General features: G+C 31.6%; 5 protein-coding genes across 8 annotated transcripts; all 5 read right to left on the bottom strand.

Moving 5' to 3' along the window:
- Positions 1-19,633: 19,633 nt before the first annotated feature.
- LOC133672555 (red chlorophyll catabolite reductase-like) lies at positions 19,634-21,617 on the bottom strand. Its single transcript, XM_062093001.1, has 2 exons — positions 21,129-21,617; positions 19,634-20,557 (listed from the first exon to the last, which is right to left on the bottom strand). The coding sequence occupies exons 1-2, from the start codon at positions 21,615-21,617 to the stop codon at positions 19,934-19,936; spliced, it is 1,113 nt and encodes a 370-aa protein (XP_061948985.1). The 3' UTR covers positions 19,634-19,933.
- Positions 21,618-22,017: 400 nt separating this feature from the next.
- On the bottom strand, positions 22,018-24,295 carry LOC133672620 (red chlorophyll catabolite reductase, chloroplastic-like). Its single transcript, XM_062093086.1, has 2 exons — positions 23,891-24,295; positions 22,018-22,869 (listed from the first exon to the last, which is right to left on the bottom strand). The coding sequence occupies exons 1-2, from the start codon at positions 24,245-24,247 to the stop codon at positions 22,258-22,260; spliced, it is 969 nt and encodes a 322-aa protein (XP_061949070.1). The 5' UTR covers positions 24,248-24,295; the 3' UTR covers positions 22,018-22,257.
- Positions 24,296-28,764: 4,469 nt separating this feature from the next.
- Positions 28,765-31,783, bottom strand: LOC133673441 (red chlorophyll catabolite reductase-like). Of its 2 annotated transcripts, none has more exons than XM_062094248.1 (3): positions 31,568-31,783; positions 29,667-30,034; positions 28,765-29,585 (listed from the first exon to the last, which is right to left on the bottom strand). In XM_062094248.1, the coding sequence occupies exons 2-3, from the start codon at positions 30,012-30,014 to the stop codon at positions 28,962-28,964; spliced, it is 972 nt and encodes a 323-aa protein (XP_061950232.1). In that variant the 5' UTR covers positions 30,015-30,034; positions 31,568-31,783; the 3' UTR covers positions 28,765-28,961. The 2 variants fall into 2 exon arrangements, with proteins under 2 accessions (XP_061950232.1, XP_061950231.1); XM_062094247.1 differs by having other exon boundaries at positions 29,667-30,029.
- A 12,604-nt stretch (positions 31,784-44,387) lies between these two features.
- On the bottom strand, positions 44,388-47,335 carry LOC133672381 (heat shock factor protein HSF24). 2 transcript variants are annotated; one of them, XM_062092778.1, is made up of 3 exons: positions 46,922-47,335; positions 46,554-46,850; positions 44,388-45,363 (listed from the first exon to the last, which is right to left on the bottom strand). In XM_062092778.1, exons 2-3 carry the CDS (start codon positions 46,755-46,757, stop codon positions 44,710-44,712), a joined length of 858 nt encoding a protein of 285 aa, XP_061948762.1. In that variant the 5' UTR covers positions 46,758-46,850; positions 46,922-47,335; the 3' UTR covers positions 44,388-44,709. The 2 variants fall into 2 exon arrangements, with proteins under 2 accessions (XP_061948762.1, XP_061948761.1); XM_062092777.1 differs by having other exon boundaries at positions 46,554-47,335.
- A 12,405-nt stretch (positions 47,336-59,740) lies between these two features.
- On the bottom strand, positions 59,741-61,109 carry LOC133672427 (uncharacterized). Of its 2 annotated transcripts, none has more exons than XM_062092834.1 (2): positions 60,562-61,109; positions 59,741-60,194 (listed from the first exon to the last, which is right to left on the bottom strand). In XM_062092834.1, the coding sequence occupies exons 1-2, from the start codon at positions 61,001-61,003 to the stop codon at positions 60,106-60,108; spliced, it is 531 nt and encodes a 176-aa protein (XP_061948818.1). In that variant the 5' UTR covers positions 61,004-61,109; the 3' UTR covers positions 59,741-60,105. The 2 variants fall into 2 exon arrangements, with proteins under 2 accessions (XP_061948818.1, XP_061948817.1); XM_062092833.1 differs by having other exon boundaries at positions 60,535-61,108.
- Positions 61,110-72,089: the final 10,980 nt, after the last annotated feature.

Raw genomic sequence — 72,089 nt, 5'->3', positions numbered from 1 at the left:
TGGTCTAATTGTTCCAGGCGACCTGCCCGATGGTGAAAATGCGAGGAAACTCGCAAGTGGTCTAATTGTTCCAGGCGACCTGCCCGATAGTAAAATGCGAGGAAACTCACAAGTGGTCTAATTGTTCCAGGCGACCTGCCCGATGGTGAAAATGCGAGGAAACTCGCAAGTGGTCTAATTGTTCCAGGCGACTTGCCCGATAGTGAAATGCGAGGAAACTCGCAAGTGGTCTAATTGTTCCAGGCGACCTGCCCGATGGTGAAAATGCGAGGAAACTCGCAAGTGGTCTAATTGAAAATACTTGAAAGTGATTTCAATAATGGTTTTGTGAAATACATGAAAGTGATTTCAGCAATGAGCTTCAGGGTTGATGAAAACTTTTAAAGGAAGTCATACCTGTATGGTTGAGATCTGATTTGTAAATCAATCTCAGAGATGATGAAAGCTTCTCAAGAAAGTCTTGTATCTACGGTTGGGATTTGATTTGTGATTGGATCCCAAAGATGAGGAAAGCTTCTCAAGAAAGTCTTGTATGTACGATTGGGATTCGATTTGTGGATCCCAAAAATGAGGAAAGCTTCTCAAGAAAGTCTTGGTGTGTGGTTGGGATTCGATTTGTGGATCCCAAAAATGAGGAAAGCTTCTCAAGGAAGTCATGTATGTATGGTTGGGATTCGATTTGTGGATCCCAAAAATGAGGAAAGCTTCTCAAAGAAGTCATCTATGTATGGTTGAGATTCAATTTGTGGATCCCAAAAATGAGGAAAGCTTCCCAAGGAAGTACTGTATGTACAGTTGAGATTTGAGCTGCCGTTTAAAACAATGGTAGGAGTAAATTCCTTATAAATCACGCAGTATCTGGCAAAAGACATCATCAACTTCTTGCATTTTCAATACTCTCAAAGTTCTTAACTTTTGAAGCTTTAACCATGTCTTCCTCTTCTTCCAATGCTAACTCAAACCCTGTTCCTGCAGTAGAGCCTGCAGTTTGGCGTACTAGCTTTGAAGTGAATGGTCATCCAGTTACAATAGAGGATACTGTAATGGACAACGAAGATATTGCTGTAACCGTGGCTAGAGATATGATCCTTCCTCGTGATGAAATAATGCTGGCAGCCAGGACTGATATTGAAGCAGTGAATCAGTCACTTGCTCTCAGTATCAGAGCTACTTCATCTTTGGTGAACGTTGTGGAGCGTCTTCATGCCAGAAGACTTGAGTTGAATACTCAGGTTCCTGATCTCCAACATCAAATCGAGAATTTAAGGAATAGACTTCGTGATGAGAGACATCACAGAAACAACTTGGAGAGGAGAAACCAAGAGTTCAATACACGTGTTGACTTTTGGAGGGACTATGTTAACACACGACACCTCGAGTTCGAGGAAGAGATGGAGCGCATGCATAAACAATTCGAGGAATTTCGAGGCATGATTAACTATCAAGATGAAAATATCATTGATCGTCCTCGCACTGTTTAGCATTTGTACTCGTAAACCCCTTTTCCATGAATAAAATCCATCTTTCTTGTCTTCATTTATGAATTTTGCTTTTGTGGAATTGCCATATTTGATGTGATTTACAAGAACTTCAATTCATGTGAGTCTCGTTGGATCCCAATGGGAATTTGTTTCGTGAAATATCTGCAAAACAAATATGCAATGCTCGTGAAGTTAGATGATATGCAATGCATCTTACCTGTTTTTGAAATATAAGTTCCCCCTCTTTGATGCTTCATCGTCATAGAGTGGCTTTGTTTGCATTCCAAAACCTTATTTGTTTTTTGATGCATTGGCTCATTCATGTGCTAGCCATTCGCTTAGTTGTAAATGCAGTGCCCATCTTGGGCTGTCCGTGATGATTACTGCTCTCGCTGTTTATCAAGCTTGACAATGCCCTCAAGTGTGATGTTGCTTGATTTATCATTAAGAAGCTTAACAAATCGTTCATCTCCTGGATTCTTTCAAGAATTATTCTCTGATTGATTGTGCGCATCGTGCCAACACCCATCAAGATTGTCAATCAGCTATAAACTCACCTCCAGTTGAAACATACCCTTCAAGGATATGCGGTCATCCATTTTCATGGAACTGTCATGTTATTCAGACCTGCATTTCATACTTTGCAGTACAAAGCTCATCGTTGTATGCTCAGCTTCTTTCTCAATAAGTTTTTCTCAACTCATCTAACCAGATTGTGAAAAGAAGTGTCTCAGCCTCATCAATGATGTTGCTTTTATCACCCATACTCATGTGGTGCAATGCGCATTTGAGCTTTAAATCAGATGGTCCCACGGTCAGTCTAGGTGGGTGCGGTGCATCCTTTCAACATTCATTCAAAAGCAATAATGTGATAACATCTTTCAATAGTCATAGCCATATTGGAGATGATAAACCAAGATGAAGATATGAAGATGTCCTTCAGGTACATCTTTGCTCTCAATTGTTGTCGGGGTTTACTGGATCATAAATTGTTCTTGAACATCATTGGCCTTAATTGATCTGAATGTGCTCATTCACTGATTATCTTTCTTTGAACCATATTGTCCTCAGTTCATTGATTCATCATTTGATCATCTTTACCCCCATGCTGATTTAAATACTGTCTGTTTTCCTTCTCGAAGATCCATTGTATTGCCCCCAAGAGTGTCGAGGAGAATTGATGTCATTTATGTTAGGAATCTGAGAACTCGGTCGATGTTTCTCCTCTTGGAAAATCTTTCTTATTTTGGAATCAAATCTCACATTTCAAAGATCATGTCAATTAAAGTCTGATTGCTGAAATGAAATTAGAGAGATGTCAATTTTTGAAAGTATTTTTGGAAATCAAGCTTTATTGGTCAAAGATCCAACACACGTTATTCAATGTAATCCTTTGATTGTCTTGTATTTTTTAGAGAAAAGAAATTGACTCGTTGTAAGATTAAAATGGCTTTTTCCATGGTTCTTTGTATCCATTTTAAACTCTAATTTTGGGTATATCTTTTGATTGTTTGTGATGAGGTGACCTTTTATGAATTTCAAGAAAAACAAGGTACCCAAGTCAAAACTTGAGGCTTAATCAAGAAAGATTGTTTCTTTTTCTTAGCACCAATTTTATCAGCATGCATAATAATTAGTAGCTTGATTCATGAAGTCATGACTGTATGAAACAACTCTTCAAGTTTTGAGATCGCCATTTATCGGTTCAGATTGCTTACTTGATTAAAAAGGACTTTCTAAAGCACGTAATGTAGGCTATGGTTCATGGTTATGAAAGAAAGGAATTTCACAATCTCAAAAGGTGTTTGAGGGTTTCAAGAACCTAGGATCACCATCAATTACTCATCAATCTCTTTTCCTCACGTTGTTTTTGTAGAGACAGTGACATATAACCTTGTTAATCTCAAAAATCAAAATTTGTTTAACATAGGTCATAATGCAAATCCAACTTTTCTTTGATGAATAGCCAATCTAAACTTTTGAAGATCATAAAGGCTTTACCATAGACACACCAAAAGACATAACGCTTGATTTTTCGTGTTAACTTTTGGTATTTGTTGTGTCTTTATCAATCTTTGGCTTTCTTCTTCTAGCCCTTTCTCAATCATTGGACTTTTGTTCTAAGCCTTCCCTTTATCCACCGACTCTAACATTGTCTTCGACTTTTCTAGGAAAAGATTCTCACTGCCCCCAGTGTGGGGTGTGATCCTAGTCAGGGTTTTTTATGAAAGAAATATTCTATCAGCTCAAAATGGGACTGCAAGGGATATATATTTCAAGAATTGTGAAAGGATGATACAAAAATGGCCTTTTCTCATTTCAAGCAAGGTCGGTTAGAACCGATAAATTTTGACCTCATCCAATGTAATGATTTAGACTTGTAAGAATCATAATTCACGAGTCCATAACTATTGAATCCACTACGTGTCATTATGCATACTGCTAAAACTTAGCTACATAGTGTATGGTTCAATTTCTTGTGTGAGCTCAAAAGTTTCTTGGTCACCTCATGTCATTTCAACAAGCATCGAGTCATTCAAGCAAAATAATTTTAATCTTCAGGATTGACTAATCTTAAACGCATGTTGGAGCTTGATCAAAATATTTTGTCAAAATAACCTTTGAAAGAAACATCTCATGCTTTCAGAACAACAAAAGGCAAAGAAAATACATGTTTCGTTAAAAGATGAGATGTGATCCCAAAACTCATAACAAAAAGGATCGACAGTTTAACACTCTTCTTGGATCAGCTTTTCTGGTGATTTCTGTGTTTTGCTAAGCATTTCGATCAATTGTCAATCTGAGGATGTTGAGGTGACAATATGGCCGATGACGTCATTTTTCACAAACTCAACTCGATTCTTGAAATTCTTGCAATTGTTCAACTGAATGGCACAGAATCCCCCAATGATATTCATGTATCTTTTACTAAGGGATGAGGGCTCAAAGGCACACTCAATCAAAATGGAGGAAGGGTTAGAAAACACACTACCTAAGGGATGAGGGCTCAAAGGCGTACTCAAAATGAGTTGAGGGCTCAAAGGCGCACTAAAAAGGAGGTAGGGTTAGAAAATGCACTACCAAAGGGATGAGGGCTCAAAGGCACACTCAAAAAGAGTTGAGGGCTCAAAGGCACACTCAAAATGGAGGTAGGGTTAGAAAACACACTACCTAAGGGATGAGGGCTCAAAGGCGTACTCAAAATGAGTTGAGGGCTCAAAGGCGCACTAAAAAGGAGGTAGGGTTAGAAAACACACTACCAAAGGGATGAGGGCTCAAAGGCGCACTCAAAATGGAGTTGAGGGCACAAAGGCGCACTCAAAGGGAGTTGAGGGCTCAAAGGCGCACTCAAAAGGAGGTAGGGTTAGAAAACGCACTACCTAAGGGATGAGGGTTCAAAGGCGCACTCAAAATGGAGTTGAGGGCACAAAGGCGCACTCAAAATGGAGGTAAATTGGCGGAGTCATGGCAATAAGTCTAGAGTCTAACAGATACTAGTAGACAAACTCGAGTGCTCGAGGTATGTCAATCTTAGCAAAGACATTTGAGCAATTGATGCTACAGTGAGACCTGGTTGGACCACATAATTAAGGCTTCCCATCGTCAGGGTCATCCTTTGATTCATCTCTCATTATTGTTCTAGAATTCTTGGTAGAATCTTCAATCATTCCCCTATTCATAGCTTGTTCAATTCTTTCGACAATCCTCACAACATCATGTCAATCTTCCCATGTTGTTGTGGTTATTTGTGGATTGGTAGAAACTTTCCAACAGACAGTGATCTTAGGAACGCACAGAAACATGCAGCACCACCACTGCCGACGTGTGGAATCACGCGTTGTCTCAATTGGAAGAGAAACTGATGAATCTGAAAACCCTTTTGTCTCCTCTTTGATTCCTTACTGGCAGTGCAACAAACAAACACCTATAGTGGGAATTCTACTTTGTTAAAGTTGCAATGCCTGCTCTTGTTTTTCTCAGAGCAGCATCCGATACTACTGGACTAGAATGGTGTTCACAATAGAGATGTCTGGAAAGAAGGCCAATGCATCAGGAACAGAAAGCTAGCAGCTATTATGTGCTCTTGAAATATGTGAAGGCTTTGAACGACTATCAGTGCAGTTGAACGAGAACAAGGGTTTTGGTCATTAATTGATGACTGAAGGCATTGCTGTCATTGTTCATGACAAAAAGGAGAGGTGCAACTTCAATGGAACATGGGCAAGTAGTGTTCCCAGCAAGAGACTGTGCAAACGTTCCCTTTCCATTCTTGAAGCTCAACACTTATTCAAACAGATTTGTTGAGTTGAACTACTTCACCTTTACTGCTCTCAACTTCATTTTGATAACGAGCCTCTAGCTAAACCTTGACTTGATTTTCCATCTTCATCAGTCCATTAGACCTCAGGTAGGGGAACGTATGTTTCAACCGTGTGCATGCTTGATAAATGAATGAAATGCACAAATGGATGTAAAATGCCATATGTTTTATGCATGCTTGTTATTTGTTTCAAGGTTTCCTTATGACGAGGAATAGACCAGATCAGATTCTCTTAAGAAAGTTCTCACTAAGGACTCCAAACCTACAGGAACTTGAACCGATTTGGGGAGAAATTTGATGCCATAAATCAGAATCAAAATAAACATTTCTCATAAAAAAAAGATGATGAAATTGTCTTTTATTAATTGATATTAAAAGTACAACAAGTCAATCTTTCCAAAACCTTGGACCGTCATATGCTGAGATCTCATTAATTCCATCTCTGATCAACCCAAAAAACTGATGGAATTCATTTCTGGTCATTGGCTCACCATCTGCTACTTGTTGGGCTAGGCCTCGTAATCCTAAAGCATAATTCTTGGCATCATATGCTTGTACATGATAGCGCATAGCTTCAGAAGCCCAACGTTCTGCTTCTCTTTCTGCATTTTCTTTTTCTGATGATAAGGTTTGCTCAACAGAAAGCAAATGGTCGACATGCTCATCTAAATTGGCAATGACTAAATCTTGATTTTGATGTTGCTTTTGAAGTGATTCATTTTTCTCTTCCAATTTTAATACCATTTTCTCAGCTTTTGATGCTCTTCTAACCCATCTCTTCATGTTGACATCTTGCTTCCTCTTATCTTCTGACAAAAGTACATATTTTTCTTGTAATTGCTGGAACTGAAGTTGTTGATGTTGTAGCTGAGCTGACAAGTCATCCTTTTCTTGTTTTATGAAAGCCAAAGTTGTCTCTCGAGTGGCTAGATTAGATTCTAACTTTCTTTTTTTAGCCCATAACTCTTCTACTTCAGCATTCAAACTTAGGTTATAAGATTCTTGTTGGGCGCGGACTTCTTCGTGTATGTCTTCAGCAGACTGAATCAAAGACCTGGGTGGCCCTTCAAAAGGAGGAACTTTGTACCCTTTCCCTCTCTTCTTTTGCCATATTGGATATCCTTCAGTTGTTTTTCCTTCTACTCTCTTAGCAGAAGTAACCCTACCAGGATGTTTCCATGCCTTCTTCATTGACTCCAATAATTTCTTCGAGGTCTTGAAATCTTCATAAAATGTTCCCAGTTTGGTAGTCCTTGGAATAAACTGCTCAAATCCAAACTGTCGTAAGACCATGTTGGGACAGTAACTAATACAGCAGCGGGCTCCTATCAACGGGACTCATGGGTACTCACCACAGTATGCTAGATAAGATTTGAAATAAGAGTATCGACTTCTCCAATGAAATGGAGATTTACTTAGACTCAAGAACATTGATTCCCATGTGGTTCTTCCTACTTCATGCAAGTGTTTTTCAGCAAAATTCTCCAGCTGAGAATAAAGATGCCATGGGGTACCAACCAAACCTGAAATCTTCCCCTCAATCATATGACTCACAGTCCAGACAAACAACAACTGCAAGCAACATCTTAAACGACCCCTTCCGACTTTTCTACAATAATTCAAGGATGAGAAAGTTTCTGCCAATATTGCTGTAGCCGGGTTAATTTTAAGGGTCGCCACATTTTTGAATACATTAACAGCCTCAAAATCGACCATTCCTTTGGCAGATGGGAAAAGAACCAAACCATATATCCCTAAGGCCAAAATTCTCAATCAAATTTCATTGCTTTCATCGTGTAATCTCCTCTTGAATATGGCTTCTAGTTCATTCCAAAACCAACCCTGGCTATTTCCTCGTTCAGTTGCATGTGAATTTGCTAGTTGACAGTCTGTCTGGGTAATCCAAGCAAAGTTAGAAAGTGCATGCTCTATAGGTGTGTAAAAGTACACCTTTTCTGACTTGGGACAATTTAGCAGGGATTCATACTCCTCGATAGTAGGAGTCATATCCATAGTATCAAATGTGAAGCACCGATATTCTGGATCCCAAAACCCTATCATGGCCTGAAAACAAGCATGTTGGACCCTAATCTTCAGTAAATGTGATATATCCCCATATTGTTTCTGAAAAGTGATTTGATCATGAGAGGATAATTTTTCCCAGCAGTTTAGCAGTTGTCCTCTACCAAGTGGTCTATCATCTAATTTAACATGCTCTGGTAATTGAGACTCAAATTCTGATGGCAAACAATCTCCTTCATCATGTTGGCTCAATTCTGATCTGGTCAAAAATTCCTCAATAGTAATGGGCTTTTCCATCTCACACTTCCTGTAAGGATCGGTGGAGATTTAATGAGCATATGAAATGTATATGAACATGTATGTTCATGCATTGACATTTGTTCGTGTCCTAATGGGTATATACTACTTGATAGGATCTAGCTCATAAGGTTTGGCTCAGTTTAGTCTATCCTTAAAGATATTTTTTGGTTCTTAGATTGCCCGAATTACTCGTGACGTAATCAGCCTCTTAACCTTATACAACATGAGTAAGGGAGAAAAACTCCACAATACTAGTTGCATAGGGTGAGTTACAATCCAAGCGAAAGTCCAAATGAGCATCAGTGGACATAAGTCACACTTGCCACCTGAATCTTTCTTTTCTAATCTTAAACAGGACGAGCTCGGGTCCAGAGCTTTTATGGGTTCATAGTGAAGTGTGTGAAGACACAAATAAATAAATATGCATGCATATGGCAATATGGAAAATTGAAAAGAATCACAGTAGATATTGCATAAAATAAATAATGCAAATAAAATAAATGCCCAAAAATAAATAGCAATAAGAAAGAGCAAATGAAAAGCATACACAAGCAGTTGGCTCAACCCTAAGTCCCCAGTGGAGTCGCCATTCTGTCGATACACGACGTCGGGCGACGGCTTCCGCTTTTTTTGTTTATTTTAACAAAAATAGTTTTTTTTCTCGATTAGGGGAAACAAAGATTTTATTGGAGTCGCCATCTAGTAATTTGAGGGAACTAGAAATCTCAAATTAGACACTGGTCCCAGAGATACGGGTACGGAATTAGTTATGATTAAGGGAAGGTAGACACCACCCTTAAAACATCCTTTCAATAGAAAGGTTACCCTTACTTGTGTGTTTTCTATTTGATTCACAATGCGATTATATTTTGGGCTTATTTGTAAATTTTTTAATGATTAAAGTCGGTCCCTAAAAATAGGAGACACATTAAAAATGACATCAGTCCCTAAAAATTAGGAGACTCGTCTAAAATATTGACGTTTGTCCCTAAAAAGAAGAATTACGTATGGGTTACCAAAAGAAATAATGGATATAATCCATTATATTTTGGGTTTATTGGTAACTTGTTTTTTTTTAAAATGGTTAACGTCGGTCCCTAAAAATAGGAGACGCGTTAAAAATGACATCAGTCCCTAAAAATTAGGAGACTTATCAACTTTGGTTTTTGTATTTTTTTACAACATGCAAGAAAATTTACAAGCATTTATATATAAAAAATATCAAAAATACCAGTTGAAACCCAAAAAATTACCTGAGTGTCAATGTATAGGTAAAAGACTGAAATACCCTCGGATTTCTCGAAAAATGACGAAAATGCCACTGACGGCGCGTGTGGCACACGCGCGGTTACTGTGGGCGGCGGCGAGATTTCCCGGCGAGATTTCTGTCCAACCGACGGTCGATCCTGGTAGATCTGAGGACGAGGATTCTGATGGAGGTGGTATCGTCGGCCGTTGATGGCTGATGAAGGAGAATCGATGACTTGAAGCTTCGGTGGCCGCCGACAATCGCGGCCCTTTTCTGGCCAAATGAGGCGGCGAAATCAATGAAAACCACCGGGGTTTTTCTTTGCATCAGGGTCGAAACCTTTCTGTGGTGGTGCGGAGGCTGGAGACGGCCGGAGATGGGAGATCGGGGGAGAGAGAGAGAGTCGCCGGCGAGAGGAGAGAGAGACTCTGAGCTGTCCTATGGTGTGAACGCGCGCATGGTTCACCGGTGCATCTGAAGGCTTCTAACCGTTGATCGTCGTTGAACTGATCCTGCGGCTGCGATTGGATGGATCTGCAAGTTGATTGGACGGTCCGGATGAGAGGAGCCTTGATCTGGTGTGGCGCGGTGCACCGAAAGCTCGGTACACCGTGTGACGTGGCGCCACCGGATCTAAGGGAGAATTGTTTTAAGGGCTGAGATTGATTTGGGTTGTAATTGGGTGTGGTAAGCTCTATTGTACCCTATTAAATCAATGGTTCAGATCTAAACACTATAGATCTAACGGTTAGGATATATTTAGTATTTTTCAAATTGTTTTTTTTTTTAAATCAATATCCTACTCGCATGAAGAAATAGTGAAAAAACGTGAATAGTAAAATTTTTTTTTCTTTCTTCCCTTTTTTTTTTCCTCCTCCTCTGGCGAACTAGCTATTTATAGCCAATGACAGGAGACACGCAAATCTTCAAATATTATTTTTTAAATCACCGTTTGCTTTTGTCATTTGTTTAATCACCGTTTGCTTTCGGCGCAACGCGTTGCGCCATTTGACAATTTATTTTATTATTATTATTTTTTTTTATTTTTTTTATTATGTATAATACTATATATTTATATAGGTAAAATTAAAAAAACTCTATTTAGTATTAGAAAAAACCTGATTCAACCACTAAAAATCCATTTTAATGACCGAAAATTATTTTAAACACCGGGAAAAAAAACTTTTGATGGTTATCAACCCAGTGAATCGGGTTTTGGTTGAAAATGATGGTTTTTAACCCGAAATAGCTCGAAACCCATTTTTTACTCTGGTCAACATGGTTTGACCCGTATTGACCCGGTGGACTCGGTTTTGGTCAAAAATGACGGTTTTGACCCGAAACGGCCCGAAACTCATTTTTTTACCCTGATCGACATGGTTTGACCCGTATTGACCCGGTGGACTCGGTTTTGACCATAAATGATGTTTTTGACCCAAAACGGTCCGAAACTCATTTTTTACCCTGGTCGACATGGTTTGACCCGTATTGACCCGGTGGACTCGGTTTTGACCAAAAATGACGGTTTTGACCCGAAACGGTCCGAAACTCATTTTTTACCCTGGTCGACATGGTTTGACCCGTATTGACCCGGTGGACTCGGTTTTGATGGAAAGATGCGGTTGACTCGAGAAAAGTATATTTTTGAATTTTTAAACTTTTTTTCTTAATTTTTTTGGATTTTTATAAATAATAATAGAAATAAAATAACATTCGAGAAAATCTTGGTGGATCCAAAATTGGGTTACAACACTTTCTATCATGGTCTCATAAGGGATATATGGTTTACTGGGTGCAACAAACATAAGTATTTCTCTATAAACATTTTTTGTAGAAGATGTGTCGTAACAACATTTGGATCGAGAAACTTTTTATTCTTACACCTCTCACATGGACATCTAATATTGTCTCCACTAATATTTTTTGGATTGGATAGTGCGTAATTAATAAAACTCCCAACCCCGTTATAATAATTCATTTTGTGCAACCCTTCGAGTGAAACTTGATACATCCAAGAATGATCATTCATTACTTATATAAAACCTATATAGAATATTGATGACAACATGTATTAATTAATTATGGGAACTAAACAAATTATCGATACCTAACTAATTAGCTATCATTGGTTTAACTCAAACTTATTCAATCTATTTTAATAGTACCCTTAAATCATTATCACTTTTTTACAAAAAATCAAATTCCTCCACATTTATCAAAATTTTTAACTTAACAATAAAATTGAAAAAAAATATGAAACGTACCCATTAAATAAGTCGTTAATTATTTCATTACAAAACACCCAAGTCATAAAAATCAAACTCAATTTCATCAAATTACAAACAATTATAATTTTTCAAAATCTTAAATAAACCCTAACATGTAGAAATCATATATTCATACAAAATATTTTTATGAGAAAAAGCTATAAAACAAGTAAACACATAAACAAACTACATATACTACATCAAATACAAAAAAAATAACAATTAAAAAATGAGTAGTTTTGCTTACTTGATGTGGGGAATTTATTGATCTAGAACATGGATGTTAACAAAATGAGTATTGGGGTGACCAAATTTGTGATAATGTGAGCTTGATTTGTGATAAAATAGGGGGTTGTTGTTTGCTATTTTTTTGCATAAAAAAATAGAAGAAGAAGAAGAAATTGGGGAGGGAGAAGGGGGTCGATTACAAGATTATAACTTAAAAACTACCAATGGATTCACCAACAAATATTAGCAAAAAACAATTTTCATCAGTAATATCATTTGTAATAATAACATGTCCCCCCCCCCCCTCTTTTCTCATTCCTTCATTTCCAATTGTGATTCTGTTGGTATACACCGACATAAACTTTCCATTGATAAATGTTACTGTAACATACCAATGAAATAAATTTTATCGGTATTGCCGTTTATATTTGTCAAATTTCTAGTACTGAAATAAATATTATGATGTTTATTTGAGACTGCGATAACATCATAGAAAGTAAATTGAGATAAATTATGACAATCAATTCAAAATTAATAAAATATTGAATGATGAAATTAAAAAAAAAACATTTAACTAAAAAAAGAATAAAATTTAAAAAGAAGAAGAAGAAGAAGAAAGGGCCACCTCCTTCATTGTTCATGGCGGTGGGGAAACCCGAAGTTTTTTAAGATAGTAAATAATTTGATATTATTATTTGAGATAGAACTTCTTTTTTTGGAACAATATAATCTAGTATTTTTAATTTAATCTTCCTTTGATCATCACATAATTGATATTTTAATCTTTTCGAGTAAATTGTTTCATGAAAAAAAGTTTTAAATCAATAATTCATGTTTTGATGGGTAATTTTGAAAATATAAAATAGTTGAACTTTTTTGAAATTAAAAATAAACTTATAGGTAAAAATATATTTTGATCTAACGTATAAGTCTTGCAAATATGAAATGTCAACTTATTAGTGACTATTCCACAAGAGAACTAGGGAACATCATCATTAGCATATGTTACACCATGGATAGGTTAGCAAACTCCACACTCCTCGATGAGTCAAACTTACTGAGTTGTTCCCAAGCTTCAATCCCACAACATTTTCGATGATTCCATAATGGCATTAAACAATTAAATATTCCTTGACCATCCAATAACTCCCATCCCAAGGTTTACAGTTATCTTCCCCACTTGCACAACTTTAATTACTTTACTAAGAGAAATAAACTACAACATCAATTTTAAAATACAAACTAGACATCAATTAAAAACAACAAATTCTTAGAGTCTCTATTATGAACCGGAAGTAGTTTCAATGCGTGTTACAATAATAAAACGATACTTTTGCTTTGTAATAAAGAATAATAAACTAGTAATTAGTTGTCAAATGATGTTTATACATAATTTATTTTTCATTATTATATTAATTAGGGATATATTAATTTTTAACATTTAGATACACAATGAAATGACTTAAATAATCTAAAAAGAAAAAAGGGGTTTAGGGGCTTTTTTTTGTCTTTTTACCCTTTTAATTGCACATTATAATGACTAAATTACTCTTCAAAACAAAAAAAAAAATTAAACTAATGTCTAGGGAAATTTTTATATTTTGTAATGATTTTTTTAGTTATATTCAATTTAAATGAGGACTAATTCAATCTTTTAGCAAATATAAATATAATTAAAAAATAAAAGTGGTTGGTGGGAAGCATCCATGCTTTTTAGGCTGCGCTTGTAACTCCTCCCACACTTAGGTGTTTGTTTGGCTTAGAGTTGTGGTTGATTTTTTTAAAAGGTATAATACTTTTAAAACACAAACTACACCTCACAAAAACAAAAAATACATGTTTTTTATATGGATCCCACAAAAAAAAAAAAAAAAACCAACCACACCTTTATTCCAAACACCCTCTCAAGGCTCTTAGCATGGAACAGAACTTCACTAAAGTTCTATTATTCATATGTAGTCTTCTTAGGGGTGTTTTGAAAGTGTGATAAAAGTTATTTTTTAAAGTATTTTTTACTTGGAATTGAATCATTTTTTTTTTATTTTTTAAAATCATTTTAACACCAGCACATCAAAATAATTTTTAAAAAAACTAATTTAAAGTAAAAAAAATAAAGTAATAACTAGGGTAAAGAATTGTTTGAAAGCTCCGTATCCTAATTTTACACTGCTATGTGATGAGGCAAGTTAACTTCGCTATCTCTTGGTGTCAGTTTACAATTTCAAAAGCTAGCAGCCTTGGACACCAATACCTTAGGATTTGTCATGCCTGACGCATATTAAAAAGTAGTTCTAAGACAATTTCATGCCAATTTATTGTCAAACGAACCACACATTACATGATGACTAAATTCTCATTAGCTCATGACATAACTTTTTGCTTTCTACTTTTAGTTTTTAACTTTGAAAACAAGACATTCCATAAGTTTCACGAGCACAATTCTACTCCTATATTTCACAACAGGTTCATAATTTAACTTCCAAATCTAATATGTAAGGAATGACAACAGGTTAACTTATGATCTCGGTCAGCTTCCTCAACCATTCTTCAATCTCTGTTGGTGGAACTTTCACCAAGCTCCTTGGCTATTCGCTTGATGTCATCCACTGAGTTATTTCCCTGAAACAAAATATATTAAATAGTAACTCATCAACAAGAATGAGAAACATCAAGGACAAATCAACAAAAACTCCCATTGTTATCATGGTCACTAATACAGAATGCTTTTGAAAGCTCTTCCTTTGTGTCCCTTTCTCCAATCTTGGCAGTCAAAAGCCTTTTATTGTTTTTTTCATTTTTCCAATGGGACTTCGAAGCTCATATTATCTGTAAGACTGCAAATAGCTGATAGTTTTGTATAGATATGCCAATAGCATTCTACAAATGCTCCTCAAATTGATTATGATGCAAGAAAGAATGTCAAGGAAGACAGTGAGAAATAGATTAATAATGATCGATGGGTGGAACAAGTTTTGTAAACACAAGATTATAAAGAGGAGGTCTCCATAGGAAAGGCCCCATTCTATTCCTTGCCTTTTTTAGTGGACATTGCTAAAAGCACTTATATTTAGACAATTACCATTATACAGAAAAATGTATTTTTATTTGGGGTATCAACTTCCACATTGTTAAGAGTATAAAGGAGGGTTTTGATATCCCAAGAACAAGAACCACCTTATACTATTATTGAAGCAATATTGATGTAAATCTTTTGATCACGTAATCAAGCAATTCCCAACGAAAATGATACTTTTCCTAAAAAAAAATTAAAAATCAGGTTTGAGAAGTGTGATACAATAGAACTTATCCCAAGACATCATCACTGTTGGAATTAAATCGAATGACGCCATAAGATTAATTATACATTGATAAGTCAGATTTGATTTTTATTCCACAAAGATAACATGTTGCATCACGCAAAACACAAATTTATTTCATAAATTCATGGCTCCTTGCTTTTCAGCATAAAGAACACTTATATAATGCTTCAAATTAACTCTAATGGATCCCTATATGTGGGCTAATTTTGGCCCACTTACAAAAATAACCAAAATAAGAAATAATAAACCAAAGACTAAGAAGAAAATAATAAAAATTTGAAATTAATAATCTGGATATGCTAAAATTAGATTTGTCACCCTTAAGAAGTCTCAAATAAACTAAGAAATCTGATCTGAATGTGAAATTAATTTTGAAGTTTTCTTATCTTGTTGTGCTTAGTCTCCTTGTTTTACATGGACAATTAATGAAGAAAATATTTCCCTTTTATACTTGTCATTTTAATTTTCTTTCTAAACTAAGAGAATCATTAATTAACCCTTCTTAGTTTAGGAAATCAGATCCAGCAGCCTCCCTACCATCCTTTGTTGACTAAGAAACTTTCTTCTTTATTGATAAATATTCTCCTAAATAATAGGGAAAATAATGAACAAAATTTCCTTGAATTTTAGGAGAATATTTTGTTGATTTAAGTTCTCCTAAAATTAAAAAATCAACCCCAAACAAATCAGATCTGATCCCAACATCTTAATTAACCTAAGCCAACTTTGGATCTCATGTGACCCAATAAAATCTGATCTGATTTAAGTTCTCATAAAATTAGAAAATCAACCTCAAATAAATCTAATCTGATCTCAACATCTTAATTAACCCATGTCAACTTTGGACCCCATGTGACCCTAACCTATGTTCATTAATAGGGACCAAAGCAAACCTAAAATACACTTCAAATAAACTTTCTTTGTTGTCCACAAACATCTCATGCATAGCCTGTCGTAATCTGACTAAATTACCCATAAAAAAATTGGGCTGAATCCATCACCCATAAGAACCTCAATCTGACCGAATACATCCCTAGGTAAAACCCCACCATGAAAAACCTAATGTTGAACCATATACTAAATTGTATCAATAATTAATCTCAAACACATAATTAAATGCTTACTATAAGGAATCCAAGGCTAAACCTGAATCATATCAAATTTAGCTAATACAATTCAATCCAAGGGGTTCCCATCAGTAGCCCTATTACAGATAATGCCTAATTCTCATGTTTTCTATTTTTCAAGAAGTTTATACTTAAAAATCATTGTATATAAAGAATAACCTAGTTGCCAATTCGAAAACAATATCCTTTTAAAAAAAATGAAACTATTTTAAGTTATTGTTAACCGCATTCACTTTAAAACAGTTAGCATAAAAGGGGCTATTAATACCTGTGTAAATTAGGAAAACCAATTCAGTCTAAAGATGATAAACTCCATTAGGCTGTTTTGGGAAAACCAAAATTGCAAAGTGCGCACAAACACTGTAAGGTGATACAACATTCATCCATACATCCACAAGAAAAATGGCATTCTAAAACACAGTAGATAAAAGAAAAGCGCAACACAAGTACATAATAAGGCACAAAAGGTCCCTCTTCTGTCATCTCAAAACCAAATGCCCTGTTATAAGATCTTTTTTGTTACAATTGTTTTGGAACAAAAACAACTCATCAAATGTGACAACATATTCATACCTCATGGCAACATTCATCTTTTCCGCATCAATGGTGCCTGGATAACATAGCAAAAGAAACCAACAAATCAAAAGAAAATAACCACAGGCTTATTGGAAACACAAGCAACAGATAATTTGAGTACTTAAGTCATCGGCATCAAATAGTTCAAATGCTTCCTTAATTTCCTGCTCCGTCTATAAGAACTTGCTTGAAGAAGCACGAAAACAATAACAATAATCATGATCATAAAAATTTTAGTTCTACAAATAAATAATACAACCTCTATTCACATTTTTTTAAAATAGTAATATTAGAAAACGATTAATTTGAATAAACCTCGGAGAAAACATCTAAGAAGAAGGTTTGGACAAAAGGGAACTAAAAAGAAAAAAAAAATATTAATAATAATAATTTACATTTCAAATTATTTCAATATTTGATCTCACATAACTCTCTGTGCCTCTTGCTCGAACTCGACCCAATAAAACTTGTTAGATTGGAATTGGGGAGGGAATCATGTGAGACTTTAATAATACAAAAAATCTATTGTCCAAATCCATAACAACAAAGTTCTTTTATTTTTGAATTTTTCACATTGAACTCAGAGCTTGTTTCTCTAATTCAGTTATTATATTATAATAAATAGACATGTGTCTAAAAAATAAAAAATATTATCCGTGTAGTTAAGATTATATCCAAAGATTGACTTAACGTCAGGTCCAGGTTATTGGTAAGGTGACTTCACTCGTGGATAATGAGTGAATCCAAGTTTTAACCCTTTTTTTTAAGAAAAAACACCTTTAATGATATATTTTGATAAAAAGAACTAATTTTTTTTATTGATCCAATCTAAATAGAGTTTAAGTCAGCAAATTAGACCCATCTAGTTAAGCCGAATATTATAATTAGAGTTGTCCGAATTTCTATTCATAGTCATTTATTACAATGAGAAGAGGTGAGATTTTTATTTTCTATTTTTATTTTTAATAATTTAAAAATTAAAAATAATTAAAAAATTGCTTAAGGTTTATATATATATATATATATATATATATATATATATATATATAAACTAGCTACCAACCAAGCAAGCCCTAACTGCCATTTCCAAATAAAAAATTCAATCTATTTATAGAAATTAAAATTTTAACAAGTATAACCCATGATCCAAAGATCTTTATGATGAAACAAATTAAATTTATTGAATTTGTACATAAATTAAATTAAAAATTCAGTCCAAATATATTATTTATGGTTCTTATTTTAATATTCTTCTAACTAGAAGTATTTTAAGTAATTTTCATATTATTTTTTTTCTAAATCTTAGTTCAAATATAATTCATGGTTTTTACTTTAAAAAAGTTATTGGAAGTAAAATAATAGGTGCCATACATTTAAAATTTCTGGTGGGTCAAGTTTTCATTAAAAAAAAAACAGTGTGAGATTTATTCCTGATTATTTTCAAAGTTACGATAGTCAATAGTATGATATCTCTATATTAATAAAACAAAGTGTTTTTTTTTTACATTATTTGTGGATATTGTTGGGGGAATAAATAAAGAAAGTCTTCTTATTGTACTTATTGTACTGGAAGATAAAGTTCCCTTTAAAAATACTTAAACTTCTCTTTAAAAATACTTAAATGAATCGAATATATTTTTTATCCCACCACAATTACAAGATTCAAGATAAATTTTCTTATTATACCAAAATTACAAAAGTAAATTATCTTGATGGGGGTATTTATTAGATATTAAAATTTCAGCAAGTTTGGCCCACAATCTAGAGGTTTCTATAACTAAACAAATTAAATTTATTGGCTTTGGACTGAAATTCAATTAAAAACCCATTCCAAATACATTTACTTTAATATCCTTATAACTAGGGGCATTTTAAGTAATTCCCATATAAATTTTCCAAAAATATCATTTAGAAAAATAAAATTTAAGGTATCTATAAATAAAAAATATAGCCACCAAATCAAAGACAATTATACAAGCAAAAAAGACAAAAAAGAAAAGAAAAAAGAAGAGATGAAAGAGCACGCAAAAATACTTGGAAGTTCTCTCAAAAATATTCAAGTCCATCAAAGAAGCAAAATATCAAAATCCTTTCCTTCATCAAATCAAATGAAGAAAACAAAATATTAAAGTCTTTTTCTTTGTTAAATCAAATCAAGTAAGATATCATATGGTTAAAACTTTCGTGCTCGTGTAAATACTCTTCATCTTCATCAAAACAAATTAAGATCTCACATCATTAAGGCTTTTGGACTCGTGTGAATATTTTTCCATTCAAAAGAAGATCCAAATATGACCATTAATCAAATGATTCATATACGTGAAGAGCAAGATCCTACTTTGTTTAATTTGAAACTTTTTAATTTTTTATTTGTTTCATATTAATATTTTTTGTGTTTTCATATTGTTTTGATGTGCTAACATTAAAAATAATTTTTTTAAAAAATAAAATATTATTTTAATAAATACCTAAATAAAAAGCATTTTAACAAGTAACTACTACCACAATACCAAATAGGCTTTAATCATTATGATTCCTTGTGACCTTTTAAGGCTGATATTAAAATAACTATAAATGGTGTAAGACTTATGTCAAGGGGATTGACAAAGGTTAACTTATAAATAAACTTGAATCTGTCTTCATATAATATTATTTTAGATAAAATAATAAAACCAAAACTATGCTTCCAGTACAAATTAATATTTTTTGTACACGATCCAAATCAAATTAATAAAACTATGCTTCTAGTACAAATTAATCTCTTCACATAAAAGATCCAAATATGACCATTAATGATATGATTCATGTACGTTTTCTAAAATCCAATAGCCAAACCTATCCCATAAAATAAAATAAAGAAACTTACCTTTTTGTTTAAATGCAATAACCTTATTTACATAAATTTAAATCTCAATTTCAATACAATATTAACTGTCAATTATTGTATAAACACTACTGAATTCTTTTAAACTTCGTGATTGATTTGAACTTACACCGATTTTCACTTCCATAGATCACTAAGAAGGATTAAAGAAAACACGATCATATCCTAAAAACACCTCTTATAACTCCCAAGATTCTGTCTGCCACATCTTGTCCAAATTGAATAGGCATGCTTGAGCTCAAATCCATCTCAACTGCTCTACTCTTTATCATTCGATCCCTTTTCTCCAGTTGATCCCTCTCATTTTCCTCAATAGTAGTCGTTCCTCCCTTACAAACACAACTATCCATCCATAGTTCAAGAACCTCATTAGCTATGGGATCAATATTGTCGCGAATAATTTCTTCAACACGCTCCGTCGTTCCACCGTCCTCACATGTTATGCTAACCAAAATCCCTGTGGGAGAAACAACATTTCGAAAGTAAAGGGAAGATGAGAAGTAGGGTTTGGCTTCAAGGACTTGTGTGTCAAGTTGTTTCCTAAGTGCTTCAAGTCGAGAATCTTCATAAAAAGTTTGGAGGTAATCTGGGTGGAGGACGAGGTCTTTCCTTGGAATTAAATCAAGAAAGAAGATGAAGTATGTTGGGCTGCATTGGACCAACTCGAACTGAAAATGTGGTGCATCTGTTGAGGATTTGAGATAGCCTTGGATATTAGTGATGTTCATTGCTCCTTCGTTTGGTAAGGACAAGTGTAGCCAACTCGACAATATGAAATCAATCTGGTTTCATAAAAAAATAAATTAATCATTAGTTTTTTTAATATTATATAAATATAATATTATAATAATTATTATATTTCCTTTTATTTATACCCCATCGGATCAGAATAGGTCAGGTTTCAATTGATTTAAGTTAAACCGGTTGAATGATATCAAATTCTAAAGGGAGGGGAGGGTTTTTTCTTTCTTTCTTTCTTTTTTTGCTTTTTAATATTATGTTTGTTATACTTTTTAATGGTTACTTTCCCTAGCAGTTTATGTATAGATTGCCAGCAAAGTCAATTACAAGATACTGAGCGATATACACCTATATATAATTCAGACAACATAATAGAGTGTAAAGATACCGAGTTTTACACAGCACGTCCTATGTGTAAAAATTATCATATTCATACTCCTATATATAATATAATTCATCCAAAAAAAATATCGTAATTGCTGGTAGTTTTTTTTTTTTCAAATTGTTAATATTTGTCCCCGTTTAATCTGTAGGAAGATCAAAAAAAATTATTTCTTAGAAAACCATATACGCTTCAAGTAAGTGTGTGAGAGAGAGGGAGAGAGAGAGTACAGGAGAGGAATCGACTCCACGGTTGATGCAAAGAGAACCTTGAGAAGCACCGCACTGGTTCTGATAGTATTCAGCATCAGGAGGGACTGAGGCTGAAGAAGGAAGGAGATGACCATGAAGGCGTTTATCCACGGCTGAGATTAGACCCACCATTAAATCTTTGTGAGGAGCCAAGAGATGAGGAAACTCCATTAACCTCTGCCCTCTCATCGGCTCTTCCATCTCAAATGGTGTGGTCGATAAGGCAAGTATTGAGTTTCTGATCTTTCTGATGGATATTTTCTTCAATGGTAGAGCTGAGAATGAATTTAGATAAACATGTGGGCAAAGCGGGAGGGTCATTGTTGGAATAAGATCCACATAAAATATTATTCTTCCATCGACAACAGGATTTGTCAGCTCGTCGAAGACAAATATTATTCTTCCATCAACAACAGCCACAGAAAATGAGTCACTTTCAACTATTTTGCGAATTTCAAACTTGAACATTGACTATAATGGGCTGATTAACTCAGTCCACTGACTGCAATGATTTTATGGAGTTGCTTGACATTTCTTCAAGCTTAAAGAACTCAGGTCACCATTGTCCTTTTCTTATTCAAACGAAAATGACAAATTGGGCCTTTAAAGTGTTTTTAACATTTTCATTACCTCTAGCCCTTCAAAAGCATTCAAGTATAGTTTTCAATGTCTTTTACTCTATTAGTTTTTTGTATGGATCTATCCACTCGATAAGCAATTTTCAGCCCCTAGAAATCAACCTACAACTCTGGCACTAATGAATATTTCATTCATCTTATTTTTCTTGAACATTAAAGGGTAAGGTTGAACCACGACAGATCAAATCATGTGAGATTTTGAGTGATTTTGGATGAAATGTGAGAAAATGTAAGAGAAAAGAAGAAAAAATCATTATTTTCTTCCTATTGCGTTACATTCTGTTCTACCAAATGTACACTGCAATTAAAAGATGTTTTTTGCAGGTTGCATCAAAGTTTCTGCATGTGAAATGGAGGTAAAACTATACTAAATTGTTAATGCATACCATTCCTTTTTATTTTTCTTCTGTAGATCCATATCATAAGGATAATATTCAATCTTGATTCTCAAGCGGGATCAACCTCAGAAGTCAGATGTTATAAACCTTTTGTATGGCTCCTAATACTCTATCGGTGACTTCTGGACCAAACAATCTTGGAAAGTTTGTGCCTAGATCAATCTCAATAGTTTTTTTCTTTATTAGCTCATCTCGCTTCATCATATAAGCCTTCTCTTCCTCTCCCACCAATCTTTCTCCACTAGCGCAATGATCCAACCAAATCCCTAAAACTTCCTGGGCAGTAGGATGTATGTGATTTTTTACTATCTCCTCCATTCGTTCTGGTCCACCCGCTTCAGCTCCTATTTGAATCATAACGACTGTAGGCGAGAGGACAGAACGGAGATAAAGGGATGAAGAGACGTAGGGTTGAACCTCAGGGAGTTTCGCAAGCATCTGCCTATGAGTGTCTAACTGGGTGTTCTCATAGAAAGTTTGAAGATAGTCTGGAGAAAGGACGGGGTCCTTCCGTGGAGGCAAGTCAAGAATGAAGACCAGTGATGTTGGACTGCTCTGGATTAGCTCAATCATGAAATTTGGTGCATCTGTTGAAGGGTTCAGATAGGCAGATAGGCTAGTTATGTTCAATGCTCCGCCGGTTGGTAGTTTACAGTGCAGCCAACTTCCCAATATGAAATCCACCTGAAAAATGTCCAGCTTTCAATTAGATTTTTTTCTATAAATTTTAATACAATTTTGAGAAGTTGAGAAACAAAAATAACTAAATCAGATTGATAACAATAGTGCAAATCCAGGCAAGTACTATGATTTGCAGCCTGTTTCATTTGAAGCCAATAACAATATAGGATTCCATGGGGCATGATGCCATAACCAAAGAAAGACTATACATGAAAAGGCTGCAAATTCAACTTCGACATAAGACTTCAATCCTCATAACTAAGTAAGAAGGTTCAGTACTTGGCTGCTACAAATAAATTATGTCTCCGTAATTTTGAAATTAGCATTCGATAAAGAAGCCAGGACTTTGATTACACAAAAACTAATGAAAGCATACAGATGACTGAATTAGCTTTTTGTTATTGTAATTTCCCATATTATATTTGTTGAATAATAAGTATAAAGCCATCCCTCTCCCGCAAATTAGTTAAGGGTTATTCCAGGTTCCTCATGCATTACTCAGTTACGGAATCAAACCAAGCTTTTCATGCGATTCCAAGACCTAGTACAGCAAACTGAACCAAAATCTGATAAGCACTATACCAGCTATACAAAGCATTAACAGACATATTATTATGTGATCCAACTGAGTGCAAAACTGTCCCCAATTAAGAGAGAAATAGCCCAATTCTAAATTTTTTCTTGTGGGATGCATGCCAAAACTGCTAGTTTCCAAGAAATTAGCCAAGCACAATATATAGGGTCCATCAAAATGTAAGATGGAAACGAATCTACAAAGCAAACACAGATTAAGCATATCTAAATGGATTAATAATTAATTAAGTCTGATTGCAGCTACCAAGACAATCTACCTTCTAAATAATTAGCGTTGATAAATACTAATCGGTAAGACTACTAGTCATAGCAACAAGCACTGGCTTAGAACTTTAGAATTATCGGTGGCGCATGAGCAAATAACAAATAAAACAACGAAGCAATTCAAAGTTTCAAACTGTGCTACAAGAAGTGAGATGGAGGAAATTACCTGGGAAGACTGAAGACCTGATCTGATATGAAGTGAAGCTTGGGCGCTCCCACTTTCGTTCTGGCAGTGTTGTACGTCAAGGGGAAGTGTACAAGGGAGGAGGTGTGAGCCAAGTCGATCCTCCACCGTTGATAAGAGATTAACCATGAGATCCCTGTGTGGGGCAGAGACAAATGGGAATTCTATGAATTTCTGACGTCCCTGGTTGTGGAGATCCATTTGGGACGCGGATGAAGATGAGGAGAAGGAGGAGGAGAGTGATGCAGTGGCTGAGATTTTTGTTCTTGAGGATTTGAGGGGAGGAGGAGATGGTAACGAGTGTGGTAAGTGTAAAATTGGAGAGAAGCTGACAGCCATTAGTTTAGATTTTGGATTTACAAATTTGAATCACTAATATTTTGGTTAACTGCTTTAGTTTCCAACTTGCCATGACAAGGAAATCTCTACGATGTTTTTTTTTTATTATTATTCTATTTTCTTAAAACGTTTGATGACCAGAAAATCATGATCCAAATTTTAAAATTCTTAAACCTAAATTTTAATTTTTTTTAACCTAAAAACACATTAGATAGATCTCTAAAACCCTAATTCTAACCATAAAACACATTTTAATTAACATAAAAACTCAAAATTAAAGTAAATTAAAAAAATTAGTGTGCTCTGATTTATTTTTTTTAACATTGTTAAAGGTAGGAACAACATTCATTGAATTGTTCTTTAAAGATATATCTATAGACACCAACACTGTAGTTATTAGTGGCTAGAATTTGATCACCAAAAAGTTTTCTCTCCCCTTTGTGTTTTCCAATGAATTTATCTCTTTTAACAATAGCCAAGAATTAAAATGCAAAACAAATAAAGTTTAATAACTAAAATATAAAAGTTAAAAAGAAAAATGATCAAATATGCAAACTATAAACTTATATGATCAAATTGAAGTTTTTCACGCTTTTTGAAAATAGAAAAAAAATTCTATTCTTGAAATTTGAATTTTAGTTCTTTTTCTTTCAACTTTTGTTTTAAGAAAAACCTAAAAGTCAATTTCATAAATGTCATTAATTTAACCTAGGAAGATCAAATGCCATATTAGGTATGCAAAGCATACTAATCAAAATAAATCCCAAAATATAAAATCATTATATTAGAACTTGTAAGGATGAAATTAAAAAGAAATTAAGTTCAATAATTAAAGTATAAAAAAAAATCAAGGACTTAGAAAGGAAAAATTGGATGTGAACAATATCATCTACAAAATGTAAGAGAGTGCAAAATGGAATAACAATTAAAAACCCAAAGCTTTTAGTTTATATTACAATGTCATTAAAATTATCTATTTTTTAAATACGATAAACAATACATTTAATAAAATTATTGTGTTAATTTTTGTGAACAATTTTAAAATCATAAAATACATTTTTCTCTCTAAAAATTATTATATTATGCTTCCTTAATTTTATTCACTAACACACTACACTGGCCTTTAATGCTATAATATTAATTCGGATAAAATTAATATATTGAGTTGCTAATTGTCACACACATATAAGTGAGACAAATACATCACCACCACCCACTAACTTCTCACCATATGTTATTGAGTAAGTAAATTCAAATAATTATGAATAATATATATTAATGGATTCTATTTTTATTAGTTATTTCACATGCGCTATACTACATGTGGTATCAACATTATGGATGCTTTTTATGGTATCATGAATTATTTTTTTTAATTGAGAAATGAAAAGATAGTGTGTTCACTTAATAAAATAAATTAAAAAAATATACAAACTAAAAAAAAATATTTTTTAACACTAATTAAATACTAAAGTAGAAACTTAATTTTACTAATAAAAGCAAAAGATAGATTCACTTGTAAATATTTTACATCGGTTATTCTTTTATTTATACATTTTCTAAAATCAAATAGGCAAACATATCCCATAAAATAAAATAAAGAAACCTACCTTTTTGTTTTAATACAAATAACCTTATTTACATAAATTTAAATTCTAAATTCAATACAATATTAACTGTCAATTATTGTATAAAAACTTTTGAAATCTTTTAAACTTCTTGATTGATTTGAACATACACCAATTTTAACTTTCATAGATCACTAAGAAGGAGTAAAGAAAACATGATTATATCCTAAAAACACCTCTTATAATTCCCAAGATTATGTCTGCCACATCTTATCCACGTTGAATAGGCATGCTTGAGCTAAAATCCATCTCAATTGCTCTACTCTTTATGATTGGATCCCTTTTCTCTAGTTTGGAATAAAACGTATGGTTGCGTTTTAAAAATGTTTTTGAAAAAAATTAAAAAAAAAAAATTTTTACTTCAAATAAATATTTTTTTTGTTTTCTAATCATTTTAATGTGCTGATGTCAAAAATAATTTTTTTAAAATAAAAAAATATTCTTTTGATGCATTTCTGAGTAAAAAACACTTGAAAAAACAACCGCTATTATATTCCCAAATACCCTCTAAAAATGATCAAGCAATGTATATAGATGATCACATACAAATTGACATTACATTTCTTCTGATAGATGTAACCTTATTTGAAAGGGGAAAAAAACAAGAAAAACACTCTCCTAGGTTGATATGATTTGGCCGAATGTTGTTCTGTAGTCAAGTGTTGGTGTTGCCCTAAATGATTGATGACATGGTGATTAAAGAGGTTCGCTCATATTCTTTATTTTTAATATTCAAGTATTGAGGCTATAATTTATTTTTTTATTAAATACATTTAAATACACCATATTGATATGAGAAATGTATCTCTTAACTGAGAATCTATATAAAAAATAATAATGTATTAAAGTAGCTAAGAGCATCTCTAATGACAAAAACCATTTAGAAAAACTAAATTGAATAGGCATGCTTGAGCTTAAATCCACCTAGTGAGGACTCTTGGCATGGAACAGAACTTCACTCAAGTTCTATTATTCATATGTCGTCCTCTTAGGGGTGTTTTGAAAGTGTGATGGTAGTTATTTTTCAAAGTATTTTTTACAAGAAATTAAATCAAATTAATATTTTTTTATTTTTTAAAAATTATTTTAACACCAACACATTAAAATAATTTAAAAAAACCAAAAAACATTAATTTAAAATAAAAAAATTAAAAAATTTTAATTAAAAAAAATACTTTTAAAACACAAAATTAAGCAGCACATCCTCTTGAACTCGCTGAAACTCACTTCTCCATCATCTGTGTGCATTATAAGCCATCAAATACGCAGGAAGAAAAATAGGAGCATCTAATTAAAACCAGTACCTCGCAATTTATAAAATTAACTTGGGTAAAGAATTGTTTGAAAGTTCCATATCCTAATTTTACACTGCTATGTGATAAGACAAGTTAACTTTAACATCTTCTGGTGTCAATTTACAATTTCAAAAACTAGCAGCCTTGGACATGAATACCTTAGGATTTCATGCCTGACACATATTAAAAAGTAGTTCTAAGACAATTTCATGCCAATTTATTGTCAAACAAACCACTCATTACATGATGACTGAATTCTCGTTAGTTCGTGACATAACTTTTTGCTTTCTACTTCTAGTTTTTTACTTGGAAAACAAGACATTTCATAAGTTCCACGAGCTCCTTTATTTCACAACAGGTTCATAATTTAACTTCCAAATCTAATATGTAAGCTATGACAACAGGTTAAATTACGATCTCGGTCAGCTTCCTCAACCATCTCTTTGATCTCTGTAGGAGAAACTTTCACCAAGCTCCTTAGCTATTCGCTTGAAGTCATCTATAGAGTTTTTTCCCTGAAACAAAATATATTAAATAATAATTCATCAACATGAAAACGGCCTCGTTCTATTCCTTGCCTTTTTCCGTAGACATTGCTAAAAGCACTTATATTTAGACAATTCTCAATATACAAAAAAATGTATTTTTGTTGGGGCATCAACTCCCTCATTGTTAACAATGAGTATAAAGAAGGGTTTTGATCTCCCATGAACAAGAACCACCTTATACTATTATTGAAGCAGTGTAGCTGATACAATCCAATCCACAGGATTCGCATTAGTAGCCCTATTTTTCAAGAAGTTTATACTTAAAAATCATTGTATATAAAGAATTATCTCGTTGCCAACTCAAAAGCAATATCCTTTTCAAAAACAAGTGAAACAATTCTAAGAGATCATTGACTACATTCACTTCAAACCAATAGGCATAAAAGGGCCTATTGATATGTGTGTAAATTAGAAAAACCAATTGAATCTAGAGATGATAAAACTTTATTACGTTGTTTTGGGAAAACCAGAATTGCAAAATGCGCACAAATACTAAAACTTTCACCCATACATCCACAAGAAAAATGACATTGTAAAACACACTAGATAAAAGAAAAGCTTAACGCATGTACATAATAAGGCACAAAAGGTAGCTATTCTGTCATCTCCAAACCAAATGCCTTTTATTAGATATTTTTTTGTTACAATTGTTTTGGGACAAAAAAAACTCATCAAATGTGTTAAAGTTAAAAATAATTTTTTAAAAAACAAAAATTTTATTTTGATATATTTTTAAATAAAAAAAACATATTAAAAAATAATTATTATCACACTATCAAACAGGTTCTAATCATTCTAATTCCTTCTGGCCCTTAAAGGTAGGTATGGAAATAACTATAAATGGTGTAAGGTTTAAGTCGTGAATTGACATAGATTAACTTATAGATCAACTTGAATCTATCTTCAAAAGATATTATTTTAGATAAAATAATTAAAAAACTAAAATCATGCTTCTAGTGCAAATTAATCTCTTCACGTACAAGATCCTCATTAATGATATGATTTATGTACGTTTTCTAAAATCAAATAGCCAAACCTATCCCATAAAATAAAATAAAGGAACTTACCTTTTTGTTTAAATGCAATAACCTTATTTACAGAAATTTAAATCCCAATTTCAATACAATATTAACTGTCAATTATTGTATAAAGACTACTGAATTCTTTTAAACTTCTTGATTGATTTAAACATACACCAATTTTCACTTCCATGGATCGCTAAGAAGGATTAAAGAAAACACGATCATATCCTAAAAACACCTCTTATAACTCCCAAGATTCTGTCTGCCACATCTTGTCCAAATTGAATAGGCATGCTTGAGCTCAAATCCATCTCAACTGCTCTACTCTTTATCATTCGATCTCTTTTCTCTAGTTGATCCCTCTCATTTTCCTCAATAGTAGCCGTTCCTCCTTTACAAACACAACTATCCATCCATAGTTCAAGAACCTCATTAGCTATGGGATCAATATTGTCGCGAATAATTTCTTCAACACGCTCCGTCGTTCCACCGTCCTCACATGTTATGCTAACCAAAATCCCTGTGGGAGAAACAACATTTCGAAAGTAGAGGGAAGATGAGAAATAGGGTTTGGCTTCAAGGACTTGTGTGTCAAGTTGTTTCCTAAATGCTTCAAGTTGAGAATCTTCATAAAACGTTTTCAGGTAATCTGGGTGGAGAACAAGGTCTTTCCTTGGAATTAAATCAAGAAAGAAGATGAAGTATGTTGGGCTGCATTGGACCAACTCGAATTGAAAATGTGGTGCATCTGTTGAGGATTTGAGATAGCCTTGAATGTTAGTGATATTCATTGCTCCTCCGTTTGGTAAGGACAAGTGTAGCCAACTCGTCAATATGAAATCAATCTGGTTTCCATAAAAAATAAATTAATCATTAGTTTTTTTTAATATTATATAGTTATAATATTATAGGGAGAGAGAGAGTACATGAGAGGAATCGACTCCACGGTTGATGCAAAGAGAACCTTGAGAAGCACCACTCTGGTTCTGATAGTATTCAGCATCAGGAGGGACTGAGGCTGAAGAAGGAAGGAGATGACCATGAAGGCGTTTATCCACGGCTGAGATTAGACCCACCATTAAATCTTTGTGAGGAGCCAAGAGATGAGGAAACTCCATTAACCTCTGCCCTCTCATCGGCTGTTCCATCTCAGATGGTGTGGTCGATAAGGCACGTATTGAATTTCTGATCTTTCTGGTGGATATTTTCTTCGATGGTAAAGCTGAAAATGAATTTAGATAAACATGTGGATGTGGGCAAAGCGGGAGGGTCATTGTTTCTCTCGCAATCTGTCCTTCAAGAACGAAGAGTAGAGTCGTGTGAAAACTCAATTATTAGCATTCCGTTTTTCAAATTCAACCAAAAAAAGCTGTAATCAAAGGACAAATATTATTCTTCCATCAACAACATCCACAAAAGATGAGTCACTTTCAACTATTTTGCGAATTTCAAATTTGAATATTGACTATAATGGGTTGATTAACTGAACCTGAGGAACCTAATTAACACGCCATTTAGAGCGTGTTTGGCAGTGTGGTTGCGAGTGTTTTTCAAATAATTTTTCGTGCCAAAATGCATGCCAACGATGTTTTTTTATTTTTTAAAAATTATTTTTGATATCAGCACATCAAAACGATCCAAAACGTACAAACTATATTAAATTTTAACAAAAAAAAAATTCAAATTTTTTGGGAACGCAGCCGCAGCCGCGTTCCCAAACGGGCTCTTATTGTTGTCTGTCAGATTTAGTGACCTTTGATGATGTAATAGTTTCTAGGTTTTTTGGTGTTTTTTATTTAATAAAATATTAAATTGATGTTTTTATATATTTTTAAATGATTTTTATATGTTACTAAAAAATAAATAAATTATTTTAATTGAAAATCACTTTTAAAAAACATCATGTACTATAAGCTATTTAGAAAAACTAAATTATTGATATGATTTTTTGAATATATTTTGTTTCTGTGTTTCTGTATTTTTGAAAAAATTATGATTTTTTTCGTAGACAACTAAATGAGTTTACAGATTTTATCTGTGAAGAGTAAGAAGACAGCGAGAGAATAGACATCTCAAGCCCTTCAATGATTTAGGAAGTTGCTTGACATTTCAAGCTTCAAGAACTTACCATTGTCCTTTTCTTCTTCAAACGGAAATGACAAATTGGGCCTTTAGATTTTTTTTAACATTTTCATTGCCTCTAGCCCTTCAAAAGCATTTAAGTTTAGTTTTCAATGTCTTTTACTCTATTAGTTTTTTGTATCGATCTATCCACTCGATAAGCAATTTTCAGCCACTAGAAATCAACCCACAGCTCTGGCAATAATGAATATTTCATTCATCTTATTTTTCTTGAACATAGAAGGGTACGGTTGAACCACGACCGATCAAATCATGTGAGATCTTGAGTAACTGTAGGCGAGAGGACGGAACGGAGATAAAGGGATGAAGAGACGTAGGGTTGAACCTCGGGGAGTTTCGCAAGCATCTGCCTATGAGTGTCTAACTGGGTGTTCTCATAGAAAGTTTGAAGATAGTCTGGCGAAAGGACAGGGTCCTTCCGTGTAAGATGGAAACTAATCTACAAAGCAAACACAGATTAAGCATATCTAAATGGGTTAATAGTTAATGAAGTCTGATTGCAGCTACCAAGACAATCTACCTTCTAAATAATTAGCGTTGATAAATACTAATCGGTAAGACTACTAGTCATAGCAACAAGCACTGGCTTAGAACTTTAGAATTATCAGGGGCGCATGAGCAAATAACAAATAAAACAACGAACCAATTCAAAGTTTCAAACAAGAAGTGAGATGGAGGAAATTACCTGGGGAGACTGAAGACCTGATCTGACATGAAGTGAAGCTTGGGCGCTCCCACTTTCGTTCTGGCAGTGTTGTACGTCAAGGGGAAGTGTAGTGGCTGAGATTTTTGTTCTTGAGGATTTGAGGGGAGGATGAGATGCTAATTGGAGAGAAGCTGACAGCCATTAGTTTAGTTCCCAACTAGTCATGACAGGGAAATCTCTAAATGAAGTAAAAATAAAAGAAAAGAAAGCCCTTTAAATCAGCCTATTCAAAGGCCCCAAAAGCAAGGAAAGGCCCTGACACCTATTCATTTTAATTTTATTTTTCATGATTGAGTGGAAGCGCATGGTTCTTCAAGCTAAGTATATTTTTTGTCAAACAAAACAGATATCGCGTCATTTGCAACTCCAGTTTCCGGTGACACGAGGGTCTCAGGGAAAATAAGAGCAGGGGTTTTTCAACCCCATAAATACATTTTTCAACTCTTTTTCCAACTAAAAACATCTAAAAAAAACAATCTAAAGATATACATAAATCTTTTTATGCTATAAAATAATTAATAAATCAATCCAAAAACTAAAAATCAACTTGAAAACTAAAAAAAATTCACAGTTAAATCTACCTTTTCAAGCAATTATAGGATAAAAAAATACATAAATTAAACTCCTTTCATTTAATGAAACTCGTGGGTATCAAAATCAACATGTTTAGTGGTTAAAATTGATATCAATTAAGGAATTTCTCTCTCTACCATCACAATTCAATGAATTTCTCTCTTTTTTCTCTCAAATTAGGGATTAAAAAATTAAAAAATGAGTTTTTATACCCAATTTGAATTTTCAAGATATTGAGAGGCCTAAATGTTGTCATTTAAAAAGTAGAGGATCAAAATGAATTTTTCACCCAAATTTTCACCCATATTTTTTAGTCTTCACCCTTTTTATCTACTTATTTCATTTTTATTCTCAAACTTTCAATACCATCCTTTCTTAGCAAATTAACCTAAAGTGGCCAAGAATTTTTTCCATAAAAGGGCTTAATCAAGTAAAACAAAAGCTCAATAACCAAATTTAAAAAAAAATATATTGCAATCCACAATGAATTGTGTGTGTGTGAATAGTAGTGTGGGCTACCATGCCTATTAGTGTTTTGTTAATACGCAATACGTTGATGCTTTGTAGGTTAAGTTAATTTTTAATGTAAAAAAATAGGTGTTGGATTTGTGGAATTGCTTTTCAGTATCATAATATTTTTTAATTGAGAACTTGAAAGATAGTTTATGTGTTTAATAAAAATTTAAAAAGTATTTTAATTGATAAATCATAAAAAAAAATTACTAATGTTAATTTTCAAAACAAGATGAATGCACATGTAAATAATTGACTTTGTGTCATTAAGAACTTTTCAAAAATATTTATTTAACTATATGAAAATTAAAATAGATATTTGTCATCTAAATTATATAGAAAAACATTTTTTATTCTAAATTATATTTTATTGTTCATGTAATTTTATTGGTTATCATAAAAAAATATTTTTTAAATAACAACTTATCATAATTTTATAACACAAGTCTTAATAAAAATAAAACAAAAGAAAGTCATGAATTGATAATTTTGACACAAATTTATTAAAAATATAAATATAAAAATATAAAAATATAAAAACATATTGCAATTGAAATAACAAAATAAATATTTTATTCCCATTGAATATTTATAAGAAAATTTAGGTGGAAAGGCTATACCCATATGCCTCTTTTTTCTTTTTCTTAAAGTTAAAATTTTTAAAACCTTTAGTACCAGAAACATATGATCCAAAATTTTGAATCTTTAAACCTAAATCTCAACGTTTTTTAACCCAAAAACATTAGATGGACCTCTAAAATTTTATTTCTAACCATAAAGCACATTTTAATCAAATTATATAAAAAAAATTGTTGAGTTCTGATTTACTTTTTTGAACAATGTTAAAGGTAAAAACAATAGTCATTGAATTGTTCTTTAAAGATAAATCCATAGACACCAAGACTGTAGTTATTAGTGGCTAGAATTTGGCCACCAAAAAGTTCTCTCTATCCTTTGTTTTTTTCAATGAATTTCTTTCTCTTTTAACAATAATCAAGGATTGAAATGCAAAACAAATAAAGTTTAATGACTAAAATATAAAAGTTAAAAAGAAAAAAGATCAAATATATAAACTATGAAACTTACATGATGAAATTGAAGTTTTTCATGCCTTTTGAAAATAGGAAAAGGTTCTATTCTTGAAATGTTAATTTTAGTCTTTTTTCTTTTAACTTTTGTTTTAAGAAAAACCTAAAATTGATTTTTATAAATATGTCTTTAATTTAACCTAGGAATATCAAATGCCATATTAGGTATGCAAAGCATACTAATCGAAATAAAGCCTAACATATAAAATCATTACATTAGAGCTTGTAACGATGAAATTAAAAAACAAATTAAGTTCAATGATTGAGGTATAAAAAATAAAAATTTCAAGGACTTCGAGAGAAAAAATTGGATGTGAACAATATCATGAACAAAATGTAAGAGAAAGCAAAATAGATGAATAATTAAAAACCCATATCTTTTAGTTTATATTACAATGTCATTAAAATTATCTAATTTTTAAATACATTAAACAATCCATTTAATAAAATCATTATGATAATATTTTGTGAAGAATTTTAAAATTATAAAATACATTTTTCTCTTTAAAAAATATTATATTATGCTTCCTTAATTTTATTCACTAATACACCAATCTTCAATGCTATAACATTGATAAGGATAAATTAATATATTGATTTGCTAATTGTCACACACATACACATAAAAGTACCAAATAACTTCTCACCATATGTTATTTAGCAAGTAAATTCAAATAATTATGAACAAGTTATATATATATAAAACATAATCAATTATCATAATTGATTGTATTTTTATTAGTTATTTCACATGCACTAGACTACATGTGGTATCAACATTATGGATACATTTTATGGTATCATGAATTATTGTTTTCAATTGAGAAATGGAAAGATAGTGTGTATGCTTAATAAAATAAATTAAAAAAATATATGAACTGAAAATTAAAAAAAGATTTTTTAACAAAGGTAGATTCACTTGTAAGTATTTTACGTCCGTTATTCTTTTATTTATATGTTTTTATTTATTTCATAAATACAATAAAATACAAATGCATCATTCAAATAAAAATTATTTATATAAAATAAAATAAAAAGATAAATTACATTAATCTCATTGAAATATTATGAAAATAAAAAGATGAATTACTATTTAAAAAACTTAAACTAAAAAAATTTAAAAAAATAAGAGTGAGAGTATTAATAAACATTTAAATAAAAACTTAATAAAAAGTAAAAAAGATCAGACATTATTGGACTTTAAATGCTAGACATGACCAAGAATAAAATAGCCTAGACATGCCTAGTTCATTAAAAATTATTTTGAAAAATCACATGATGCATTGTTTGCTTCAATTTTCATAACTTATTGTTCAATGGACAATTTTTTTATTACCTCTAGTAATTAAAAAATTAGAGTTTGATTCTTGGAACTCTAAAAACATATTTTTCAACTTGTTTTTGCTTAAAAACACTTTAAAAACATTTTAGTAACCTCAATAAACTCCAACTTCAAAAAAAAACTTTTTAAACACTTTGAAAATAAAAATCAAATTGAATCTAAAAACTATTGGTGAACTCCTATGTAATTTTCTCAACATGATTAAGCGAAAAAAAACAATCATCACTGATCATCTCTCTACAGAATGAACTTATTTGCACACAAAAAAATTTTGTCGCTAAAATGTGGTCCATTGAAAACTTTCTCTCTCCATATTTTTTTTAATGACTTTCTCTATCTTCTTTAAATATCCAGGGATTGAAACAAAAAAAAAAATTTAGGACTGAAATGTAAAAAGATAAAATAATTTGGATAAATAATATATAAATTAAAACTAGAGGGATCAAATTGAAGTTTTCCATACTAAAAATAAGGGGCCAAAATGGTTAAAATGTGGCTAAAATGTGGTCCATTGAAAACTTTCTCTCTCCATAATTTTTTTTAATGACTTTCTCTATCTTCTTTAAATATCCAGGGATTGAAACAAAAAAAAAATTAGGACTGAAATGTAAAAAGATAAAACAATTTGGATAAATAATATATAAATTAAAACTAGAGGGATCAAATTGAAGTTTTCCATACTAAAAATAAGGGGGCAAAATGGTTTCTATGTTTTTTATGTTAAATTTTGTCCATGTGCTTTCAAATATTTTTACTACAATTTAAATTTTTTTTCATAACATTGATTTTTAATTTAATATTAGAATATTCTTTGATATTATGAGAGCTTGCAAAATGAGAAACAAATTTTCAATATATAAAATCATTCTAATATAATATGGAAAAATAAAAAAAAAGGTTTGATAACCAAAATTTAAAAAAAATGACTTCATCATTCACCTAATTATTCGCCATAAACATTTTCATATTTTAACAATCTATAAAACCACAAATCAAATACTGCAAAACTTTTATACACCACTTTATATATATATATATATATATATATATATATATATATATATATATATATAATTGCTTTGTGTATTTCCAAAATTGTGGATGTTAATCGGCTTCAAATATAAAATGTACTTAATAATTCCATAAATAAAAATGACATTCCAATTATATCACATGTAAAATTTATATTTAAAGTTATAATGTGTGAATTATGTGTGAAATGTATTATTTTTTTTTTAATTTTAATCAACTGAAATACTTTATTTTATTATAAAAAATATATTTTTTTAAATAACCTTTTAACTATAGATGAGTGATTGGAAATTTCAATATATTTATAAAATATTAAATTGTATTGATTATGTGGATGGTTCAACAAGTTACCATGTGTCTGGAGAGAGAAATTCCTCTAGGAAATCTTCATACCTTGCATAACAAAAAAACAATATTTTTTATATTCTATATTTGCATATAATTTAGGGATTTTTACTTTTATGACTTTAAATAATTATTTAATCTAGTTTAAGATATTGAAATATAAAACAAGTTTAATCTAGTCCAAGCCTCCAAGGACTAGAATTAACTTCACAAATATTTAAGATAAAACAAGTTCATACTCTTTTTATTCTTAAATAAACTGAAATGTCAAGCTTAAATTTTGAATAGGCTTTATCCAAATTCAAATTTGATATGGGCTAACTAATTGAATATTTTCCACCCATTTATACATTGTCGTTTTCTCCATTTAATGGTGAGATGTTATACACATGTATTTGTCTTATGGTTTGGTAAACATGGATCATCCACGTTGCAATCTCTTCTCAAGACAACATGTCTATTATTCAATTCATTCTTATTCTTCTAACCCTCTTCTGTGAACCTTATGCCTTTTTGTCCAAAAAAACTCTCTCATCTCCTTCATGCCATCCTCGTTCTCTTGTCAAATTGTTGTCAGTGGCTGCCTGGATCCATTACATCCCCTCCCCCTTTAAAGATCTTCCCTCAAAGTGAGGGTAGGTGTCTTTTAGTCGGTTTTCTTTCATTCAAATTGCTTCCTAATGAACCAATAATTTCAGTTTAGTACTTCATTTATTGACTTTTTCTCTTCGATCTAACACCTTCACGGACTATGGTAATGTATTACCCTTCCAATAAAAAAAAAAGGAGTAGCTTAGGTATGAGATGTTTATCTTTGTCGATTCTCCTTTTAAGAAGGAACACGTGAAAGATCATATGTATATGGGATCCTTTAAGCAAGTCCAAATATAAGCCACCTCTTCTATTTTCCCCCTAAATTTTGAAGGATCAAAGTACTTGCATGGTAGCTTTTGGTTCTTTCTTCGGTGCATGCTTAACTATCGATGTGGTTGGAGCTTAAGGTACACCCATTTTTTCTTTTTACAACTCTAACTCTTTTTTCTTTTTTATTAACCTAAGCTTTATGCCTATTTTATGCCTTACATAGATTAGCCTTTATGTTTTATCTTTGATACGTGCTTACAATGTTTGATTTTATATGAATTCCTATAATGTTGTTTGTTAGACCATGTGGAGTGTGACCATAGATAGTCTTAAAAGGGGCTATCTAAGAGATGTATTGTAGTTGGTGTTATACCACCATTTTGTTATAGTCAGCCACTTAGACCATTCCCTAGGATTATCACCTATACAACAACAAAGATACACTTCTAATGTCTTATTATTAACTTTGATATAACTATAAGTTTATATGTGATGTGTTGTTGATAAATATAATTAGACCCTCTAAATCTAAATAGATCTTGCTCGAATCTATATAGTTTTATGATATTTTATGTGAAAATCTAGGACATCTTTAATGATTTAAAAGGAAACACAAGTGCCATGAAATAGGCATACTTGTAAATTTTGTTTACTACCACTTGAATAATTGTATATGGTTAAAAAAAAATAATCCCTTAATATAATTTATAAAGATAGAGAACCATGGTCTCTTTGGTACTAGTAAAGGTTGTAATATCTCTAAAGGCTTAATGTTTTCCACTTTAGTTTGCTAGCAAATCTCATATTATCTAATGTATTCTTTTTCCTCAAACTTTATACCCATTCAATAAAATTCTCTTTTTGCTTGCCTTAAGTTTTTCTCATAACTTGAATGACCTATTATTGGACTATCATATATAAATTGTAGGATGGCTAGTTTGAGGGGACATGTACTACTGAAATGAATTTTTTTCTTATACAAAAATAGTCATCTTTTTATTTTTGAAACCTTATGGAACTTAGGGTATATTCTTCCATTTATTAGAAGATTGTTTGGACTTTTGGATCATTGTCATAAGTAACCTTAAGTTCATCTATCCACTTTACTAAGGGTACTGTAATAGCCCAAATTTCTCTTTTAATTTCCCCCCTATGTTTTCTAGATAAGGCATCAGCCACTAGGTTTTCCTTACTTGCCTTTTATTCTATCGCAAATTCATACCTAAATAATTTGTAATCCATTTCTACTAGGATGGGGTCCCTATCTTTTATTCTAACATATATTTTAGGCATTGTTGATCTATTTTAATTTGGATTAATGTCCTAATAAGTAAGGTCTTCACATTTGAACTGTTATTACTATGGCACAAAGCTCTTCTTTATAAGTTAACGAGTTAACTTTTTACCTTTTAGGTCTTTATTAAAATAGGCAATAGGTCTGCCCTTTTGCATTAGAACTCTTATTGTCCCTTTCTTAGAGGCATCACATTCTACTATAAAAAGTTTAGTGAAATTAGATTAGATAAAAAAATAATGGGCTCATAACTACATCTTTCAAGGCCATAAAAGTCTCCTCAACCTTCTCATTCCAACTGAAATCCTTTTTTTAATGAGCTTAATCAGTTAGCTTGCAATGAACCTATATCTTTTAATGAATCATTTATAATAACTCGTTAAACCTAAAAAACCCATAAAGGTATTTGATGTTACTAGGCCTAGGCCATTTAACCATGGCCTTTTATCTTTTTAGAATCAAATTTTACTTTTTCCCTCAAAACAAAATGGCTCAAATACTCCACTTCCCTTCGTGTAAACTTGTATTGTTATATTTTAGCAAATAATTTATGTTGGACTAAGATTTCTAAAACATTTCTTAGATTATCTAGGTGTTGTTTTTCAATTCTAAAATGTGGTAGAGGCATTGGTTAACCTGAATGGCATGATAAGGAACTCGAAATAGCCTTCATGAGTTTTAAAAGATATTTTTAGGATGTCCTTTGGTTTTATTCTAATCTAATAGTAACTAAACCTTAGGTCTAGTTTAAAGAACTATTAAGATCCACATAATTCATCTAATAATTCTTCCACTACAAGAATTTGAAATTTATCCTTTATTATCTCTTTATTAAGGGCTAAGTAATCGACACATATCCTCCATGATCAATCAATTTTTCTCATAAAAATAAGAAAAAGGGACTTTGATTGGGTTGAATGGTTCCTGGTCCTTATAATTCCTTTATAACTTTTTCAATCTTCATTTCTAATAGTAGAGATATTGGTTGCCAAACATACCTTAAAAAAAAAACCTTTAACAAAAATATAGGAAACCAAACCAAATCTTGAACCTTTGACCCAATATGATCCGACTAAGTTAACCCAACCGAGTTGACCTAAAATTTATGATTCAACCATAAACCAAACAAAAAATCTTGATTTAACCAAAAAAACAGCCCAAAAACAAAACAAAAGTAAAGAAAATAGATTAAACACCTAAAAAACATAAAAATTAAAAAATTTATGAACAAAACAGATCAACCACAAAAAAAATAAAGAACATTGAACATGAACTGAACAACATGGGTTCCAAATCCGATCAAATACGGTCAAAATAAAGGCACATACATGTTAGAAATCATGTGAGGATTAATAATCTAGTATCCATTCACTTCAATTATCACTAAAACATCACGATTTTTGTCAAAATAAATTTAAGTTCAAAACCAAAATTCTAGGATTAAAACCTGCCAAAAACATGTTATTGATGTAAATAAACACTAGATTATCTATTAATCATGCATATCAAAGGTGTTTGTGCAAAGAAATGATCAAACATGATATGAATCAAAGGTCTAAGACAATGATTTCCTAAGAACACGAAGAAAAAACTCAGAAACCCAGCCATAAACCCAGCAAAGGTAGCCACTCTCAAGACCAGAAAATAGTGTTTTTTTTCTTCTAAAGCATGCTTTCTTTAACCTAATAAGTCACACTACCATAAATAAACATGTTTGAATCTAAAAAAAGTAACAAATAACATTAAAATATCTAAATCATGCATGAGGTAACAAATTCAAAAACTACCAACTTAAAAACACATTACATGTTCATGCAATATGGATTTAAAGTTGGTTTTCTAAACTTATTTGGGTAATGAACAGAGCTAGCATAATCAAGAAGAACATTCTTGCTTAAGCATGCATTGCTTAAGTTAAACAAAAACTAAAACAACATTATTATATAAAAAATGAAACAATAACATTATTATTATTATTATAAACTGAAACAGTAACATTATTATATAAAAAACATCAAAAAAATTATAAAAACTTTAGCAAATAAAACAAAACAAAACATAACATAACATTGAAAAGATGAATACAACATTATTTGTTGAGCATTCCAAACCTTTTTTCTATACTTGTAAACATAAATATAAAATAAAAATAAATAAATAAACACCTCAAGGAGGCCATAATGACCTGCTTTTGGATTAGAAAATATACCTAGAACAACCACTTTCTCTTTTGTTTTTCTTTAGAAAGTTATATTTGTCACCAATCTATTATCTTTTCAAAGCTTAGAAAATCTTTATATTAGGCTCCTAAATATTTTTTTTAAGTTTCTTATGAATATTTTCCTTCTTTTTTCTCTTTCTTTCCTCCTTTCTCCCTTACAACTTTAATCTTAAGGGAAGTATTTATAGGATTTTGGGAGATCTTAAATCCATTTCTGACCTCTTGATCTTGATGGAAAGGTTGTAGACCCTAGATTAGAGCCCATTGAGAATTCTTTGAGTATGAACACATGAAAAGCACATCAGTTTTTGCACGGTGGTTTCATCAATGCTAACTAAGTTGCGACACTTTCGAGACTTTATTGGAGTAATTATGGCATTATTGTCACCTGAGACCACCAGAAGTTGGTAGAGGAGATTCATACATTTTATTTGTATCCAACATTGCTCAATTTGAGATAAGTAAATCTACATTCATGCGTTTGAAGTTGACAATTCGATTAGCCAAAACTGTTAAAACAGACTCTGTTGACTAAACAACGTTTCACTCATCTTCTCATAATTCAATCTGAACGATGCATTGTTTATGGTTTTTAATTTCGGATTTGGCAAATTTTAATTGAGTTCTTATTCTTTCAATTGCTTTTAATTGTATTCATAATTGCCTCCAAACTATTAATTTCATGCAATTTCACCCCTATCAAACTCAATTGTTAGCCCTTATATTGATTGCATTTTTAATTTTAGTCATTGGTTCTAAATTTATGCATTTTGACCCTTAATTGATCAATAAACTTTCAATTTCTTCAATTTGACCCCAGATTTGATCAATTTCAGGCTCTACATTCACGCGTTTTTTCTAGTTTTGTTCTTGGTTTTAGATTTTTTTCAATTAAGTCTTTAATTGCCCCCTCAAACTTTAATATTTATGCAATTAAGCCCTTGATTTGACTAAATTAACTCTTAAAAATTACAATTCAACCCCCTGACTTTAATCTCTTCCGATTACAACCTATACTTCAAAAATTAATTTTTCTTGTAATTAAGCCCTCAATAAATTCAATTAAAGTTTGAAAAATTCTAATTGAGTTCTTGAATATCCAATTTTGAATCCCTCCTCAAATTGAATTTTCCTTTATTAATAGGGCTTTCATCAGTTGAAAATATATTTTTAATTTTTTCAATCTTGTATATTTTGATCTTCCTTAACCAGTCTTCAGTAATTTCCTCAGCGTTCTAGCATATTCTTCTTACTAATATTTTTTTTATTTTCCTCCAATATTTTTCAATTTTTTTGTATTTTCTTTTTTTCTTCTAATTTTTTATGTAAGGTCCTAAAATGGATAACAACAAGATCATTAAAATCTAATTTCATTGCTTTTAAGTTAATTGTTTTTAGTCTTTTAGAAAAGGGTATTTGGTGGGGATTTTATAAGCTTTTTCCTTAAAGTTTTTGTGATTTGACTCCTATTAGGAGATATATGTTGTAATTATTACATTAAGTCTTCAAAAACTCATTGTTAGGTTTGTTGATTTTGTTGTTGTTCCTCGTATTGTTGCTTCATGCTAACTACTACCTTTATCAATTGTGATATTATGGTATTCTTGATCATGGTTCGTAGGCTTTGATAACAAATTATAACAATTCTTGAAATTTGTAATAGAAAAGTGAAGAAAATTCATTATTTTATTGAATAAAAATTAAGCCTTACAACATCATAAAAAATAAAGAAAATTTTATGGACTATTTTAAAATAGTCTGAGCTTCGAAGGGACTAAAATTAACTTCATAACCATTCTAAGATAAAATAAATTTCTACTTAGATAATTGAAACACTATGTTTAAGTCTTGAATGGACTTTATCCAAATTTGAATTTGATCTAGGATAACTAACCTTGCACAATAACAAAAAAAAAAAAGAATAATTCAAAGTTGTCGATTTTTTTCTATTATGGCTGGAATGCCGGTATACTTCATACCATTTTAGAAAAAGGAACAAAGTAAGCATACTTCATACCATGTTTCTAATTTCCTTACCCTTTTCATTTTTAATAAAATTTTGACAAATTTAAGTTCTGATATTATTAAATTACCATCACTTTTGCATCTTATAGTGATACAATAGAGCCAGAAGTAACTTGAGAAGAAGGCCACTTCTTGGAGATGATTGCCAATAGTAGATTAAAAGATTTGAGGAAGCTTTTAGTGAATGATGTGTAATTTTTATAGCTCTACTATTATCTCTTTCATTTCTGATAAAGTCAACCATTACATGTTTAACATTTGACACTCATAATTCTATATAGAAACACAATGTTAGAATCTTGTGCATTTTGTCAAGGAAGTTTAAAAAAAAGTAAATTCAGAAGATTTTTAAGTTCTGAATTGTAATAATGATGTGTTTGACACAATCACTGTGTTAATGAAGATAACTTATGGTTTTATCTTTATATAAACAACTTGGTATCCTTGACTATTAATTACAAATGTATTATGAGCATTTAATCTTTGTTATAGACTAAGATTTTATATTTGGGCAAAAACTAGCAGGACATAAAGTGCGGTGAGGTATCCAAATTGAAATTGCATTCATAATTTATTAATTGTTAAGAATAATATATTAATTGTTAAGAATAATATATATGCTCAATGGAAAAAACCAGCTATTCTTTGAATTCATCCATTCTAAATGGGGAAATGGATTAGAGTACAACAGAATAAGTCTACGAAGTGTGATTTGATTTTTGTTCGTTACAATTTAAAGATTTAACAAAGATAAAATATTAATATTATCATATTAATCATAATATTAAAAATAATTAATTATTACTATTTTTATTAACATTGATATTATATACACACACGTATTCATATTTTTTTTTATATTAAAACCTTTTATTTTCTTAATATTTTAGCATTTTATTTATGTTGAAATAGTTGAAGTTAAATTTTAGTCTTTAACTTTTTATTATTTAAAATTTTTTTAAATTTTAAAATATATTATTTAAGAATGTTTAAAATTTTAAAATTATATTTAGATATTTAATATTGTGTTTATATGGCATAATTTAAATGTAATTTATTTTTAGATTTTAATATATATATATATATCACGTAATCCTATAACGAAACACTACAATATTTCAAAACCAAAATTTATTGTTTTAATAAAAAACAAAAAAAACTAACCAAAATGAAATTGATAACCTTGAATTAAACCAAAGATTTTCTTCCCACTGACACGCTGCCATGGCCCTGATGAGCTGTCAGACGCGTCCTTGCCTCGTCCACATTGCAAAAGGCAGCATCTCCACTGACCAATTCATACTTGTTTTCAGTCAACCCTCCTTGCTGGACATTCCGCCTTCTTTTCCAAAGAAACCTTGTCATCTCCTTCACGCCATCTTCGTTTGCCAGCGACGGCCCAAATCCCTTACATCATCGTAATTTGATCTCCTTCTTCTTCTTCTTCTTCTAACTCCTTTAGTTGGAGCAATAACATTAATTTCTCAGAAGAACAATAAAACTAACAATCAAATCATTGATGACAGCACTTTTAATCACAAAGGAAATTAGGTTATTATGTAGAGACAAAATCCATCTTCGCAGTGCAAACTTGAAAGAAGAGAAGAGGGGGTTGCAGACCCATTTTCCTTCGGTCTTCAACCCCCACCTAGATTATACATTACCATTCCATCCTTATTATTACACTAATCACAATTACAACCGCAGACTACTACTTCTATTATAATAACAGTGAAGTAGATCCTTCTGTCTACTCCTTTTACGGCTAAAAACGATCAGCTTCAGGCGGCGCACGTTCCTTGACCATGCACACCACCGATTTCTTCAATTACAGATCTTGATTTCCTTTGCACGGCCCCCCCCAAGCCCCATTTTCTCATCACGGCCCCTCTTTTTCTTGTTTTGACACTTCAACAAAACCCCAAACAATTTCAAGCCCCCCCCTTCCCCACCGTCACCATCATGATCGGTATCATCATGGTCAGTATCATCGCTAGTATTTTCATCATCATCATCATCTTCACTTTGATTATCGCCAACATCGGCCTCACCATTACACGTGGACCCACCACATCCAATGATGCGATTGATTTGATCAGGGCTCACCTTGACATACTTCGTCAAAAAATTAATCAACTCCCCACATTGTTTCTTAGCTTGCTCGAGTTCACTGCTCAGGACGTCGTTGTCTTTCTTCAACTGCTCGTTCTCGATCGATAAGTCGGCGACTTGTGTCGCCGCAGTTTCGACCGACCCCGGGTTCTTCGAATCCGGTGATGACGTTGACGTGGACCCCAGGTCCTCTCCGGAGTTGGACGAAGAGGATGCGCCTCCGGATTTTCCGGCAGGCGAGGTTTGGGTTGTCGGAGACGCAGCCGCTGTCTTTCGGCGGCGGATCTCAGCGAGGAGCTCCTTCTGTCCTCGCCGGAAGTTCTCGTTGGCGAATTCCCATTTGTCTGGCACGATTTTTCTAAAGCCCTGAAAAACAGTAAAAAATAATTAGAAACAAAGAAAATTCCATCGGCAACCAATTTTAAGAAAAAAAGGAAGCGGATAAACACATGCAGGTTTCTTCGGTACCGTCAAAGTTGAAAAAGGAAAGGCGATGTGGAAAAAACTAGGAGACACGTGGCCCACATAATGTAGTTCGGTGGGAAATAAAATCGGCGCAGCCAACAGGGAAAATCTTGGTTGAGATATGAAAACGAACTTCCAGAAAGGTTAATTTTCCACACGCAATTGGATTAGTTCAATAATTGCTCCCATGGTTATGATACTATTATTATTAAAACATTTATATTATTATTTTAATTGAGATTTAGTTATTTCGTGGAATAGTTATTTTTCATAATATTTTTTTGTTTCAAAATAAATTAAAATAATAATTTTTTATAATTTATTTTTAATATTAATATTAAAGACGCATGTCCACATCTTATAAGGACCACGGCAAAGGGTACCTTAACCCTATATCTACCAAAGTTTCTCTTCACTTAATTAACAAATAGCCTTCCTAAATATAAAGAACTCATACTTGCAATCCTTTATTGTTTCTAAATAATAAACCGTTCTTATTATTTTATTTTTATGAAAGCAAAGTTATTGATGAAAGTCAACCCAAGTTAATGACTTTTGGGGATCTAATTTGAAATATCTATACATAGAGGGACCTCCATGGGCATTTTAAACCTTGATTTAACTTAATTTAATTTCTCCTACAACTCTCTACCTTGCTGAACTTACGGCCCCACTATGTAGCTGCCTCCACACACATGCTGAAAAATGACCAGAGACAGAAAGACCATCATGTCCTTCACCTAATGCTAGTTTCTCGGTTTAAGCACGGGTACAATCGACCTTAGGCTGGCAGGAAGATCAAGGAATCGATCTTAAGTCATCGTTTTCATGTAGCAAAAAAGAAGAATACCCCTCCACCCACCAAACAAAAAAAAAAATCAAGTAAAGCGGACATGAAGGTGCAAAGAAATTGCACGCATGGTTTTTCTTCCAGAAAAAGAAGATGAATCGGTCAACGAAGACAACAAAAAGGGGTTTCTAAACAACATTAGATAAGCCAATAAATCATACACTTGCAAGCAAGAAATGATGGAAATAAGAGCTAAAAGAAGAGTAAAAAAGACAAGAATGATGGCAAGTAAATAACTTACATAGGTATTGAGCTGGCGAACAAAGCTAGAGAAGTTGTTGTGTTTGAAATAGTTAGGAAGCAAGTCCTTGGCAAAATCAGCAGTTTTCCACACAACAAAGGTTGTGCCGGTTTCATTCCATGATATCACATCATCAGTGCTTGGATCATCCACCAGCTGGTAGGTCTTCGTCAAAAACGGCGCCGGAGCCGACCTCTGCGCCATTTCTTCCAAATCTACCCCTCTCACCAAACCCCTACGAAGATCTCCAAAAACCTATATCTAATCTACCCCAGAAAAGAGCGAAGATCCCCCTTCCTATGTGCACTTATGCCGTAAGTACTGGAAAAAAAAAAAGAGGAAAAATTAAAGAACAAATCCTATATTACCTTGTTGGGGCGTAGTTCACTTTAGACAGAGCAACTAAAAAGCAAAAGAGCAGTCAAGAATTCCCAGTCCCAGCAATAGAATCCAGAAAGAAAGAACTTAGAGCTAACAAGATTGTTGAACAGTTTCAGCCTATCTGCTTCCATGGATGTTCTTGATTACCAAGATGAGACCTATGGTTTTTTTTGTAAGAATCCACAAACCCAAGACCATAACTTCCCTCTAAAGCACCTTCTTAGAGAATTATTTAACTTCTTGGTTTCGTGCACGGGACTCTTATAAAGGGGAAAGGCGCCATAGAAAGTGACGCAGGTTCTAGAAATTTTGAGAAACCAAACACTCGTGTTAAAGAAAACAAAGAAAAGCCCACTTCAATACTCTTTCAAAGCTGCAGTAATATTATAACAGTATAAACACAAAGGGGGGGGAGAGAGAGAGAGAGAGAGAGAGATGCAAACAAACAAAATAACACGCTTTTAAGAGAGAAAGAGGAATTAAAAAAAAATAAAAAACGGTGGTGGTGGTGTCCCATTGTTTCTTCGAGGGAAGCTTCTAATACATTTCTAAATTGTACTAATAGAAATGTTCAATTATCTAAGATCAACACTTGGATGATGGCTCCTTGGCGGGTACTTTTCTTCAGAACGGCAAGAAAATGGGGTTAGGAAAAAACTTCTTTTTGTCCGTTTATTTTCCACGCCTAACGTTTATTCCAAATAAGGGGGCTTCTTTTCTTCGTTATTTTAGCCACTCTTCTGTTTATATTGGCAAATTCCCTGCTTACTTTCCTCCTTTAGCTGGGTGATTAACATACCGTTTTATATTGAGATAATTGTTTATTTTTTATAATATTTTTTTATATTAAAACATTACAACTATTCAACAATATAAAATAATTAATTTAAATTTTTTTTTTTTTCAAAAACACCACCATGCCGCAGCCTGAAAAGGTTGAACTGCTGATGATGGAATCAGCCTCCGCGTTCAATAACTCTTTGAATTCAAAGAGTTATTTAAAAAAATAAAAAAATAACCTTGAGTTATTGTGATTTGTGAGTTGGAGTGGTGAAATGGGATATTCCCTGAGTTGTCGAAGAAATTACTTACTAAAATTAGGGAAAACATATCAAACTGCTTTACAGTCGACATCACAAAAATAAAAACAGTATAGGGTTCGCTACATAAATAAATAAATACTATTGCACCAACTTTTATGTTCCTTACTTGGATGTATATTGATTTATAAGTTTGCGGTATACCGTGGCTCAAATAAAAAAAAATTCAAGAATTATTTAATATTATTATTAAATCTAGTCTAACATATTAATTTTAAAATTTCTTGACTCAACTTTTTATCTAGCCTGTGATTAAAATTAAATTACATAAAAATTATCATTACGTGATCCAGTCGAGTTGAAGAATTCAAAGATAACTTTGATAACCGGCAAAAAAATGGATTGACTTAAAAAAATGAAAATGAACTTTTTTTTAATATTGCGAAGAAAGGATATTGAATCAACTCAGATTTTATAATTGAACTCATCAAATCCATGATTCAAATTATAGATTCCACTAAGTTTAAAAATATATTTTATATTTAATTATACGATAATAAAAATAAATGCTCGTTAAACCAAGTACAAACTAAATGTTGACATTTATTTAAGACTATAATAATATTATAGAAAGGAAATTAAAATTATTTATGAAAAATATTAAAATCAAATAAATATTAAATAATAAAAAATTAAAAAATTAAAAAAAAAAATTAAAATTAAAAAAAAACCATCCCTTTCATTGTTGAAATGAATAATGAAAGAGAGAGGTTGAAACCATAGCTTTTTTACGACTTGTTTAGCAATGTAGCTATGATTTTGAAAAAAATTCAATATTTTTGAGTCTTGAGTGGCTACTTTTCCAACAATATTAAAAAAAATTTACCTTAAATTTGTTTTAAAGCTAAATCACGTGTTTTACTAGTCTTTCAAGTTATCTTTGAATCTATTAAATTAACTGGATCACGTTATAATATTTTTTATACTATTTAATTTTAATTTTAGACTAGGTAAGAAATCGAGTTAATAAATTTTAAAATTAATTTACTAGATCAAGTTTAATAATAATATCAAATAATTTTTTACACGAAATATTATTTTCAATATTTTTATATATGAGCCATGCTATACCATGACATTATAAACCGGTATACATCTAAATAAGAAAAATAAAAGTAGGTGCAATAGTATTTATGTAGCAAACCCTTTACTGTTTTTATTTTTGTGACGTGGACCGTAAAACAGTTTGATAATTTTTTCCTAATTTTAATACTTAACTTCCAATTTAGGAGGTTTATGGCTTTTGATAATGAAAACCGGTATTTTAATTATTATTTTTTAAATAACTCTTTGAATTCAAACGAGAGAGGAGAATGAATGGCCTCTGCCGTGCGATTGAATGCCATCGTTAGCAATTCAACCTTTTCACTTTTCACACGGTGTATATTTTTATGATGCTATCGTTTTTTTTTTAAATAATTGTTTTAAATTATTTTTAGATTATTTTAATATGCTAATATTAAAAATATTTTTTTAAATTGTTATGTTAATATATTTTAAAATAAAAAAATATTTTAAAAAACAAAGAATATTAAAATACTAAACTTGCTCTCGAAGGTATTAAATAATTAGAGATTCCACGTCATGGAGACCACCTATTTTAATGTTAGGCCAGTGGGGTAGGTTTAGAGACCAGCAAAAACTTCTTCCTTGATTGAGCAGCTTATCATGGAACCAAGTTTCGCTGAAGTTTGAATTAATTAATTAATTAATCAAGCAATAAATTGTTGGAAAAGCAGCCACTCGAGGCATGAAAATCAAATTCCTAAACTACAAAAGTCGTCAACTACTACTCCCAAATTCACCGGCTTTGAAAATATGTCTCCTGTCCAATGCGAAATTGCCCTTGATTATCCTAACATGCGTTTGAGGTGTGTTTGAAATTGTGGTGGTGAAGGTGATTTAAAGTGTTTTTTATTTAGATATGTATTAAAATAAAAAAAATTATTTTTAACATCAGCACATTAAAATAATATGAAAAAATATATAAAAAATTCATTTTAAATAAAAAAAATTCACAGTTTAAGAGAATATAATTTTCATCACGTTTCAAATAGAGCCTGAACCTCGTGTGTTTTGAGTGTTGTAATACTCTCTTCATATTTTAAAAAAATTATATTTTACATACTATTATATATTGAATAAAAAATTCTTAAACTTGAACCATAAAAAAAACATAACAAGTCTATTTTTATAATTGTTAATATCCAAAATGCCTTTATGATTTCCGCATCCTTTTCCTTGTCCATCAATTCTACATGTTCATCTTTCCCAATTAAATTCATAATATAAAAAAACTAAATAAATTATATTAAAATCTTCACCAAACTATTTCAACAATCTCAATTAATTATGGATGGCATGGAGCTAAAACATTGGAAAATCCCTCATGAACAATAGCCTAGACCTTACACCAATCATTGATTTAGTGACGGCAAGCAATGACAATCAGCTATACATCAAACGAGGCATTAGTACTAGCAAAATCATGCACCCACAAAGCCCAACTTATAGCTAAACAAGAAAAATACTTTTAATATTAATATATTAAAATAATTTAAAAATATAAAAAATAATTCAAAATAAAAAATTTTTAAAACATAAAAACAAACTTAGTGTTATTCTACTGTAAAAATCATGCCATCCTCTTTCTCTCACCACATCGAACACTCACGCCAGTCAGAAGTCATTGTCCTCTGTTTTTCATCCCTCCTCTCTACCATCACAATGGCGGGGGGGAATTAGAGAAGTAGTAGAATTAATAAATTGATAGTTTTAATTTCAAATTAGGGTTAGGTGAGGGAAGGTGGAGAGATAAGGAAGGTAGAGGAGAAAGAGACAGGAGTGATAGAATAGGAAAATGAGAGAAAAAAATAAATAGAAATTTGAAAAGTAAACAAGAAAATCAAGTTAGGGATATTTTTATCTTTCAATCAAAATTTAAAATTAACACTGATTTAATATGTGTAATTTATATACTTTAAAGAAAAGAAAAAAAACATTGATCTTGATAGGTATGATATTTATATGCAGTTTATTTTTTTCAAATGGGCTAGAAGCATGCATATTGTATATTTTTAGGATAATTAGTGCTATCTTCAGTTAATAATTATCCGTATTGATGGATTTTTTTTCTCTCTCTTTTCTCTTCTCCTATTAATTTTCATACTAAGCAACCATTTAATTTTTAATTTATTTAGATTTGGTGCATATTTGTTTTTAAATAATTTATAAATTTTGAAAACCTTTTCAATTTTATCTCTCTTATATTTTTCATCTTTCACTTTTTGTCTTAATTATTTTGATTTTTATTTTTTTAGATACATTTTAAAGTTATTTTTTATATATAATTTCATCATACTTTATTTTTTTTCCTATCAAATATGATTCCTCATTCTTTTAATTGTTATTGTTTTTAATTTGATATTTTTTTATGTTTTATCGTTCAATATTAAATTGATTTGGAATTGAGTTTCTTGATTGAACTTGAGTCTTAAATTTCATGAGTTGTGAGTTTTAGAGATTAATCCAAGTTTATAAGGTTTGTTAAGGAGATATTTTTTTTAAACTCATGTTTTTTTAATTTTATACTTCAACATTTATTCATTTAGAGATTAGGCTCTGCTGTTTTTATTTATTAGTTTTCTATAAATGTTATCTTGATTTTTTTAATTTGTTATTCTTTGTTGAATTTACTTTGTTGATTTTTTTAAATTGATATTTTTTTTATTTTATTCTTCAATATTAGATTGATTTTGAATTATTTTTTTTTCAATTTCGCCAATTCAATATTGGATTATTTTATAATTGAGCCTCGTAGTTTTGTTCAATTTGTTTTCGTTGATAATTTTTTTAACCTTTTATTGACATATATAATCATTTGATAAAATAAAAGTTTATTTTAAGAAATAAAATTATTAAACATAACTGAGTACATGACCCGTGTTATGAGATCAAATATTTTAATTTTAATTATTTCTTGATCAAATATCAATTTAACTAATTAGATGGACGTGTAAGCATCTCAACTAATGATTGCAAATTTTTATATTAAAAAACCGTTGAAAAAGTTTGTATATTTATTTTTTTTATTAAAAAAGTTTATTCAGCCCGTGAAAAGAAAAAACACATGTAAAATAGCTGGTATATAATTATATCAAGTTGAATGGTGATAGCAATTAATAATCTGCTCCATTCTCTTTTAGCACAATCACTTTGTCACCCTTCATTCCACTCTAATCGTCAACTCTCCACTAATTTGTTAGGGAGATTTGCATTACAAAGTTTCATTCATGCATATAACATAAATATCTTCTGTCTCTGGTTTAGAAATTACAGTTTCTTTACTAATTTGTTAGGAAGATCTCCTTGTTTTTCCCCCCAAATTGCGTTGCATAGAAAATTTCAAGATTAATTAAATGCATTTAATTGCTTTTTTGTTTTTGTTTTTTCTAAATCTATTGGTTTAAGAAAACTAAGATGGGCTAGTGGCCAGATTGATTCCTTGTCGCAGAGGGTATTAGACTTAATAAAAAAAAGAATTAAATTACATAAAATTAGCCCAATTGCAACCTTAATCTGAATTATCCAATAAATATTAATATTAATATCAATAGCAGCAAATATTTGCCCCCATCAGCACAACTTTTTTTTAATTGATTGACAAATTGCCTTCATTTTTCCTTGATGTGATGCATGCTTGTGATGCCGTGAAGCGAACGAAGCCTGCCAAGTAGTATCGTGATCGCACAAATGTCTGGAATTAATTTATCCAAGCATATCATGCATCTATTCTACTTCTAATCTGACTTTGATTTTCTTTCTCTACATTCTCTTCTGTCAAACTCTGACCAGCAAGCCACGTATTTTACATTTTTAAAATTTATTTTTGTTACGAAGGAAAGAAAGAAGGATTTTCGAAAGAAGTTCTTTAGTAAGATTTTCAAGTTTATCTAATATATATATATATATATAACATTGAATGTAACTATTTGATTATTTACAATAAAAAATGAGATATAAAACGTTTAATTGTAGATTTTTTTATTATATCATATATTTATATATATCTTATAAATATACATATAATATAAGTATTTTAAATATAATATTATAGACATATAATCTTGTTAGATATTTTTGAAGTAAATTTCATTTTTAAAACTTCAAAATATTTTTTTAAAAAATTAATGCTAAATTAGTTAATGGTATTAACTAAGAGTTTATTTTGTATGAGGGTGTGGAAAGAGAGAGATTTGTGGAAGGTGTATTTATAAGAGGTTTATTTTATGTGCTAAAAAAAGTATTTCTAGAATTAAAAAAAAAAACACTTTTCTAGTGGAAAATATTTTTTCGTTGGAAACTAGTTTTCTATAATTCATCGAACATCAGGAAACTTGAAAACTACTTTTTAGGAAAAGTGGTGACAAACAAGGCCTTCATACTTCTTCACGATCACATCAATCTTAAGCCAAACGGGCATTGCCGGTGAAAATTTTAAATCTCACGAAGAAATTAAGATGGGTTATTTTAAGATTTTGAATTATTCTTATTAAAATGTAGGAAATTAAGTTGCCAAGCGGGGAAGAGGAATTGATCAAAGCCGTGTATCAAATTGCGCGCAGTACTTAGCTATATACTTGAGAGATAAATGTTGAACGCATGCAGCTAGTCAACGTGTATGTTCATGTACTGTAATATTATATAATCTAAGTTTGAAGAAAAAAAACTAAAGATTAATCCATGTTTATATCCTTGTCTTCTAAGGGGTGTGTTCTTATGATATGAACAAATACACTAGCTAGCACGATTATTAGTGAGGTCAGCTTGTCTTCTGCAAGCACCATGAATTAAGCAACTCGCTTCAATGCGAAGCACAAGATCAATGGATTTGATTTTCCAGTCTCTTGACTTCTCTGGGGAAGCTTGAAGATCACAAGTCATGATTCAAGCGAGCAAGAACTGCGAGGTACGAGAATTCAAACCATATTTGCTAGGAAAAAAAAGAATTCAACAGCATTAATTGAGTAGACTTCACCACGAAGATATGCAGCTATCTCTTTTCTACAGTCAAGAAGTTCCTTCAGCTTTTAAAAGTAAGCCTGGGGAGAGGCTTTACATGTGTTCTCACCCCCTATATCACTCCATCCATTTTTAATTAGTGAAAAAGAATTGTATATTTTTCTCTTTATTACAAGACAAGATTACATGAAAAGAGGACAACATGTTTCTTCAGTTACAAGTCGAAGAGCACCACTCTAATAACTTTCTCTATAAGTAGAGAAGGAGGCATAATTAAGCCCTCCAAATGAACTGGCCAGTGTATATACGTAGAGGGGAGTTCGGCGCTCTCTCTCTCTCTCTCTCTCTCTCTTTTTAAAATTGATTTATTAATATTAAAAATAAATAAATATATATATTTTAAATAAAAAATACTTGGAAACAAATATCTGAATACCCAGTAAACAATGCAAATATGGTCAAGAAAACATTATGACTTGAAGAAAAAAAGGTATTCAAACTTGATGGTATTGCCTTGAAGATACTTCCGGAATCAAGTTATTATCTTAGTCAAAATAAATAAAATAAAATAAAATAAATGCATAAAAGCTTTTAAAAAAGCTTATATCTCCTTGTATACGATATAGGTTGACTATGTAGATGGTTTTTTTTTAAAGCTGAAAAACGGTATTTTTTCTGTGGGCGGTGAATTATGCCAAGGAGGAGGAGCTATCTATATTATTAATTTATTATTATTATTATGAAATGAACACATCATTTTCTCAGGCAACTTCCAAATTAAGTTTGAAAAGCCAGCTGATAATGTGAATGAATGGGCTCCCTGGGATGCTTCTGGACCTCAATGTCAGATAATTGTGGGCCCATGTGTCTCCCTCTTAATTTCTCACCCTTTTATTCTCCTTTCCCTTGTGTTTGGGAACTATATATATATATATATATATATATATATATATATATATATATATATATATATATATAATTAAATAGTTTAATTATATACTCGATGATTAGTTTTAAATTTAACGGCATACAAAAAAAAATCGAAATTAAACATTTATTAGTTTTTATTAATACAACTATCACTTTCAGTGTTTGTGCCTTCAACAACAATGATTATTTAACTTACAGGAATAATAAGACCAAACGAAGCCTACATAAGTCCTCAAATGTATAGGAGGAAAGGGTTAAAAAATGGGCAAAATCTTAAATTAATAGCCCAAGGAAGAAAGAATTCTTCATCTCTTTCCTCCATTTTCAAATGGCTAATTTTGTCATTGAAGATGCCCTAATTAGTGCATATTAAAAGCAATGGTATTTGATAAGCTGTTAGGTGCCAGCTAAAGTAATCTTGTTTTCTTCAAGGCGTTTGTGGTTTTTATATATATATATATATATAAAATATATATTTTTTTTTTATGTGAGATTTAGTTTATGTTTTACAAATATTATATCTTAAAAAAAAAATTAATCACATCTCCAAATCAAATACATACAACTGAATCTTAAACATTAAAAATAGAGTTTCATGAGTAACAAAGTAAGCCCCATGGTTATTAATATATTGATTACTGGAGATTTATATAATCATTTAAATTAATTAAAATATACACAAATTGGTACGAACATCGATATTAATAAAAATAATTACTAAGCCATAATATAATTACTTTTTTATCTCAAGAGATTCCGTATTCGAGTCGTATCTTTGTAATAATAATAAAAAGATTTGTCAATGGCACAAACCATCATCATAACAAAGACAGACAAGATTTGTGGGCAATTTTGTTTTCTTTAATTGAAATTCAGGAACCATCCTTCTCTAGAATTTAAGAGTGTGAAAAAGGAGAGGAAAAAAAATCGGATTCATGCATACTTTAGACAAGAATAGTACACATTTGTTGACTAAGCTTATAGGTCCTTAACTTTAGGGGGAAAACCTCATATTAGTCCCCAATTTATTATTAATTTCTCTATTAAGTTCGTATCTTATCAGAAATTCTCGATCGATTTCTTCATTCTAAAATCATTGTGTATTTCTTACAAAAAAATGTCAATTTACTTTAGGGAAGTAAAAAAAAATGCCATTTTATCTCATGAAATAAGTGCTGTAAATGAATAACATTAATGAATTTGGACGAAGAGATCTAATTCTGAATCTTTTTGAAACATTGAGGATCCAATTGAGAATCGGCGCAAAGATGGGGACAAACCTGAGACTTTCCTTTCTTTAAGCTACAATTAGAGAGGACTAGAATTAACTATTGTATGATAAGCTGTGGAGCCTAGCAACGGATGCTGGTTAATGGGCTACATGATTTGCTTTATGAAAAGTCATAATCAGCCCATTGAAGTACTCATTGATTACCAGCCGAACCGGGTCCATATAGACCCACAAGGGACTCAAATCTGGTTGGAAATTCCTATTTTCTGGCCCAGTGATAGTTGTCAGCACTGGATAAATTCATCGCTTCTTCTTTTATGTTCGCACCTGTCATCCCAATTCATGAAGCATCCTTTTTAAAGCAGCAGCAGCAGCGCCAGCGGCAGCAGCAGCAGCAGCAGCTGTCCTTTAATCAATGAACTGTAATTTTCATCGAGATTTCTATGTTCTTTACATCTTAGAAAAGGAGACACCATTTAAGATGGTGTACTTCACTTTGTATATATCTTGGCGAAGATATTGCTCATTTCAGTCCACGTACTGGCACAAATACCAGCAGTTTAAAGCATTTGGAGTCGGAAATTACATTTTATTTTTGGGCTGAATTGGAGATTACGATAGTAGTTTTAAGTTCTCATTTGACATTGAATTGAATTAGGTAATCGACATGGTTTTCCTGTAGTATTTGGAACATTACATAGAGCATAAACCTTCCCCATTCCATCTGTTGCACAAGCACTTAGAAGGGCTACCATAAAGCCATCATTGTGTCATTGTATCGCTAGACTTATCGCACTCACTACCAGAATTTTTAAATCATCGTTGATGTTATGGTTCTGACAGCCTCAATGTTTATAAGCTTGAAATTGAATTCGTTAATTGAAATTATTATTTTTTAATTATTAACATGTTGATGTGAAGGGAAAACAAACTTACATTAAAATATCGTTCTTCTACTAAGCTTGATACTTCATGGTAAATGGATCTCACTATGAAGGGACCCCCCTCGACCTGATAATATTGCACGCGTCGAGCTCGTGTCGTGAGTGGATGCCTGTGTTTGAATTGTTTGTTCTTGGTCAACACCTAACAACTCATGGTCATTTGAATCACTGCTAGAAGAACTAGTAGCGATCCTATTCATACGACGTGCTATTGATTTTTTCCTAAGCATCTACACATATTAAAGGGTTTAGGTACTGTAAATCATTTATATTTTAAAAAACAATCGGCAACATCTTCCCTATATAGAAGACTATCCAAAATTTTTAAACTTATAAATACATAACAATTTAAATTGGATTGTTACAAACCAGTTGATTTTATTTTAATCTATGTCAATCGAATAATTTTAATTATATTAATTTAACCAAATTTTCAATTAACTTTGCTATAGCTATTTGCGAAATGATCATATTACGTAAATATAAACACATTAAAGGATTATAGTATCAATATTTCACATTAAAAACTATTCATTTATCCTAACTATTATCTTATCTATTTTGTATTTCATTTTTTTTATTTATGATGGATACTATTTTTTTTATTTTTTTTATTTTTAAATAATTTTTATTTTTCATGAAATAACAAAACAATTAAAAAAATTCCAACAAAATTTATACAATCATTAAAGAACATAAAAAAATAAAAATTTCAATAATCTATATACAATCATTAAAGAGCAGAAAAATCTAAAAACCAATTTTAAAAAAAATCTAACAACATTTATACAATCATTAAATAATAGAAAAAATAAAAAAACCCCAACAATCTATATACAATCATTAAAGAGCAGAAAAATCTAAAAACCAATTTAAAAAAAATCTAACAACATTTATACCATCGTTAAATAATAGAAAAATTAAAAAATCCCAACAATCTATATACAATCATTAAAGAGCAGAAAAATCTAAAAACCAATTTAAAAAAAATCTAACAACATTTATACAATCGTTAAATAATAGAAAATTAAAAAAAATTAAAAATCTCAACAATCTATATACAATCATTAAAGAGCAGAAAAATCTAAAAACCAATTTTAAAAAAATCTAACAACATTTATACAATCATTAAATAATAGAAAAATTAAAAACAAAATTAAAAAATCCCAACAATCTATATACTATCATTAAAGAATAGAAATTTTTTTTTAAAAAAAATTTATTAACATTTATACAATTATTAATAACATAAAATATAAAATATAAATAAAAAATAAAACACAAAAAAAACATAAAAAAAGAGAAGGAAAAAGAAGAATCTTACCTTAATATCCTTGTGAGTTTTCTTGAGCTCAAGAAGAGAAAATTGTTTTTGAACATTATGTTGAATACCAAAAGAAGAAGAGAAGGAGAAGATATCCTTGCATGTGGAGGAGAAGAGAAAATAATAAGTTTATGAGAGAAGGAAAGAGAGAAGAGAAAGAAAAATGAAGATTTGGGAGGAGGAGAGAAGAAGTTGCAGAGGAAAAGGTAAGAAGAAGTTGAGAAAAATGGAGGAGGAAGAAGAAGAAATGGGGAAGAGAGAGAGGAGGGTCACTTGTCAGGTTATAAATTAAACATTATAGATAGATTTAATCAACAAATTAAAATTTATTGGTAATTTTTCTGTAAAAATGACACGTTATTATACTTTTTGGTTTTTTGTTCTTTTTTTTTTCACTGTAATGCTATCGGTATATACCAATAAAATATTTTTGTTGGTGTTTATCGATAGATATTACGAGGAAATATTTAATCGGAAAAGTTCACCTTAATTTACCTATAAAAATATTATGTCAGTGTATCCGTTTGTATTTATCAATTTTCTAATAATGACTATAAATTATAACATTGTAAGGATCATTTTACTCTTTTCAAGCAAAATTATTTAACTAGCAATTAGGGGCTATTTAGTATTTTTCACGGGGTCATTATCATTCTCGTATTAATCAATCGAGGACAAAGAACTTTTTTACTGTTTAAATATCCTATTAATTTTTTTTTTTGAAATATGAAATCTCAAACTAAATGGATCTTGTTTTAATCCGTTGAGCAAATTTCTTGGATGCAATCCACCCCTGGTTTTAGTGTACATGAATTATACTGATTGCGAAAGGAATTTGACTTGATTAATCCCTTTTCTTGGAGAAATTAAGCTCAACACGTCCATCTACAGATTTGGAAATGGGAAATTCAATAATTAAAAGAACACCACTACACCACAATTCCATTGAATTGCCCTGCAAGTTCCTCAGACTAGGAGGACATGCAACGAAGGAACACCTTTTCTCCTTTCCAAGAGCCTAATTCGGTCCAAAGCACACAGAACACACAAACTTTTTACTAAAAAATGAGAAACTATTATACCTTGCCTTTCACGAAAGAAAATGATTGCAACCCATCAAAGAAAGCAAGCTGTATCCACCAAGTTAAACGGATTCTCATTCGGGAAAACCCCATTCCCATAAAAAGTGATAGATGAAGAAGGACCTTTATGCTCCATGTTTCCTTAATTTTCACTTTTTAAAGTAAAAAAACGCGTTGAGACACAAAACTTCTGTAGACTTTTTCATTAGGATTTTCATACATGAACCTAAACGGCCCGACCTAAACAACAAATTAAAACAAACAGGCATCCATCAACGCCCAAATCAAAGCATTAGATAACAAAACTGAAGACAAAGTCAATCCAGCAGCAGCAGCAGCACCAAGTTGATTTTCATATATTCTTACAGTGGGGGAGTGAGGTCTTTTCAGATCGTGATTTTCTCTTTAAAATATCTCTAACCAAACAAAGAGAGTAGGTCGATGGGAATCAATATCATATTAAACAAGTTGGAGCATTGAAAACGATGTTTGGTCAACTCTAGTTTGATTAATTTCCATTTAATTCCCATTAATACATATCAGCTTGAACTTGAACTTTGCCGCACGGAACAGGCAACCACCTGTGCCCACTGCCTTAATCTCGTCTTCACCGTCTGTGGATTTTCACCTACGTACGTACAAGAAACAAGCACATCAAATTAAGAAAAAAAAAAACTTTGGTCTGCATTTAAATACAACAAAGCATTTCATTGGAAAAAAAAAACCCAATATTTCTATGTTCATCTGGCCAAAAAAAATGCCAAGATTCTTAACTTATCCTTTTTTTTCTGTGCTAATTACGGTATCCTTATCTTGATGTATTTTTCCAAACAAAGCATATCATTAAATCAAAAACAGCTAATGAAACAGGTCTCAAGTTTGAGTCATTTGTTAAAATATAGTAAAAGTGTTTCGGTCAAATTCTATGATAAGAATATATATGCTAATAATATATATGCTAAAAATACCTGGACCAAAAATGGTGTGAGGGCTACCTAGGGGAGACGGTGAGTCACAATCAGACGCCGTGGACGAAGACGGCGTAGCAGTGACTACAGGCTTGGAGGCGGAATGATCATAGTAGTTTTTGTTAACAGCATAATAAAGTTCCAAAGCAGGAAAAGTATCAGACAAACGTCGATCCATTTCTGGAGAGTCAAACCCAAAACCTAACTCAATACAACCTTTAAGCTCATCAAGATCTTCATCAGTAACGCTTTTGCTTTTCTTTTTCTTATAGCTTCCTTTCCTCCTTAGCCATGCCTCATCCCTGTGAATATCAGGTGACCATGAATGTTGTTTGTAAAGTGGAGACGGTCCTAGTAGTCGGTGATTTTGTTGTTGTTTTCGTATGGGTGGTCGATATTCTATTTGTTCTTCTGGAGGCGATGGTGGTGGTGGTGGTGGTCGAGGCGGGTGGGGGTTGGGGAGGGACATGGGCACAGCCCCAGAAATGGGATGCAGCGTCGGAGGTCCTCCGACCTTGCCGGCCAGTGGTTTAGAGAGCCCTATGGCTATTGGAATTTTTTTAGACGGAGGCTAATGGGAAAGTTTGGTGGGTTATATGGGGATGAGGTGGTGGTGGGGTCTAGTAGGGACTCGGTTTTGGTTGGTCTATGTCATGATGAGTTGTCTTTTACTTTTTTTAAAAGTTTTGATTTTGATTTATTTTAGAAGTTTTGATCGCTTGTTTGGTTTCTTGGAAGGTGAAACAATTAAATTAATTTCTGTTTGCTTCTTTGAAAAATTCATCAAGAGTAACCAGCAAGAAAATATGTCTTGATTTTCTTTTTTGAAGGGTGCGTGGATGCTTTTCAGAGTATATGTAAGCAATTATCTACGACAATGTGTACTTATGTTTCATTGATTTCCTAAGAAAAAATTTGAGAAGATAAATTATTTTTTCCATATTTAATTATATCATAGAAAAATTATACAAAATATTATCTTGTATTTGGTATTAAACATATCATATGTTTAAAGGAAAGTTATTATGACCATTCCCTTGGATTTTTTTTTTACTTATTTTACAATTAATTTTTCAAATATTATATTTTGCATCATAACTTTGAAAATAAGTAAAACTTTATAATTTCAGAATACCAGTAAAAATCATTCTTTATTTTTTTAATATAAAAAAATTTTATTGCTTAATGTTTTAATAATTCTAGAAATACTATAAATTTCATTTTTTTTAAATAGGATCTCTTTTTTTTCTCACTGTAGAATAAAGAAAACAGTGAAGTAGAAAATATATTTTTCACACCTGAATGTTACAGATACAAGGTTACTCTTTATAGAGTTTGAATACAGCATAATAATCTTAACAGAAAATCTTATCAACATTTAAAATTCAGCAGAAGACGTGAGGTAGATCAGATCAGATCCGTTAGTCTTCCTAATCTTCCTCCTGATTTTCCTCTTGTTGATAGCTATAGTTACTTGATTTGCTGAGTAGTTCCACATTTTCCTCTACACGCCCCCTCAATCTGAAGGGAAGAGCTCGGACATTCAGATTGACCAAAGTATTTTGAAACTTGCGTGGAGACACTGGTTTTGTCAGTGAATCAACAAGTTGATCTTTAGTAGAAATGAACTGAACCGTAAGTTGCTTTCTTTGAACTTGATCACGCACATAATGAAAATCAATTTCGATGTGCTTAGTACGGGTATGAAACATAGGATTAACAGTCAAATATGTGGCTCCAATATTATCACACCATAATACTGGGGGGTTTGGAATTTTGAAGCCAATTTCAGATAAAATTGATTGCAACCATTGGAGTTCAGAGGCAGTGTCTGCAAGAGACTTATATTCAGCTTCTGTGCTACTACGAGCAACTGTAAATTGTTGCTTGCAGCGCCATGAGATAAGATTGCTGCCCATGAAAATACAATAAGCACCTATGGACCGTCGATCATCACGATCACCTGCCCAATCAGAATCTGAAAAAGCTTGAATTGCAGAGTTAGGAGACTGATTAAGAAATAGTCCCGTTGATATGGTATGTTTAAGATAACGTAGTATTCTTTTTACTGCTTGCCAATGTGGCTCCAACGGGTTATGCATGAACTTGCTTACTTTGTGAATTGAGAATGAAAGATCAGGTCGAGTAAATGCCAAATATTGCAGGCTACCAACAACCTGTCTGTAGAGAGAAGGATCCGAAAACTTAGCTCCTTCAGTTGCAGATAGGTGACAGGTAGTTAACATAGGACTTGTACATGGTTTTGCTTCTGCCATGTGAGTGCATTTTAGAAGTTTAGCCACATACTTTCTTTGAGTGAGATACATACCATCAGTTGAGCGCAAGACCTCCACCCCTAAAAAGTAGCTAAGATCACCAAGCTCTTTCACAGCAAAATCTGAATGTAAGTCTTGAAGCACATGATGGATGGCAGTACTAGAACTGCTTGTGATGATAATATCATCAACATAAATAAGAATCACAACCAGAACATTATTTTTGTTCCAAATAAACAAAGAAGGGTCTGCCTTGCTAGCACGAAATCCAATCGCCCGTAGTTTATCTGTTAGACGAGAGAACCAAGCTCTTGGAGCTTGTTTCAAGTCGTAGATTGACTTATGTAGTCTGCAAAGATGATTAGGATATTGGGGATGGATATAGCCTTGAGGTTGGGCCATATAAACTTCCTCTTCCAGTTCACCGTGTAGAAATGCATTTTGGATAACAATTTGTTTAATCTGCCAGTTATAAGAAACAACCAAGGACAAGACTATTCGAATTGTAGCATGCTTGACAACAGGACTAAATGTCTCATTAAAATCAACTCCTTCTTGTTGATGAAAGCCTTTGGCAACTAACCTGGCCTTAAACCTCTCAATGGAACCATCAACATTTTTTTTTATTTTATATATCCAGCGGCAACCAATAATATTGGCTTTAGGAGGAGGAGCAACTAATGACCAAGTCCCATTGCGTAGAAGAGCATCAAACTCTGCATTCATTATTGTTCGCCATTGGGGTGACTTGACTGCATCACTATAACATGTTGGTTCTACATCAGAAGAGTGAAAAGAGGTAAGTAATGTTTTAGGTAGAGGATACCGTACAAAAGCATCAGAGTGAGCTTTTGGTTTAAAAATATTGTTTCTTAATCTGGTAATCATGGCATGGGTGCTGGTAGTGCCTTGCATTACTGCAGGATTTAAGGTGGGTTGAAGAGGTGTCTCTAATAAACTGGAGGAGATGGGCTGTTCAGCAGCAGCTACCTCTAACGAGGAGATAGAAGTAGCATGCCTAACAAGTGGCTCTTCATTTGTTCCTGCAGAGTGAGACACTAAAGGAACAGAATCATTAGTTGCAAATGGTAAACTTTGAGTTTGCATATCATTAAAGCTGACAGGTAGTGGTACTGGAAGATGGAAAGGCAAGTTAACATGTGTGGATGAGTTGGAATTTGAGGACAGTATAGAGGAAAGATTTTTCTGGTAAGGGAACACATTTTTCATCAAATATTACATGACGGGACACATAAACACGACCAGTTGATAAATCAAGGCACTTGTATCCATGATGATTAACACTATAGCCAATGAAAATACAGGATTTGCTTCTAAAATCCAATTTATGTTTATTATATGGTCTAAGATTAGGCCAACATGCACATCCAAAGACACGTAAGAAAGAAAAATCTAGGATCCGGTTATAGAGCATTTCATACGGTGACAAATTATTGAGGATGGGTGTTGGAAGGCGATTAATTAAAAAGGTTGTAGTTGTAAATACATCTTCCCAATAAAGTAGAGGCAAATTTGAGTGTGCTAATAAACTAAGGCCTACTTCAACAATTTGTCTATGTCGTCGTTCAATTGAACCAATTTGTTGGTGAGTATGAGGGCATGCAATACGATGAGCTATGCCACTGGCTTGAAAATATTTATGAAGTCTACGGTATTCACCACCCCAATCTAATTGTATGGCTTTGATTTTACTACTAAATTGTTTTTCCACATAACTTTGAAATTGAAGAAAAAGACGCTCAACATCAGATTTGAATTTAATAGGAAATAACCATAAGAATTTAGAATAATTATCTAGAAAACTAACATAGTATCGAGCACCGGTAGTTGAGGCTACAGATGCTGGACCCCAGACATCGGTAAAAATTAAGTCTAATGGAGATTTGGAAACATAAGTTGAATTAGTAAAAGGCAAAGCATGACTTTTTGCTAATTGACAATCGGGACACACAGAGTGCCTTTTTATTTTATCAACTGGTAGTTTATTTGAAGACAAAACACGTTGAACAACTTGAGAAGCAGCATGACCAAGGCGACGATGCCATTGATCAAATGAAATGCGAACACTGGAAAAGGCTCGAGGAGGAACATATTTGGGTGAGAAATGGTACAACCCATTACTGACATGGCCTCGATGAAGGACGGTCCCCAAGTAATCCTTCACAAGAAAATATTGATCATGAAACTCGAAATAAACATTAATGTCAATGCAGAATTTTTGGACAGAAAGTAAGTTTTTCTGAATTTGAGGGACTAAAAGAACTTGATTCAATACAAAGGAATGAGAGGATGTATGAAGAGAGGAATTGCCAGTTTTAGAGATATGCAAACCTTGACCGTTGCCAACTTGAAGTTGATTTGTACCAGTATAGTCATCACTCTTTAGGTTCAGATTCGCCATATCATGAGTGATATGGTGAGTAGCACCCGTGTCGGCATGCCAGTCATTCTCCCAGCCGCCATTGTTTGCTGCAATAAAAGCCTGTTTATTTGAAGGAGAAGAAGAATATTGATAGGTGAGATCAAAACGATGGTAGCACTTGCGAGCAGAATGGCCATGTTTTCCACAAACTTGACATACAATAGTAGAAGAATTATATGTGTCACTTCTATTGTAAGAGAAAGCACCCCCTCCACGATAGTTGTTATGGCGGCCTCTACCCCGAGAATTAACTTTACTTCTATTGTTGGATGGTGGCGATTGTCTCTGGGCAATATGTGCTTCAACAAGGGGTGCAGGAGTAGATAGATGATGACGAGTTAGACGAGATTCTGTAACAATTAGAAGAGAGTATACTTCCTCAAGGGTGACTGGATCATTACGAGCATAGATAGAGGAGACAAAGCTGTCATATTCATATCCTAACCCAGCAAGAACATAGGAAATGATGTCATCACATTTGAGAGGTTGGCCAGCCATAGCAAGTTCATCAGCTAATCTTTTGATCAATAAGAAATAATCATTGGCAGATTGACTGCCCTTCTTTGCATTGGCAAGTTGAGTTCGAACCTGAATGGTACGAGCCCGAGATTGTGAGGAGAAGTTTGTTTCAAGTGCTCGCCAAACCTGATGAAAGGTGGCATAAGAGACTATTTGAGCTAAAACACCCTCTGTCATTGAAGACATGAGAGTGCTAAGGATTAGACTGTCCTGTCGCAACCATTGAAAATAAGCAGGATTTGGAACTTGGGTGAGTGCACCTGTATCAGGATGCAGAGTATCAATCATTTGGGGAGGAAGAATGAATGTACCATCAAGGTAGCCATACAGGTCTTGTCCACGAAAATAGTGCAATAATTGTGTCTTCCAAAGAGGATAATTATCAGGAGTCAACTTGAGTGAAACAATATTAGAGATTGGAATTATTGTGGGGGTCAAAGAGGAGGAGTTAAGGATTGTAGTGGACGAGGAAGGAGATGAAGACATAATGAGACGCTAGTCTTTTTGTAGCTCAGATACCATGTAGAATAAAGAAAACAGTGAAGTAGAAAATATATTTTTCACACCTGAATGTTACAGATACAAGGTTACTCTTTATAGAGTTTGAATACAGCATAATAATCTTAACAGAAAATCTTATCAACATTTGAAATTCAGCAGAAGATGTGAGGTAGATCAGATCAGTTAGTCTTCCTAATCTTCCTCCTGATTTTCCTCTTATTGATAGCTATAGTTACTTGATTTGCTGAGTAGTTCCACATTTTCCTCTACACTCACCACTTCTAGTTACAATTAACCATTATTTGCCAAGCAAAAAATCCAACAACTTCCTAATTATCAATCATAACATATCTTTCTCCCTTTTCACTATAATTCCTTAAAACAAACCTATCAAACTTCCAAAACATACAACCAATTTCCACCTTAACTCATTAGCACAATCCCGTGGCTTGTCTTATAATTATGATCATATTGCATCGAAGAGTAGAAGCCTTTTTCCTAATAATATCGAGTTGATCTTCTCATTCTTCTTTTTATCTATTTTTTCTCAGTCTACTAACACTCCTTTTGAGTTTTGAGAGTAGAACAATTATATTTTTTTTTTAGAATCAAGATCAACTCTAATAATAGGTACACCACCTCAAAGTATATATTTTTAAAGTATTCACACTATAATACCTATTACAGAAATCATGTAACTCAATTCTTTTATGATGAACACAAAGGATCACATGTAAGCATGAAATTCCAATCATTATCCACTCTTCATAGGAACACTGATATTTACCCAAATTAACATAAAGTATAGTTTGGACCTTATAGATATGTTATTCACTAGAATTAGCTAGAATCATTCTGATGTAAACATATCCAACAATTTCCTAACATGAGGTGTGACCTTTATTTTCTAATTTCAAGACTCAACAAATCTATCATAAAATCTAACTATAAATTTCAATCTAATCTTCTCTAGTAACATAAGAATTGGCATGCTCTTATATTTTCCAAGCCAATTATTGAATAACTTAGCCAAATCATTAGTTATATTCTCAACATTAACTTTAGGGTCAAACATGTGCCTTGTCTAAGTCTCAGTAGGGATGCTAATTAACCAATTGATAGCTCTAGTTTCCATATCTTTAATATATTTCATAAAACTATAATAATTAAGTTTCATGTAAGCTTTTGATGCACTTTAAAATCTCATTTTCAATTCCAAGCCACGAAAGCCTTTCTTCTTCAAGTTGGCATAAAATATGCTTGAACAATACCTATATGCTGCCTTTAGGAAAATCATGACAACAACTTCTAGTGACTCTGTAAAGTAAATTAATAAAAGTATAAGAATATATAGAAAAATAAAAGTAAGTTTGAAAAAATATCGAGTTTTAATTGAAATTTTCCTTTAGATTGTTAAACAATATATAAAATGACCATTAATATATTTCATGTTTTATGGATCCATATAAAACACATAAAAACCAGAGTAATGTTTTGTTGTTTTCACACTCAACAATAATATAGGCAACAAAAAATAATTAATTATTTCCACCCAAACTCACTATCGATAACATTACACCTATATATGAACCCTTGAGATGACATCCATCAATTCCAATAAAAACTCTACATCCAGAAACAAAGCCTTTCTTCATCATTTTCAAACAAATATACAACATTGAAACTTTCATAGTGAATGCACATTTGGATTATAATTAGAGTCAAACCCTAAAAATACATTAAAACCCAGAATATGTTGCTTCAATAGCTAAATATATCTTAAAAGTCTTGTGATTTTTTCTATAAATTCTTTAATTTGGCTCTTTATAGTTGCATTTGGTGTGGCTTAATCCTAAATTTATCATCCAAAATTGTTTCAAGTGCTATATTGGAGATGTTTAGGTCAACACTAATTATTGATAACAATTTATTTGCTTTCCATGTTGAATTTGAGAATTTTATACTTGTAGGTTGAATGCAACTATGTTTGTTCCTCAAGACTTAATCATAAATGTCTTAATACTAGAAACGACAAAACCATATATCCTTCGATCACAACCATAACCTATATATATAGCCCCAACCTTACATTTCTAATTAATATATCTCTTAACATGATATATATGCTTTATCTCGTGCTCTCACAAAACATCTATGAAGTACGTTACATTACTAAAAAATTAATATTCTTCAAACTTTATTGATCCATCAATTATAACTTTAAGTCTCTTACATTTAAAATAAGTAATTGGATCCACAACCATCTTCTTCCCTTTTCTTTTCTCTCCTTGCTACTTTCCTCCTCATCCTCCTCATCATTGCTATTATATTGTTAACTGACTTCTACGTTAACATCATTTTTATCACTATTTAATTATCCTCCATAATTATCAAAATTAGAGGCACCGTACCAAGTTTGACCATTCAAAAAAACCATCTTTTAAGCTATCAATCCATTCTCTTCAGCTACAGTATAAAATTCAAATCCTTCCTCATCGAAAGAATTAATCATTGTCGATTTTATCATTATCATCATTAGATTTCATTTCAAATTTAGCATCAACACCAACATCAATATCAACACCATTTTAAAACTCAATTTTTCTTCCATTTCATCCCTCATATTAGGACCAATACCAGAACATCTAACATCATTACCCACAACATCAACATCCATTTTAGTACCTTTTTTAGCATCTATTTCATCATCAATAACATCTAAATCATGATTGAAATTCTCGATAACCAGTAGCACTTTATCAACATCATCATCATCATGTGTATAAAAACATATGGTTCTAAGTGGTTTGTTATCTTTAGGATCACTTAGATAACACCTCAACATTCATGTTTTTAGAGGATCAATAGTTGGATTAACATCAACATATAAATGCAACTTATATATTTTTCTTGTAAGGTCGAGGCATCATAAAATACTTTGTTATCTTTATCATCCCTTATGCAAAAATCCATGTAAGTCTACATCAAATATTTGTTTGCATATGAATAATATGTTTATGTAATATATATAGTCAAAACCATAATATTTTTTTTCTGACATATGATGAACTTCTATGATGTATAAATATATTTAGCATTTTATATCTTGCATAGTTTATAAGAGTTATAGTTAGGTTACACATAAATAATAACAATAAATAAATAAATAATAAAAAACATTATAGCCACTAAACTATAGAGCTATTAACTCTTTAGGAATTTTAATCCAAATAATTTTTTTATAATTAAATTTTACATTATGCAAAGCATAATTCTACGACTATTATCATATATAAAAACAATCAAAGCATACATACTTGTCATATAATGGTGTAAGAATTAAATCTTGGCCTGTATTATTTGGTGTTAGGAAATAAATATGCATTATTTGGTGGTAAAGAAACATATATGCACTTTGAGAACAATGCCAATTTTAATAAGAAAATACTTAAAGTCTGTGTTATTTTCTATGTCTTTCACTAGTCTCGTCAAAAGTTATGATAAGAAAATGTTAGTTTCAAGAAAATAAGAGGCATGTCTATAACTTTTGTGGTTTCTCAACTTTCTTGTAGTAGTAGCATTTTATGCCATAAAGTAGAGTTTAAAGATATTGGACCTCGAATACTTTAGATTTTAAGACTGCAATGATTTGAGACCTTTTATTAAGCAAGTATAATAATTAACATATCATTACTTTTGAATAATTTATCTCTTATTCTATCATAAATTCATAGATTGAGTAATTCCTTTTAAGCAACATCATTAATTTTTATTATTTTAAAACTTACAGTCGATCGAATTTCAAATCTTTCAATTACAAGATTAACAATTTTCCACTTGGTTTAGAACATATATAAGGATTATTCAATTATTTTTATCTCTCAAAATTCTTAATTTCATTACACATTTCTCATTAACTGTTAATGGTTGTAATTCTTATACAATGTTTATTAATTGAGAGGGAATGTGAGTGTTGTTTTGAATTTACTATGTTTAGGTCCTGAAAGAAAGATGGAGTGCTATAATGGATATTTCATCAATAGATATGTTTTCATACTAAAGAGTATGGTCAAGGTTCTAAACATATAACAGTGGGGTTTGTGTTAAGGGATCGACTTCTAATGAGTTCAAAATTGACTACAGAGGAAGTTAGAAGAGGTCATTGAATTGCAATATCATAGCGAACAAAATAGGGTTTTTTTTATTTAAATGCTATTGGTATGATACCATTGATAGAGGAATTAGAGTAGATCCCCATTATGGTTTGATCAAAACTAATATAAAGATTAGACTCTGCAACATCGACAATATCTTTGTTTTTGTCAAGTAATAACAATAAGTTTATTACACATATATGCATTCCTTTAGAAAGGATCATTCGAGAGTTAATTGAATATTCGTAATGAAAACCAAACTCATGGGTCGGGTCTAGGTTATTCAGGATGGTAACGATGAAGTAACTGTAGGAGATAATGTCTTTTAACTTGATAAGTTAGTTGATCCATATCAAGTTGCTCTGTCTACCGATTTAGAAGAAAATTTTAATTTTCATGTCATTGAGAATACTTTTGTTGATGTTGATGATGATGTTGATGTTGATGTTGATGTTGAGGAGTTAAATGATATTTTAAGAACCAGCAGATATACCAAAGTCGATAAAGATAATGATAGTGATGAAATCAATGTAGAAGATTGCGATGGTGATGATGAAAATGAAAAAAGAAGAAGATAATTCTAAGTAATTTGCACAACATAAATGTGTAATGAAATTAACTATAATGTAATATTTTTGGTCAAAATTAACTTTAATATAATGACAATTATGTGAATTTATTATTACATGACAAAGAAATATTTATTTTTTATGATTTTATTATTATACACAGAACTGATGTTATTATGCTGTGATTTTAAATATTTGCAGGATGGATAGACAAGGAATATAAATATAATCTGGACACAAAAACTGTTTTATATTGATGAAATATTTGACGGCTAATATCCATCAATATTTTCCAAAGAGGTTTGAAACTGTTCATTTAGCAATGGAATTGTTCATTATGTTTATTACAAATGGAATCATCGATGACTAATATCCTTTGGAATTTTTCCGAGAGGTTTGGAATTGTTCATTACAAATGGAATCACTAATGACTAATATCCGTCGGTATTTTCCTGAGAGGTTTGGAACTGTTTATTTCTCAATGATATTGTTCATTATGTTAATTACTAATGGAATCATAGATGGTTATTGTCCATTGAAATTTTTCCAAGAGCTTTGGAACTGTTTATGTTTTAATGACATTGTTCATTTTTGTTCATTATAGATAGAATCATCGACAAACCAAAAGGTCATTAGTGATATTTAGGAGAGTTTGTAAAATTTTTTATTAAATTGAAAATTTCAATTAAAGATTATAAACAAAATCACTAATGGACAAGTTAAAAATATTAATATTTAATTATTTATTAGTAAATCTGTTAGTAAAAAAGCCCAAAATTAAAAGACTAGAATCATTAATTTTATAACAGACACCCATGTTTTCTCATCTCTCTTCCTCTTCTCTGCAACATTTCTCTCTCTTTTTGTCTCTTAATCTATTCTCCTTAACTTCCTTTCTTCTTTCTTTTCTCCTCTACACTTTAAAGGCAAACATCATTCTCTTATCTTCTCCTTTTCTTTTCTCTTCTTAGTTTACCTTTTATATGCATTATGATGACGTGAATTTGTTCTTGTTCTTGTTTTTTTTTTTAATCTTTGCGAGCAATAGCGCAAGCAAGGTTGTTAAAATGCTTTTTAAACTTAGATCGTAAAA

This window comes from Populus nigra, chromosome 14 (assembly GCF_951802175.1).
Source record: "Populus nigra chromosome 14, ddPopNigr1.1, whole genome shotgun sequence".
Lineage (NCBI taxonomy): Eukaryota > Viridiplantae > Streptophyta > Magnoliopsida > Malpighiales > Salicaceae > Populus > Populus nigra.
The sequence above is the reverse complement of the archived record's forward strand: the minus strand, read 5'-3'. Positions and strand labels throughout refer to the sequence as shown.

What these genes read in the sequence shown, in the direction of transcription:
- LOC133672555 (XM_062093001.1), bottom strand. Translation starts at nt 21,617, where the DNA reads ATGTTCAAGTTTGAAATTCGCAAAATAGTTGAAAGTGACTCATTTTCT. An exon ending in GTGGAGTCGATTCCTCTCCT is followed by an intron (nt 20,558 to 21,128) that starts GTACTCTCTCTC and finishes TTATGAAACCAG; the next exon opens with ATTGATTTCATATTGTCGAG.
- LOC133672620 (XM_062093086.1), bottom strand. Translation starts at nt 24,247, where the DNA reads ATGGCTGTCAGCTTCTCTCCAATTTTACACTTACCACACTCGTTACCA. An exon ending in CAGGTCTTCAGTCTTCCCAG is followed by an intron (nt 22,870 to 23,890) that starts GTAATTTCCTCC and finishes GACATTTTTCAG; the next exon opens with GTGGATTTCATATTGGGAAG.
- LOC133673441 (XM_062094248.1), bottom strand. Translation starts at nt 30,014, where the DNA reads ATGACCCTCCCGCTTTGCCCACATCCACATGTTTATCTAAATTCATTT. An exon ending in GTGGAGTCGATTCCTCTCAT is followed by an intron (nt 29,586 to 29,666) that starts GTACTCTCTCTC and finishes TATGGAAACCAG; the next exon opens with ATTGATTTCATATTGACGAG.
- LOC133672381 (XM_062092777.1), bottom strand. Translation starts at nt 46,757, where the DNA reads ATGGCGCAGAGGTCGGCTCCGGCGCCGTTTTTGACGAAGACCTACCAG. An exon ending in TTCGCCAGCTCAATACCTAT is followed by an intron (nt 45,364 to 46,553) that starts GTAAGTTATTTA and finishes ACTGTTTTTCAG; the next exon opens with GGCTTTAGAAAAATCGTGCC.
- LOC133672427 (XM_062092833.1), bottom strand. Translation starts at nt 61,003, where the DNA reads ATGTCCCTCCCCAACCCCCACCCGCCTCGACCACCACCACCACCACCA. An exon ending in TCACACCATTTTTGGTCCAG is followed by an intron (nt 60,195 to 60,534) that starts GTATTTTTAGCA and finishes GTACGTACGTAG; the next exon opens with GTGAAAATCCACAGACGGTG.